The 52,862-nt window shown below is 37.9% G+C and overlaps 5 protein-coding genes across 6 annotated transcripts; all 5 read left to right on the top strand.

Annotated features, from left to right (window-relative positions):
* The first annotated feature begins 339 nt into the window (after nt 1-339).
* On the top strand, nt 340-2,516 carry LOC144632197 (fibrinogen-like protein A). The gene is made up of 3 exons (XM_078490794.1): nt 340-380; nt 1,192-1,341; nt 1,972-2,516. Exons 2-3 carry the CDS (start codon nt 1,242-1,244, stop codon nt 2,514-2,516), a joined length of 645 nt encoding a protein of 214 aa, XP_078346920.1. The 5' UTR covers nt 340-380; nt 1,192-1,241.
* A 3,494-nt stretch (nt 2,517-6,010) lies between these two features.
* On the top strand, nt 6,011-6,922 carry LOC144633923 (uncharacterized). The gene is made up of 2 exons (XM_078492854.1): nt 6,011-6,138; nt 6,369-6,922. The coding sequence occupies exons 1-2, from the start codon at nt 6,039-6,041 to the stop codon at nt 6,914-6,916; spliced, it is 648 nt and encodes a 215-aa protein (XP_078348980.1). The 5' UTR covers nt 6,011-6,038; the 3' UTR covers nt 6,917-6,922.
* A 3,290-nt stretch (nt 6,923-10,212) lies between these two features.
* On the top strand, nt 10,213-14,993 carry LOC144631269 (uncharacterized). The gene is made up of 5 exons (XM_078489660.1): nt 10,213-10,304; nt 10,957-11,106; nt 11,624-11,833; nt 12,651-12,800; nt 14,409-14,993. The coding sequence occupies exons 1-5, from the start codon at nt 10,268-10,270 to the stop codon at nt 14,951-14,953; spliced, it is 1,092 nt and encodes a 363-aa protein (XP_078345786.1). The 5' UTR covers nt 10,213-10,267; the 3' UTR covers nt 14,954-14,993.
* Nucleotides 14,994-25,321: 10,328 nt separating this feature from the next.
* On the top strand, nt 25,322-30,920 carry LOC144633921 (fibrinogen-like protein A). 2 transcript variants are annotated; one of them, XM_078492851.1, is made up of 3 exons: nt 25,322-25,387; nt 26,469-26,618; nt 30,379-30,920. In XM_078492851.1, exons 1-3 carry the CDS (start codon nt 25,345-25,347, stop codon nt 30,918-30,920), a joined length of 735 nt encoding a protein of 244 aa, XP_078348977.1. In that variant the 5' UTR covers nt 25,322-25,344. The 2 variants fall into 2 exon arrangements, with proteins under 2 accessions (XP_078348977.1, XP_078348978.1); XM_078492852.1 differs by lacking the exons at nt 25,322-25,387; nt 26,469-26,618 and adding an exon at nt 27,315-27,455.
* A 4,851-nt stretch (nt 30,921-35,771) lies between these two features.
* LOC144633908 (uncharacterized) lies at nt 35,772-49,470 on the top strand. The gene is made up of 5 exons (XM_078492836.1): nt 35,772-35,885; nt 40,919-41,053; nt 41,625-41,834; nt 47,356-47,496; nt 48,785-49,470. The coding sequence occupies exons 1-5, from the start codon at nt 35,849-35,851 to the stop codon at nt 49,333-49,335; spliced, it is 1,074 nt and encodes a 357-aa protein (XP_078348962.1). The 5' UTR covers nt 35,772-35,848; the 3' UTR covers nt 49,336-49,470.
* Nucleotides 49,471-52,862: the final 3,392 nt, after the last annotated feature.

Consider the following 52,862-nt stretch of genomic DNA (forward strand, 5'->3'; position numbering starts at 1 on the left):
AACTAGAACTAACAATCTTTGAAGGCAAGTTATTCCATTCGCATATGGATCTTGGAAAAAACGAAAACTTAGAAACGTCCTTACTTATTTTAGGTATTCAATATTTACTTCACTTCAGGTGTTTCTTTTATTTTGCTTTTAAAAGTTTTTGTTTCACGATGGAATACATTCTATCTTCAGGCCTTAGGCTTGTTGGTCACGTCTCATTACTGGTGAAGTGAACGGTGGTTTACGATGTGCAAGAAATAGGGAATGTCAATCATACAACTGTCATTCTGACGGACACTATGGAAACGAAACATGTGAATTGAGCGACCACACACGACACACGAAGCCAAAGAAATTAATACCAGCCAAGGGATTTACTTACCACGAGAAAAGTAAGTAAATAACCACGGTTAATTAATGGGGACGAAACGTGTTAAATTTGTTAGCTTTCCTTTTCGGTAATTAATTATAACCCCAACATTGTGATGACCCTGTTTTTTAATCCCTAGCATGGCCGACATTTGTTTTCTCCCTAATATTAATGGGGTAGAACATTAACTACAAGGTCTTTGCTATAGAAGATTTCTCAAAATATTTTTTTTATGGTTCTCAACTTCAATGAATTATTTTTTTTTTCCAATGTATGTTCTACCGAAGCTCTTTTTTTCTATTTCAAATTAACCGCATTTTTAAATTTCGTAAACAGTACAAAAAAACCCTGAACCTCAAACAGATAAAATTCGGGTCAGGCAACCACTTCATAGAGACCTTTTTTCAAATATTTTCTTCATTACATAGTTTTTTTTTTCTTTTGTGTAAAAGGTAATTCAATGCTAGAGATGGTAAGAGAGACAAAAGATTAACCACTGTGATCCGCTTAACAGAAAAAAAGAAGCCCGTAATATATCTGAAGATGAATTAAACTTTTTCTTGCAAAGGTTTTGTAAAAACTGGTTAAGAAATGGATGCAGAATATATGAGCCAGGCACATTTTAAAACACCTTTTCAACGAAGCCTCCAGCGTTCGTTGAAACTTTGCCTGATTCTTTCTTTTTGCAAAGTTATTTAACTCGACTTTTTCTTGATCAATAAACACGCAAAATAGTACTTCACCAATATCTCGCCATCGTGACCTCACGCTTGGCCAATCATGCATTCGTATATTGAACATCATAAAACAATAGAAACGGTTTTCTATTGCAGTAAACCATGGCTGGAATGCCCACTGGCCTGGTCATTCATGTAAGAGCATCATGGATTCTGGACACTCCAGAGGAGACGGGGAGTACTGGATCGACCCAGAGGGTAATGGAAACCCATTATTAGTTTACTGTGACATGACAACTGACGGAGGTAAGTGATGGAGAGTATGGAGGATTGTGTGTAAAATTTTAACAGCAGTTTTTATAGTTTGATCGTCTGCATGGGAGAGAGTCGTTCTGAACTAAACCTGAGCGGAAGGGCTTGCCATCCCCCCCCCCCCTGTGGTTAGTAATAAGTCGATGGTGTTAATAAATTAAATGTGATCACCATTTTCCTTCGTGTGTGTTTAGTCAGTGTCGTGTTAAGGTTTCTACCAGTCTTTACGATGTAGGACGCCTGGTCGTCGAAGCATTTGTTTTTATTAGTCGCTCTCTGTCGTTTGGTGCATCCCCGGCCTGTCTTTTACGTTGTTAATTAAGTGTCGTAATATACTTATTCTACACCAGAGAGATTTTCTGACGAAAATACCTCGATTGTGTTTTCCACAAGAACAACTACAACTACTGCTTCATTAGACTAAACACTCACCGATTGAAACTACTGAAATCGTCCCTATAACTTTCGTTAGGACGTCGTAAACTCGGTATAGCATTTTGAAAATCATCTCAAAGACAAATTCTTTTTTCAAGGAGTCGAGCCGATTATTCTAGTGACTCCGACTTCTTTTCTTTATTTCCGACGTTATAACGAAATAACGGCGAAAAATACTGTGTCTTGTAGGAGGCTGGCTTTTGATCTACAACATTGTGATTGACGGTCCCTTTCCTCCCTACCCACTGGGTGTTGAGACATCATACCGAGGAATCAGCAATTATAACAACAGCAACATGGTTCTTGCGACTATTGCCATGAATGAGCTGCGAAAACACTTGTCCTACACTCAGCTGAGATTCCACTGCAATAAACAAAACACTCCACGTACGTTCCACGTGACCACGGTTGCTGACAGCGCTGGCGAAGCTGTAGTCCAGTACTTCAGCCGTCAGACGGATGCCATACCCTACGCCTGTGGATCATATGCAACACTGGAGGGCGACAACTCAGTTCTCGCAGGGGATTGTAGCGCATGGGGAACAGATGGGAATGGTGTCTGGTATGTTGGAAAATGGAGCCACGAAGGAATGCGGGAGTTGTTTAAATATCCGGCATTTATTTACGCTTCAAATCATTGGACCACTAATCCAGGTTGGGGCAGATGGGAATGTGATGACCTTTCTTCTGTTTCTGCATTACCTGGGGACTTCTGGAAGATTTATGTCCGTTAATCATAACTAACTGCACGTATCGCTGGGTTGCAGCTGACGTCACGGCGACATTGATGATAGACAAGAACAAAGCGTTTCCCTCCTCTGGGAGCTAAACTTTTAATTTTATCATGCAAAGTCTGCGAAAAAAAAAAATATTCTTTTGTGCACCAAGATGGCCGCCTTGTTACGTGGTTGCAAGCTTTAGTGAGTTTTTCGCATATTATTAGGGGGAAGATACCTAACTATAAAATATTTGTTGTGGAAGATTTTTTGACTTCATATCCTGGGCTTCTTAACTTCAATGCGTGACATTACCTTTTTATTAAATAATCGAACTCTTCATGTTCTTTCTTGAATCCCAACCGCATTATTTTGGTAAGTTACATTAACATAACAGGAAATTATTCCATTAAAACTCAAGCAGGTCATACTTTTTAATTCAACTTGATCCGTTATCGAATTATATTATATTAACCCATTAAACAATGCAATCCAGCGGCTGTATTTTTTAAAACCGCCCACTCAAATTTACGTCAAAAAATGATTTTGCTTGAAACTCTGGCAACTGAGAGACTTAACTTAAACAGATTTAGTTTGTTTCAAAATGAATTTCTGGCCGCGTTAGGAGCCATGAAATATTTTGCCCATTCGGGCCCGCCGCAACGTCATAAGATCAAAGGGCTGTTGAGCCAGCTCATTCATGTTTTCTTGTGTTAAATAAACTGAATGTTAACCGTTGTAAAGGGAGACAAGTAACAGTTTGAAATAGCAGGGGGCAAGTTGAGACCAACACTAGTGCTAATATGTCATTTTGGGGTTTCAAGGTGTCTTATTTTACTTAAGATACAGTCATTGCAAATGAATGTCTGCAACTCAGTCATGATGAAGATCGGCGAGAAGAACCTCTGCTGCACGTTTCGCAGCAGGTGGGGTGCCTGTGGAGATGAAGGGATTATTGGAGGAGCACTGCTACCTCCTCCACTACCCTGACCTAGCGCCATAATTCTTTTTTCCCTTTCCTGGTAAATGGTCTGGTCGTTTTGCGTTATCATAAAATCAGTGTTCATTTCTCTTCACAAGAATCACCCCCAGAGTGTAACATCCTTCACAGAATCTGGGTGACTGTAAAATAAGACATTCACCATTTTAGCTGTCATTACCGATTCCCATAAAGCATGACGAAGAAATAACAAAATCTGTACTTTTACAACATAAGATAAACCATTTGTTGGCGCACAAGCTATAGGAGGATTGTGTAAAAAATGTAGTGAAGACACTCCTGTCATGTATCTGAACAAATGTCATGATCACGCCGAAATTGTAAAATTGCACGAAATACACTAAAATTGCTAATAGTTGATTTAATTAGTACTGAAGCAGCTAAAACATTGGCAAGAAATGGTTTAAAAACCCAAATGAAGAGTAAAAGAAATGGTGTGTAGGTGATTTTCTTGGGAAATTCAAACAAAGTTAGAGCACGAGGCCAAGTAGAACGTGACTACCTGAGGTACGCGGTGTTGTCTAGTACACTAGCAGGTGGTTTAGACATCATAATTGCATGGAGATGAAAATAACGCTTAACAAAATAAAATTTTACCTATGTTCAATAAAATAAAGAAAATCTACTCACATTGCTTGTTTTTTGTTGTCCTTTTGGGTCATTTCGTCGTTTTAGGGGGTTCATCATTTTACGTTTTTTTTTGTCGAACCCACGTTCTACAACTTCCGTCCAGATTTTCAGTAGGGACTTTAAGATACCTGGACAGCTGACCTCGAGGACGGCTGACCGGAAGTAATTTTTCGCGTGTAGCCCATATTGCGCATGCCCGTTCCACGCACATTGCCGTCCAGCTCCGTCCAGCTGTTGTCGAGGACGTGAGAAGTAGAGTTTTGCCGTCCACCAGTGAACGGGAGTGCTTTTTGTATGATTTCGTTTAAAAATCTCATTATTTTTTAATTCTGTTACTTTGTTAGGTGGTCCTTTATGGTATTCTTGGTTTGGTACTGATAAAAAGTTTAGAAGTAAAGTTTTATTTGCGGTTGTGAATATATTTGCTGTGCTTTGCATAAACGCTGATGGCGAAGCCACGTGCGCGAAATCATGAACTTTCTTGCTTGTGTTTCTACAAAAACGTCACTTGGAATTTGTACCCTGTGAATGAAAATAGTGCTTTCTGGTCCCACACTTTGAGCTAAAAGCGCAAATGTTTTTCTTCGCATGTTTTGGGCTAAGGAATTATTGATTCACTAACGAAGCCGTCCTCCGTTCACACACGCCGGCTCTTAACGTTGGAAGTTCTCGCCAAGAACGTCGACATCAGCCCAGTCCTCCTTCCTCGCGAATTTCTACAGTCGTCGAGGTTAGCCGTCCAGGTATCTTAAAGTCCCTATTATCTCGTTCACTGCGTGCTCCGCAGCATGAACGAGCTAAAGGAATGTTTTACCATTTTATGGGCTTAAACAGACCGTATTTTGGCTGGTGACGTTTTCAGTTGGCGAACACACTGACGTGTATGTTTACACGTACGTACCATGAACGACATGAATCAAAAATAAAGGTACGCCAACACTCTTAATAGTAAAGTATAAATTTATCTTTTTTCAACCTGACTTGGTATCGTAAATATTCGATCATGAATTAGGGGAAATTTCACTAACAAGGAAATAAAGAATAAATTACTATACTTTTGAAAACGAAACCCTAGTCGTTCTTTGAAATAGCTGCTTTTTAAATTACTTCGTCTGCCACGACGGACTTGATCGCGTGTGTAAGCGCATGTTTAAATAAACCCGATTAGGGTCCTCTTAGGTGACAACATTACAGTTTCTTGATTCACATTTCCCGTTTTAGAAGTTCCGAAATTGTGATTTGATGTAAATTTATTTATTACACTGTACAAGGATTTCATTTCTTTTCACATTTTTATCTGAGCTTCATTGAAGTTATTTTTGACGTTACTTAGGGGGGAGGGGTAGCATGTAAAATGACTTCCGTTCTACAACTTCCGTCTACACATTTTTTGTCCACGCGCTGGACAACTTCCGCTTCAGAAGTTCCGAAATTGTGATTTGATGTGAATTTATTTATTACACTGTACAAGGATTTCATTTCTTTTCACATTTTTATCTGAGCCTCATTGAAGTTGTTTTTGACGTTACTTAAGGGGGAGGGGTAGCATGTAAAATGACTTCCGTTCTACAACTTCCGTCTACACATTTTTTGTCCACACATGTTTTGTCCACGCGCTGGACAACTTCCGCTTCCGTCTACATCTGCTACACTACAATACTCATTCTCTGAGAATGAGCTAAAAATGGGCATTTTTCGAGCAACTGTAAAATATTTCATTCGCATTAAACACTGACAATTTTTATATCAAATTGTTCATAAACATTTCTTGTTTTCTAAGAAAGAAGCAAATCATAAAACTGAAATTATCTAAATTAATGTGACCTAACAACTTACAGAAGAAACCGTTTACTATTGCAGTCGTACAAGGATGGAATTCCCTTTGGCCTGGCCATTCATGTAAAAGCATCATGGATTCTGGTCACTCCAGAGGAGACGGGGAGTACTGGATTGCCCCTGAGGGTAACGGAAACCCTATATCAGTGTACTGTGACATGACAACTGCCGGTGGTAAGTGATGGTGATAATGACAGTGATAATGATAATAATGATAATAATGTTGATAGTATTCTCACAAGCAAATTCAATATTATATTTAAGTCTTGGTGCTCGCGTAAACGTGTTCTCAAGTAAACCTAATATTGGTCTATATAATCCAAAATACTGATTCCTTTTGCCAACTTTTCTTTTTTATTCAAATTTATAACAAAAGTAACGGCGCACGACATACTGTTTTTCAGGAGGCTGGCTTCTGATCTACAACATTGTGATTAACGGCTCATCAGCTCCTACCACCTTGGATATTCAAACATCATACCGCGGAATCAGCCATTACAACAACAGCAACATGGTCCTAGCGACTACCGCCTTGAATGAGCTGAGAAGACACTTGTCTTTCACTCAGCTGAGGTTTCACTGCAATAAACAAATCACTCCACGTTCGTTGCACGTGATGACGGTCCCTGACAGCAGAGGGGAAGCTGTTGTTCAGTACTACAGCCGTTTGACGGATGTTCAACCCGACGCCTGTGGATCATTTGTAACACTGGATGGAGACAACTCAATTCTCGGAAGGAGTTGTGCTACTTGGGGAGAAGAAAATGGTGTCCGCAAAGTTGGTAAATGGGGGCAAACCGGATGGCGTGAGTTATACGATAAATCGTTATATATTTACCCTTACCAGAATTGGGCCACTAATCCATATCGTCCACCACCTAGATGGGAATGTGATGACTATTTCAGAACATCTGTATCACATGGAGACTTCGGGAAGGTTTATGTCCGTTAATCACTTGCAACTCTTGCGTATCCCTAAGTATTTAAATCCATTGAGGAAATTCGCGTAGCTTAGTTGCTATAATTGCACTAAGGTTTGCAATATTTTATGGTATTAAGTACTACAGGTACAGTATTTATTATTAGAAATCACCCGGTTAGAAGGCACGGGCCAAAAACTTTACTTTTCAGTTACCGGTGTTGTGGTCTGGTCTTTGCCTATTGTGCCGTTGCACTGTTGAAATGCTCGGAGATATTAGCTATGTTAAAAGCTACTCTACAATCCGAGGGTAAATAAAGTATTCACTTCACTTCACTTCACACGATATTCGCCACTTTAGAGTAGAGGAGTAACTAGGATGAGTCTCATCTCGATCTTATTATCAAGAAGGCGCTTTAAATTACTTTCAACTAACAACCTAGCTCTAAAGGTAAATAAACGCACCTCTCTTTGATCACCTGGCTAGCATCTTAGGCTAGAAGATTTCTTAGTTTTCATTTGCTTAATTGATGCATTTAAACTTTGACGTCATGGTGACGTCGACTGCGTATACGTTGCAAGATTGACAATGCAACTAGGACACGTTATAATTAATCTACTAAATTAAAAGTACTTTCGCAAAAAAATGAGTCCAATAAAAGTCTATAAGCAGTATAGGCTACACCGCTGAGTAAGTGATATAGGAGATATGAGACATCTTAAGTAAAGCATAATCTTGGATTAGAATATGAAATCGATGATTTTTTTTTATTTCCAGATTTGCTTTATTTAGTAAACTTTGTTATTATAGTGGAAAAAATGTTACCGAGCCCTAGAGACCGGAATTTTTGTCTCAGAGCCTTGATTGTCACAGTGTTTGTCAGTTAAAAAGTTATCCCTAGATGTGTAGTTTATGACAACTCATTCCCCTATTATATTAATGTCCCTCTCTTTTCGCTACGCTTTCGAGGCATTTGGTAACAACATTATATAAGGGGGAGACTAAGGCATAATATTTATCATATATAAATAACAAAATTAATTGGCATTCTTTTTTGCATGGATTAGGTGTAGAATGTTCAGCTAAGTAACGGATTAATATTTTAAGTATGCAATTTTAATATGTTGTGTAATCCTTCCTTATATTAGCTTTACTCCGACAGATGAACTGGGGTGCACAAAGGATTTGTAGCACAATGAACGCGGTCAGTTTAAATTGTATTAACTTTCAATAAATCATTTTAAAATCATTTTGTTTCTTGGTTGTGTTTCTTTTTCAAGCAGACTTAACAGTGACTTAACGTTAGTAGGTTACTCGCTAGTTCGTCATCATAGAATGTTTATTTTTCACCCAGTCTTTCTTTACCGGACAGTGTGGCACGCGCTATAGGGACTCCGTTCCAGTGGCTACTTGCATAGAAGACTTCATCCTGCAATCGCGAGAATAACAACTTCTTTTATAGCGGAGCTCCCAGCAGCCCAAAAGGGCCGCAGAGCAGAGCCCCATACCCATAGAAAATTAACAGGCCCATGCTTTTGGTTTTTCACGGTCATGATGGCTAGCGGCATGGTTCGCGGGCGCGGGCGCCTAGCGACGACGTCGCCCTAACATGGCGGCCATACTTCAGAAATACGTTCAAGATTATGGTTAACGCAAGCTTTCATCTTTGATATTGGACATCCATGACATAGTCAATTGACAGCTGTCAAAACAAGGTATCCGCTGACCAGTATCACATGACCATATCGCGGTCTCACATATAGAACTTATCAAGGTCGAATGTTTTTTTTTTAAGTTTACCGCTGGCCAACATTGGATTGCGGGTTCAAGTGCTATATATTTTCCTGTTATCGGTCAGTAAATTCGGATTTACGAAAAGGGCGAAGTAAATAATCGGGGAGCTCCGCTTTTACGCTTGGCTAAATCTAGTGAATAAGAGGATCTCAATGGTGTGGGGGCTTTAGCTTGTCTTTTATGGCTGATGCTAACGGGTAATTTATTTTTGTTACGATTAACAAAAAATTTGAAAGGAAACTTTTGAAGGCAAATGCGCAAATTTCTGCGCTTGTAAAATCGACAATTTTATCGTCGAATACTCAAACATTGGAATTGTGTATTTCAAATAGTAAATGTTTCAATTATACAGAAAGAAATATTTCGCTTCATATGCTCTTTAACAAGTTCAAAATTATTTTTAATTGTCCCCAATCACATTTTGAAAAGAGAATGAAGAAAATGCATTGGCTTGGTTTTTTCATAGCCATTGCAACTCATAAAGAAAATGGAATATATCTACAACAGTTAGAGCTGTCAAAATCTTTGTCATTTGTTGCTTTGACCGTCAGTACATCTACAAATCTGGTGATTTTTAATTTAATTTGTTCTTTCAGGAGACGATTTCCCATTGTCAATAGCTAAATGCGCTGTCTTAGCCTAAGACAACGAAATTAAGGATGAAAGCCCAAGCATTTTGACAACTAGCTACTGAACTTCGCGTCAGAAAAGTCGTCGGTTTGTGTAGCAATGGTTTTGAAAGTACTAGCTGATGGCTCGCGTTTCCCGAGTACGTTTATTGGTCAAAAACCACTTGAGTAACCATAAAAATAATAAAGAAACAAACAAATAAATAAAAAACAAAAGAAAACTGATTGACTTTATTGGTGGCATTAGCGCTGCTGTGGTAATTGTGGATACTGTTAGCAACAAACAAATATCCCAACTGGTTAGAGTCTTTTTTAAACAAAGCGCGGCCTGGAACTGTTTTTTTTTTTTAATCTTTCTGCTTTCTCCATATAATCAATCTTTGTAAATCACCAGGATGCTAGAAAGTTCCTAGAACTGTAAACACCACTTTCAAATTAAAACAAAGCGTGCCATATGTTGTTATGTGTGATAGTTCTCATAATATGCTTTCTGTCTTCCAGAATTAATTAATCTTCTTTAAGAAAACATTCCTTTTATGGTGCTTTTTCGGAATTCCGTGGCATTGCATGGAATTGACTCAAAGCTGTCAACCCATGAATTCCTCTTTCCTATCTCAGCTGTTTTAACTTATGGTATAAAATATATAAAGATGAAACATGTTTGTGTAAAGCATACTTAAATTTAAAGGAACAAAAACAGTTAACGATAAGTTAAATTTAAAATAGATACCCTTAAAATACCACGTCTTTGTTATTTAACAACTGTATGATATTTGTTTTACAAAGCACTGCCTTCATGCTGAGGTATAAGGCCGAATATCAGTGTTTATTTGATTACGTGTTTGTACTTCTTTGTTATTTGTTTACTCGGAATATGTCACGAATACAGTTTTCAGGAAGCTAATGTTCTGAAGAGACTTAAACAAATTTAAAAGGAAATCTGTGATCGCTGATCGAAAAATGGCCGGAAAGATTAAACTCTTCATCGAACGAAAAGGTAAGAATTTCTTTAGTTATTGCATCGTGAAAAACATTATAAACAGGACATATGTGAATATTTGTAACTTTTGAAAATCTGTTTTTCCACAAAACAAAGGTCCGCTTATACGTTTCAGTTTAGACACTGTTAATCGCCACCAGCTTAACGTTTGTTTTATCAGCAGAACTGTACGTAAAAGTGGTTATTGTATGACATAAATATATATGTAGGAGGACATATGAAATGTATATAATTGGGAATTTAAAAGGGGCTTCGTCACGGATTTCACCATAATTTTAAACAGCCAAACTTAACAAAGTTTAAACCTAAAAGAAGGTTTGTTTTTTTTATTTAAAATTGCTATATTATTAGAGCACTGAAAGTGTTAACAAGCGTCTTGGGCTGCGGATGAAAATGAATTGCAGTTTGAAAAATTAAGGCTAAACTTTTCAAGTTGTTTTTGCGCGGCTTAAAAAATCAATAATTAAAGCGGAAGCTTGATTTATATCTTACTTTAGATGTTCAAAGATGATGTTCTTCATGGCTAAAGCTGCCTATCAATAAAATCAGAACAGTGTAAACAATAAATCTGTGAAATTCCCGTGATGTAGCTCCTTTAAACTGTAGTTTCCCGCTAAAAGGAAGGTTACCAGCACAAGTTTTGTTCTAGGAGTGCGGTATGTGAAGACACTGATCGTATTATGTCGGCCTGTGATTATTGCGATGATACTTCTTCCTTTCGTGGATAGTTTGGTATTCGAAACAGCATCCCATTCCTACTCGGAATCACAGGCAAATCAGTTTTATGAAATTCATGAAGGTAAGTCACTTTTGTCCTCTCACTCAACATCTGATCTACATGTACATTTTATTATGTTGGTAAAGTCATGGCACATCACACTTACTTTCCTGACAAATAGATTAAAAATGTGAAACTGAATATAAGAAAAAAAAATCAAAAAAAATGTGTAAAAATTTAAGAAGAATTACATTTAGTTCTATTTTTATGCTATACGCATTAACTTATAAAAAAATGCTAAATTGGTTTTAAAACTTTGCAATGAACTCAAACTTACAATCTTTTGAAGCAAGCTTTTCCATTCGCCTTCCGCATATGGATCTTGGAAAAAAGACAACTTAAAAACGTCCTTACTTAATTTAGGTATTCTTTATTTTTAGTTACTTCACTTTAGGTGTTTTCCCATTTTCGTTTTTTTTTTCGTTTCTTGTTTAGGTATTCTATATTTACTTCACTTCAGCTGTTTTTCTTTTCTCGCTTTTAAAAGTTTTTGTTTCACGAGTTTACTTTTTGATGAAATATACATTTCTATTTTCAGGCTTCAGGTTCGTTGGCCACGTCATAGAAACTTCGATTACTGGTGAAGTCAACGGTGGTTTGCAATGTGCAAGGAATAGGAAATGTCAGTCGTACACCTGTCATTCTGATGGGCACTATGGAAACGAAACGTGTGATTTGAGCGAGCACACGCGGCAGACAAAGCCAAAGGACTTCATACCAACCACGGGATTCACTTACCATGAGAAAAGTAAGTAAATAACCACGGTTAAGTTAAAGGGAAGGAACTCTTTTAATTCCATAGCTTTCTTTGTTGGTTTAAACCCCAAAATTGTGATTATTCTGTAATTTTCTAGCGTGATTGAAATCTATTTTCCCTATAACATTAAGGAGAAGAAAATAAATATAATGTATTTGCTATGGAAGCTAATGCTCCACAATTTCTATGAGTGAGTTTTTTCCAAAGTATATGTTCTACCAAATGTTCACTTTTAAATGCCAACAGCAGTTGTCAATTTCATGAACAGTACAGAAAACGCCTAAACCGCAAACAGCTAATATTTTAACGTATAATTTGAGTCATTAAAAAGCAACCACTTCATAGAGACCTGTTTTCAAATATTTTCTTCATTACATATTATTTTTTCTTTTGTATGAAAAATAATTCAATGTTAGAGATGATAAAGAAATCAAAAGATTAACCAGTCTAATCCGCTAATCAGAACAGAGAAGCCTGTAATCGTTGTTGTGCAAGTTTTTCAAAAAATGGTTAAGAAACGGACGCAGTACTAGTACGAGCCAGTCACTTTTTGAAACGCCTGTTTAGCGAAGCCTCCAGCGTTCTTTGAAACTTTGCCTGATTCTTTCTTTTTGCAAAGCTATTTAAGTCGACTTTTTCTTGGTCAAGAATAACGCAAAATAGTACTTCAGGACCAATACCTAGCCATCGTGACCTCACGCTTGGCCAATAACGCATTCATATATATTGAACATTATAAAACAAAAGCAAAGGTAACTGATGTGATGTAGCACCTTACAGAAGCAAAGCTTTTTTTTTGTTATTTCAGTTAAACAAGGTTTGCATGACCATCAGCCTGGTCATTCATGTAAGAGCATCATGGATTCTGGACACTCCAGAGGAGACGGGGAGTACTTGATCGACCCTGAGGGTAACGGAAACCCTTTACTAGTTTACTGTGACATGACAACTGACGGTGGTAAGTGATGGAGAGTATTGAGGATTGTGGGTCACTCTGCAAAACATTTTTTTTTAGTTTTCCCAAAGATTCATTATTACAATGTTAACAGCAGTTCTTATAGTTTGATCGTCTACATGGGTGAGAGTCGTTCTGAACTGAACCTGAGCGGAAGGACTTGCCTTCTTCTGAGTCAAGTGAAAAGCTGTTGTCAGTCGATGATGTTTTAAGTGTGGTCAGGGCCATACCTAGGATTTTTTGTCTGCGATGGCAAACTCCACAAAACTCCGCCGCGGGCGGGGGGCAAACTACAATATAGCTTTAACCCTATTTAGACTGGGCTTTTTTGGACCTTCTCAGACCGGGGGTGGGGGCTTCGGAAGCCACCCCCCCCCCCCCCTATGTAACTTCCAGATTATTTAAGCAATCACCATAAAACTTATAGGATGTATTGTACGTCCGAAACTATTTCTTTTGGTATACGTCACGTGGGATGGTGACGTCGCATCACGTGACAATTACATCATAATGTCAAAACAGCCGCCATCTTGGATCCGCCATCTTGGATTTCAAAATTTTCCAAAATGCCAGAAAACCACCCAACATCACTGCAAAGTACTCAAAATGAAAAAAAAAAATGTGCTTTAAACCCGTAAAAATGTAAAAATAATTCCATTTAAGTTGATTTTTATTAACAGAAACACGCAAAATTACAAATTTGGGAAAACATGCCTGTCAAAATGCCGTTGCCATGGTGATGTCAAGTTCCTGACACATCATCCAACCCTACCAAATCGTTGCCAGATAAATTTTAGGAAAACTCAGAAAGTTTGGTAGCGTTTGCAATTGGTTAAAACTTAAAAAAGTTCAAAGTCAACGCGGGCCTCAAAAGCCCCCCCCCCCCCCCGGTCTGAATAGGGTTAAGAAATAGCCCAGAAAAATCAAACGCTATGTTAGAAATTTAGTTTTCCTGGCGGGGGGCAACTGCACCCCCCCCACCCTTCCCCCGTTAGGTACGGCCCTCTTGTTGGGAGTCTGGATGATCGGGCCCTCCACTTACCTAAAGGTCTGGATCCACCACTGGTTTGATCTAAGTTTCTGTACTAGTCTTCCAGAGACAGTCATTGTAAATAGTTAGTACTGTAAGTTAAGTATTCAGCAACGTCAAAGTCGATTTTGTGGTTAGTAATAAGTCGATGGTGCTAAGAAATGTGATCACCATTTTTCTTCGTATGTGTTTAGTCCGGTGTCGTGTTAAGGTTTCTACCAGTCTTCACGATGTAGAAAGCCTGGTTTAATCGCTGTCTGTCGTTTGGGGCGTCCCCGGCTTGTATTTGACGTTGGTCAAGTGTGTCGTAATATACTTATCCTACACCAGAGAGATTTTCTGACGAAAATACCTTGACTGTGTTTTCCACAAGAACACCTACAACAACTACTTTATTAGACTAAATACTCACCGATTGAAACTACTGAAAACATCCCTGTAACCTTCGTTAGGACGTCGTATACTCGATACTCGGTATAGCATTTTGAAAATCATCTCAAAGACAAATTCTTTTTTTTTAAGGAGTCCAGCCTATTATTTTAGTGAATCTGACTAACGGCGAATAATACTGTGTCTTGTAGGAGGCTGGCTTTTGATCTACAACATTGTGATTGACGGTCCATTTCCTCCCTTCCCACTGGGTGTTGAGTCATCATACCGAGGAATCAGCAATTATGACAACAACAACATGGTTCTTGCGACTAGTGCCTTGAATGAGCTGCGAAAACACTTGTTGTTCACTCAGCTGAGATTCCACTGCAATAAACAAAACAATCAACGCACGTTTCACGTGACCACGGTTGCTAACAGCGCTGGCGAAGCTGTAGTCCAGTACTTCAGCCGTCAGACGGATGACATGCCCTACGCCTGTGGATCATATGCAACACTGGAGGGCGACAACTCAGTTCTCGCAAGAGCTTGTAGCGCATGGGGAATAGATGGAAATAATGTCTGGCATGTTGGTAAATGGAGCCACGAAGGAATGCGGGAGTTGTTTGAATATCCGGCATTTATTTACGCTTCAAATCATTGGACCACTAATCCAGGTTGGGGCAGATGGGAATGTGATGATCATTTTTCTGTTTCTGCATTACCTGGGGACTTCTGGAAGATTTATGTCCGTTAATCATAACTAACTGCACGTATCGCTGGGTTGCAGCTGACGTCACGGCGACATTGTTGATAGACAAGAACAAAGCGTTTCTCTCCTCTGGGAGCTAAACTTTTAATTTTATCATGCAATGTCTGCGAAAAAAAAAATATTGTTTCGTGCACCAAGATGGCCGCCTTGTTACGTGGTTGCAACCCAGCAATCCCTGAGAATTTGAATCCAGAGAAAATTTTCGTAGTTACACACTCAGGTCTAACTATGGGACTACAGTTGATCACGGTAACTCCAGCCTTCAAAGGAAATCGAAAAAGGTTCGAATTATCTAAAATTCGAGTTATCGAGGGTAATAGTCCGGGAGCTAGGAGCACAGAAATGATGTTTTGCACTTCAAGAGTACTGAAAAGGTTTGACAACGGATTTCAATAGATTAAAACCTCCTCTTTCACGCTAGGTAGTTTGTGGTTTCAAATTGTGGTATACGTTTTGAGTTATAGCTGTTTTTGTCAGTCGGTACAGGTCAAATGAGAACGAGGCTGAAATTGCAACTCAATTTATTCATAAAAACTTATTCAATAAGAAAATAAATGTTATCCAGATAACTGATAGGACTCTATAAAAGTCGATTTTATGAAAACCACCACGGCTAGCAAAGAAATCACATGATATTTGTCCTCGTTTTGTGTGACGTGTCACAGCATTCTCATTTTCTGTTACATAGGAACAGAAACCTTTCGCTCACGTTCACCTGCAAACCATTTGCTCTTTTAATTTGCTCTTTCCGCACTAAAGAAAGGCAATATTTTTTAAATTCATCACTTGCTGACGTAAAAAATTTGGTGAATGCCGTTAAAGTGGCGCCTTTTAACTGAAGCCTCGCTTTGATGTTAAAAGGAAAACGATCAGTGATAATAAACTTAGTTAGGAAAAAACAATATTTTATAAAATTTGTCCCTAACGAAAATATCTAAAAACAGGTGTTGTCGATCGGTTATAGTAGAAAATAAAGCTAGAGATCGCATTTGGTGCTTAAAAACATTCAAAGATTTTATTAGAACTTGTTCTCCATTTCGTTCGTTGATCAGACATCAAGAATGTTACAAATTCCAAGTAACAAGTAGTCACATTTTGTTCTTTCAAGAGCGCTTTGACAAGAACTCAAGAGCGCGTTTGAACTGCATTAGTCGTTTGTAAAGGTTTGTTATTCATTTCGTGTTGTTTTCACAGCACGACAATATTAAACAACATGAAGCAATAACCAAATGAGGGAGGGTGATGGGGGGGGGGGCGGGGGGGGGGGGGTTAAAAAAGAACTGTTGTACACTATTAAGTCGACATTTGGCCAAGTGTCTCAACAGCGGTGTCCGAGATTGCACGGGCTTGGCAAAAAACCTGCGATGTAGCTGCTTGTAAACTTCCATGCACAAACATACATTTCCTTGAAGATAGCTTTCAAGAAACAAAAAAATGATATTCAAGACTGTTACGTTCATTACGAATCCTGTCTGCTTTATTTCCTCAGCCCTCGTACGTTTAAAACTGAAAGATGTATAAGCGACGTAGCCTCGAAATTTTTCCGAAACTTTGAGAAGAAGATCTACTTTATGATACAAAAATGTTCATTAGAGCATTTTTCCCCCGTGAATGTTTTGATGTGCCGAGCGTTTGCCTGGGACCGTGTTTAGTGATGTGCAGGTTAAGCCTCAGTTTCAGCTTTTTGACATAATTCTTCATTTAAATCACGACGTTCCTGACTACGTTTTAGGTACCAATACAGAATGAGTAGATTGTAGCCAGCCATTATTATTCTGGGATGAATGTTACATTGTTTTACATTATTTTCTGACTTCGTGTCTGAAATAGTGACATTTATGATGCAGAGTGTTTAGGATATGTAAAAAAAGATATTATGCTGTCATACTTCGTCAAAAACCAACGAAAAACATCAAGAACAAAACAAAAACAATGCAAAAGTTGACAAGATATTTCAGAATAAGTCTTAAAAAATTATTTTGCAGAAAGTGACTGTCAATTGTGGCTTTCGGCCCTTCATTGGGTTGCCCAAAACACACTCTTACCTTGTAAAACAAACTAAGGGCTACCTGACTAAATTAAGGAAAATAATTTTGATGTGTCTTACTAAATCAAGAACCTAAGTGGAAGATTAAATGATGTTTGTTGATGAAGAGACTTGCTATTCTGTTTCTTTTGACACAATATGACTCATCCATTAAGTACAAATTAGTTAGCCTTGCTTGGGAAGAGATTCAGACAGAAGCTCCCCTATACTGCAAAGTCCGTTCTCGGGTCTACCCTGCTGCTTTCTCCAACCATCCTAAGATTTCTTGATAAGCCTGTGTTAATAGGTATGAGTTTCCAAGTATTTTGCTTTCCATTATCAACATCAACATTTCGATTCCTTGCATTATCAGTATCAGTAAATCACCTCATTCAGAATCTGGCGATTAAATGAAATCACCCCTGCCTCTCACAAAAAAGTCTCCTCAAGACGAAAGGGAAGTGATAAATTGTGCGATCATTGCATTTTGGCCGCGAGAAAGCCTACACAAGGTTTCTATTACAAACCAAACATAATTCGAAAAATAGTGCGAGAGCTGCAGTCTTGCGAGACACTGCGGTACTTTAAACACTTATGTGCTGCCCAGTTAGGAGCTCGATTCGTGAGAAAACCACAATTTTTGGTCCATGAGAAAAGCTCAAAAAAAATGCCATGACTCTTCCTGTGAGGCGACTTGAATTGCCAATGAAGGCGCTGACTGGTCAGCACAAACTTGTTTCATTACTGGGAAAGTTGCCATAAGACTTGGGAAATTGTTGTGGATTGTAGTTCCCTCCTTTTTTATGCATTTCCTGGTGCTTTGAACTCTCTTGCTGTAACTGAAAACCGAAATGCTCAAACAGTTTTATGCAGAATCAAAAACTAAGATCGTTTAGGGCGGTTAAAAAAAGCGGCAGAGGTAGACGAGAGAACAGCAAACAAACCAAAGCTTTGATCTATAGAATGTATTCATCTCGAAAGAGAGCTGTTTGTACGTACTGCGAATGAGCTGTGCTATGTCGTTTACTGTGAAGAAAAAGAACATTACAGTATTTTCCTGAAGCTAAAGTCATTCAGACTTACGTTTGAATATATAACCTACAGCTACCAAAGACCTTGCCATAACCTGTTGGGCATGGATAGAAAAAGTAATACAAAACTGATGCTGCACTGTACGGGGGACCACGAGTGCCGAAACAGAAATAGAATGACTGTTTCATTAAGCGACTATTTGTGACTTGGTATTTATGATATTCTAGGCGTCATCACGATCGTTAATTTTTAAATACGAGACAAGTTTTAACAAAATCTAAGGTGGAAACTTTCTAAATGTTCTTCTTTAAATTGGGTCTGATAGGTCTTGTCAGAACTGACATACGGTAGTTTAACGTCATATTTGTTTTCTAAGCTACAATTGACAGCACTTGCATGTACTTTAAATATATTCTTATGGGCAAATTTCATTAAACATTGCTTCTTTCTTTACCAAGTTTAATATTTTTCTTTTCTTTTTCCATTGACATGAAAGCGAGGCTTCAATAGAAACGCGCTACTTTAACGCCTTTGGTACGGCCGGTCAAGGTTTTTATTTCAGCAAGTGATGAATTTTAGAAATATTGCCATTCTTTAGTACGAAAAGAGCAAATTGAAAGAGCAAACGGTTTGCAGATGACCATGAGCCGGAAACGTTTCTGTTACTATGTAACAGCGAATGAGGATGCTGTGACACGCCACACAAAACAAGAACAAATATCATGTGATTTCTTTGCTAGCCGTGGTGGTTTTCATAAAATCGACTTTTATAGAGTCCTATCAGTTATCTGGATAACAATTTATTTTCTTATTGAATAAGTTTTTATGAATAAATTGAGTTGCAATTTCAGCCTCGTTCTCATGCGAGACCTTGTTTGACCTGAATCGACTGACAAAAACATAGCTATAACTCGAAACGTATACCACAATTTGAAACCACAAACTACCTAGCGTGAAAGAGGAGGTTTTAATCTATTGAAATCCGTTGTCAAACCTTTTCAGTACTCTTGAAGTGAAAATCATCATTTCTGTGCTCCTTGCTCCCGGACTATAAACCTAGTAATAAAATAACACTTTGGGGAGTTAAAAAAAGTTTGAGTTAGCGGGAGGTTCGAGTTATCGAGGGCTCAAGCTATCGGGATTCAACTGTATTTGTTGCAATAATTTGGGGTATTTGGTATTCCAATCCAATCCAATCTTTATTTAATCACACGGTAAAAAAGAATCATCAGTAAACTATAAAAAAAATTAAAAAAAGCATTACACTGTTTTACATGATTGCCGTAAAGGAATCCGATATGTCAGAGATTCGATTTATGATTTCTCGTTTAAAGTGCCCAATGGAGCCAATATCCCTCATTTGCTGGGGCAAATTGTTCCATAAAAGGGCCCCACTATAACTAAAATTTCGCTTTAAATAATTTGTGTGTGGCTTGGGCAGGTCAAGTTTACCTTCGAGATTTCTTAAATTGTATTCTGCGCGGCGGGTAGTGAATAATTGAGACAAGTACTCTGGGGCAAGGCTGTGTATTGATTTAAACATCATCAATGCTTTTTGCGTCTGACGACATTTAGATAACTTCTCCCAATTGAGTTTTTCCAAAAGGAGGTTCGAGCTCGTATCATAAGGCGATTTGGTAATCACTCTGGCTGCGCGATTTTGGAGTTTTTGCACTTTATCGCTAAACTGGCTGCTCACCTTACTAAAGGTAAAGAATTTACTATTACAAAACACCGTGTTAGAAAACATTTGAAAAAATCGTACCTCTATAACTCGATATAAGCAAAGAACTTGCAGGATCTGTTGACTTATTTAATAAGCTATAGGAACACTGGGAACACTTGCCTGCGGTTTGCGCTTCCACGGCATTTCGCGTGCTATCTGACTCTCGCCAAATATTTTCTCTTTATTAAAATAATTGGTTGACAAATCTTAACAATGGGAAGGTTTTTGCTATTTACACAATTGTAACTTTGATATTTGATGGAATGAAGCAAGCTGTTTAAAAAAGACCGTTTGCACATTTTCACGAAAAAAAAAAAACTCCATGATCTCGCGTTAACCCTATTCAGACCGGGGGGGGGGGGGCCTTTTGAGGCCCGCGCTGACTTTGAACTTTTATAACTTTTTTAAGATTTAACCAAACGCTGCCAAACTTTCTGAGTTTTCCTAAAATTTATCTGGCAACAATTTGGTAGGGTTGGATGATGTGTCAGGAACTTGACATCACCATGGCAACGGCATTTTGACAGGCATGTTTTCCCAAATTTGTAATTTTGCGTGTTTCTGTTAATAAATATCAACTTAAATGGGATTATTTTTACATTTTTGCGGGTTTAAAGCACATTTTTATTCATTTTGAGTAATTTGCAGTGATTTTCGGTGGTTTTTTGGCATTTTGGAAAAATTTTGAAATCCAAGATGGCGGATCCAAGATGGCGGCTGTTTTGACATCTTGATGTAATTGTCACGTGATGTGACGGCACCATCCCACGTGACGTATACCAAAAGAAAGAGTTTCGGACGTACAATACATCCTATAAGTTTCATGGTGATTGCTAAAATATTCTGGAAGTTACATAGGGGGGGCTTCCGAAGCCCCCCCCCCCCGGTCTGAGAAGGTCCAAAAAAAGCCCGGTCTGAATAGGGTTAACGCTGCCGGCCCCCAGGATCGGAGGTCTGCGGTATGCTTGGTTTCTCGTTTTACCTCCTCGTTTTTTAAGTGTAGTTCGACTTTACTTATGTTTTATATTTCATGATAGAGAATTGGCCAATTTTTGCTCTTTGGTAAATAAACGCCGGAATCTCTCTTTAACGGCACATATACTATTTCAGTTTAGCCAAAAGACGAACGCACGAAGCTTAAGGTTTATTTGCGTGATGCATATAAGCCTTATGAGCCTTCAACGCGACAGCGTTATTTCATGATTCATAATGCCAACATACCTATCAATTTCATCTACATTCTTGGAAGTTATTTAAAAAAGCAAGTGTGCTGATTTTTTCTTTCGGTTCATGAGCCTACGGGACTTAAAGCCCTGGCCAAACGGCAACGCAAGTGGACGCAAGTAGTCGGCAACTTGAACTTGCGTACAAACTTGCGTTGGGGGGGGGGGGGGGTGGGGCAAACGGACTCGCAAGTTTACTCGCAAGTGCACGCAAGTTGTCAAAAAAGCCATTTAAATGCTACTGCGCGCGCTACAATTCAGTATTTGAAGTAAGCAGCAAAACTTGCGTTGACTTGCGTTGGGTGGCCAAACGGTGAAAAACTTGCGTTCACTTTCGTGCAAATTTGATCTCGACCAAAGTGAACGCAAGTCATCGCAAGTCAACGCAAGTGTACGCAAGTCCAGGCCAAACGGAGACGCAAGTAAACGCAAGTTTTCAATTTGCGCCCACTTGCGTCTCCTTTTGGCCAAGCCTTAGGCTGTATAGGTTTCACTGCATCAGGCTTCACTAAGAGATACGAGACGTCTAAGAAAACCATAATTTGGTTTAGAAAAGGGAAATCTAAATTTTTCTTTATTTCATCCTGGCTTTTGTTTAGCAATAAAAAAAGACATCCGTGTTTTTAGGATTTTTTGCCACAGTGAAGCAAATGTTATGGAGCACTGGACCTTGACATTTTTTGTCTCGGAGCCAGTTGTTTAGCACAGTTTTGGGGTGATGAAGTTTTCATTAGATGTGTAGATTATGACAACTCCTCCCACTCTCTCTGCTACGCTTTTGAGCCATTTGGTGACGACATTAAATGAGGGGGGAGGGATGAGACATAATAATTATTTATCATATACATATCTATAAATAACAATAATAATACACCGTTGTATTAATTTTAAGACATTGCCATTTCTTTGTTTCAAGGTTTTAGATGTAGTATTTTTATCTACGTAAGTAACGGATTAATCTTGTTAGTATGGGAATTTAATAAGTTAACGCACACCTGATTGTACTATTGATCCTTTTAATTAATACTTTGACAGATGGAGAGCAGTGCACAAAGGATTAGTAGCCCAATTGAAGCACTTAGTTTAAATTGTATTAACTTTCAATAAATCATTTTAAAATGTGTTTCTTGAATGTGTACTCAAGTGGACTAATTGTAAATAGGTTGCATTGAAGGCTACATCCGACCATTCCGCGGATTTCAACTTGTTTTATAAGATGATCTCAATTTGGTGGTGGCTTCTAATTTTAAGTCTAACGGTTAATATTGAGGGTAGTTTTTACACCTAAAGGATTAATTTTTTTTTAAGCTAACAGAAATCTTAAAAAAATGTCCACAGTTTTTAAAAAAGATTAAAAATCAATTTAGATTGAACCTTAGAAGCTCGATGTCCTCAATCACATTTCAAAGAAAAGGAAGAAAATGAGTTGGGTTCTTCGTCGAATTTAATCTTTGACTTACATTTCTTTGGACTCACCTTTCTAGCGCAATATTTACTTACTATATAGATATATTTCAATACAGCCTGCGCCACTAGAAGAAGGTCTAAAAATATTCAGTGCTGTCAAAATCTCTGTCGACTGTTGCTTTGACAGACCCTTGACTAATTCAGCAGACACTTTGCCAAATAGGACACCTCTGCTTTTCTCGGCACGAAGACACAACACAATACACATAAACATCTTGAAAAGAGATCACATTGGTGCGGTCTGATTTTGAGCCCTGGCTGGGGTCAACCTGTATATGGGTTTTAAGTTTGTGTTTTTTGTAGTATATCAACTACAGGAGACAGTGTTTCATTACATTTCTAAATATGGCAACTTGCTGCTCTTCCCTCTAGCTGGAAATGTGATTTAATAGTGTTTGATGCATCTTAGAAATAAAGAATAATACATGGGCGTCCATGGAATTTCTCTTTAAATGTTCAAATCGATATCTCAAGAGTGAAATATCGATTTGAACATGAGAAGAGAAATTTCATATCTCCAAGCAGCTATGCTTAATTCTGTTTATTTATTATTTACTAATTACGAGGTTTTTGACGATTTTCCGCAGATTTTCAAAATGTTAATGTTGTCCGAAGGTCATACGAATGTTTCATTTTCTGACCTTTTTCGAAGATTGCCGAAAATTACCGAATATTGCCGAGGATGATCCGAAGAAGTTTCGTCTTAAAATTGATAAACTTTCGCTCATTCAGGATTGAAACATCGAGTAACGCGTCAGAACGTGATTGGTGATATCAAACACACGCAAAAAATTATCGTAATTTTACACACGTTGAGATACTGTTTTTCTCGATGTTCAAACTCGCAATAAACAATCGCAGTTTATTTAATAAAAAATATTTAACGAACGTAAAGGGAAAAATGAAATCGTAAAACTTTAAGCTTTCTAAGATTTATATTCAAAACACTATAACAGGTATGACTTATGAATTAACAGTTTTGAGAAGTTTTTAATATAAAAAAATAAGGGACTATTTTCATTTATTAATTTCACACAGTCAGTCTACAGGGAGAAATAGAAACAATCTTAAAATTAAGGGAGAACTCGAAACGGTTTTGAAAGTACTTGCTTACGGCTTGCGTTTCTCGGGTACGTTTATTGATAGAAAACCACCCGTGTAACCATTAAAAAACAACAAATAAACAAATAAAAATGGATGGCTTTATTGGTGGTATTAGCACTGCTGTGCTAATTGTGGACACTGTAAATCAGCAAACAAATAATTAAAACCCAACATAAATCTGTAGAGAATGTCTCTATTCTCTCAATATAAGCAATCCTTTTAAATCACTAGGATGTCAGGAAGTTTCCAGATCAGAATCACCGAATTAAATAAACAAAGCGTGTCATATGTTTGTTTCTGTGTTAGTTCTCAAAATTTGCTTATTGTCTTCCATATTTAATCAATTTACTTTGAGAAAAATTCCAATTTATGGTGCTTTTCTGGATACTGTGACAAAGCAGGGAAGTCACGTCCAACAGCTGTAGCTAGCTGTCATAAAAGCTAATCATGCATTTCTCTTTTCTAGCTAAGCTGTTTAGCTGTCTCAATTTATGGAATAAAAAAAAGTAAATTGATAAACGTTAGTTTAAAGCATGTTAAAAACATTAAATTCAGTATAGTACCTAAAGGGCCGAAAAACACTTAAGATAAGCAAGCGACTGCGAGGAACTGCAAACAGTTATAAAAGATAAGTTATTTAACAACTGCATGAGATTTGTTTTACAAAGCACCTCCTTCATGCTGAGGTAAGACTGGATATCAATGTTATTTGATTACATGTTTGCACTTTATTGTTATTTGTTTACTCGGAATATGTCACGGATACGGTTTTCATGTGGCTAAAGCTCTAAAGAGACTTGATTAACTTCAGAGGAACAGAGTGAACCTGTTATCGCTGATCGGAAAATGGGCGGAAAAATTAAACTCTTCATCGAGAGAAAAGGTAAGAATTTTCTTAATATATTGCATCGTGAAAAACCAATATAAACAGGACATATGATCATGAACTTTTTATTTGTGAATTTTGAAAAACTGCTTTTCCACAAAAGGAAGGTCAGCTTATCTTTATTTTAGGCACTGTAAATAACTACCAACCCAACGTTTGTTTTATCAACAGGAGTGTACTTGATGATGCTGATAGGATTATGTCGGCCTGTGATTATTGTAATGATATTTCTTCCCTTCGTGGATAGCTTAGTATTCGAAACAGCATCTCATTCCTACTCGCAATCACACGCAGATCAGTTTTATGAAATTCATGAAGGTAAGTCAAATTTGTCCTCTAACTCATTCTGATCTCCATTTACATTTTATTTTGTCAGTAAATTCGTGAGACATAGCAATTCTAACTTTCCTTAAAAATAGATGTGAAACTAGATAAAAGAAAAATAATAAAAAAAATGTGTAAAAATTTAAGAAAAAATTACATTTAGTTCTATTTTTGTAAGCTTTACGTAAAAAATGCTAAATTGTTTTTTTAAAAAATCTTCGAAACGAACTAGAACTAACAATCTTTAGAGGGAAGTTTTTCCATTCGACTTTTGCATAAGGATCTTGGAAAAAAAAAAGAGCTTAAAAACGACCTTCCTTTTTTAGGTATTCTATACTTACTTCACTTCGGGTGTTTTTCTTTTTTAAAAGTTTTTTTTTTTCACGAATTTACTTTCTGATGGAATACATTCTATCTTCAGGCTTCAGGCTTGTTGGTCACGTCATAGAAACTTCGATTACTGGTGATGTCAACGGTGGTTTACGATGTGCAAGAAATAGGGAATGTCAATCATACAACTGTCATTCTGACGGACACCATGAAAACGAAACATGTGAATTGAGCGACCACACACGGCACACAAAGCCAATGGACTTAATACCAACCAAGGGATTCATTTACTATGAGAAAAGTAAGCGAATAGCCAAACTTATTTTAAGGGAACGAGACTCTTTAAATTCCGTAGCGTTTCTTGTCCGTTTTTTCACAATCCCATGCGACGTTGTGCTTAGTCTGTAATTTCCCGGAGTTGATAGACACCTATTTGTTTTCTATAATACTAGTAATAGTTCTCACTATAAAGCTGCCCCCGCCTTTTTATAATTTGTATATAATAATCTAGGATTAATCTAGGATTTTTGTCTCCTTTATTGATGCCGATGGACTACACAGTTAGGCTTCTTTTTTTACTGTGCCATGTACGTCATGACATTGTCTGCTGCGGAACTTCTTGTTGTGTGACACCGTTGCGTCCAAAAAATATTAATTCACAAGTTCAAGTCGAATATATTACCTAGCGCGCGGAAATATTAACCTAGCGGAAATAACACATGTATACGATACAAACCCCCGAAAGCAAACGTTGACGCTCGAACCAGCTCTTGGAACACACATAGCCAAGAACACGAAACCAATTGCTCGAAATCTTTCGACGTATTACTAACAACTGCTTCAAATATCACTTAAAGCAGAGAAACCACTCGAACAAATCTGTCAACACGCGTAAACCAAAACCGGAAAACGAAATGCTGCTAGAAGATGGCGAAGCTCGAAGGTGACGAAACGCGACCTCATGGTTGCATGTACCCGACACCACCGTGCGCGCTTGCTAAAATATTACCCGAGACGACCGTGCGCGCCTAGTTTTGTCAAATCGAGAACGCTTCGCCCATTACAAACACATTTCTTACTTTTTCAACAAACATTCTTTGTCCTTAGATTTTAAGCTCGGTGATAAATAGTGAATAAATTATTCTACATGACACGAGCGTGGGACAAAGAAAAAAATCTGAGTCCCCGACGGGAATCGAACCCATGGCCTCCCAGATACCGGTTGGGCGCTCTAACCAACTGAGCTACGTGAGACTCGCTGTGAGCTAGGCCATTACGACCGCTTGGCCAATAAGCAAAACATATTGCACATCATAGAAAAAAATATCTTAAGGTAATGCGAAGTAGTTCATTACTGGAAGCAAAGCTTTTTTTTATTTCAGTTAAACAAGGTTGGCATGACCATCAGCCTGGTCATTCATGTAAGAGCATCATGGATTCTGGCCACTCCAGAGGAGACGGGGAGTACTGGATCGACCCCGAGGGTAACGGAAACCCTTTATTAGTTTACTGTGACATGACAACTGACGGTGGTAAGTGGTGGATAATTCTTTAAATGTTAAGGATCAATATCTGGAATGAAATTTGTGTGTTACTCTGAATAAATGGAACGTGAATAGCTTTGCAAAGCAAATTTTAGCTTTCCTAAGTTTTTTTTTGTTAAAATATTGCAGCAGTTTGTGTAGTGTGATCGTCTGGGTGAGAGTAGTTTCAAAAGGACTGTTATCGGTGACTGACGTTTTCACAACCTGAAAGGAGCGGCTTGCATTCTTCAGGGGAAGCCGTAGTCGAGTCAAGTGGCCCATACTTGCCGAAGTTTATCCTGGATTCTGTAGCATTAAGCGGATAGGAATAGTTCTATCCCCCCCCCCCCCCCCTGAATGGAATGCCAGTCCATCGGAGGGTACCCCTCAGCATTATGACGCCGGCACCCATATAAACACCTGGGCGGAGAAACGCACGATAATGAAAGTAAAGTGTCTTGCCCAAGAACACAACACAATGACCGCGGCCAGGACTCGAACCCGGACCGCTTGATTTGGAGTCCAGCGCAAAAAAACCATAAGGCCATCGCACCTCCCCCTGATAATTGACCAACATCCCGCCATCGTGACCTCACGCTTGGCAAATAACGCATTCGTATTGAACATCATATTAAAATATTAAAGGTAACTGATGTGATGTAGCACCTTACGGAAACAAAGCTTTTTTTATTTCAGTTAAACAAGGTTTGCATGACCATCAGCCTGGTCATTCATGTAAGAGCATCATGGATTCTGGACACTCCAGAGGAGACGGGGAGTACTGGATCGACCCCGACGGTAATGGAAACCCTTTATTAGTTTACTGTGACATGACAACTGACGGTGGTAAGTGATGGAAGATTGTGTGTTAATTTGCAAAGCATATCTTTTTAGCTTTCCCAAAGATTCATTATTACAATGTTGACAGCAGTTCTTATAGCTTGATCGTTTGCATGGGTGAGAGTCGTTCTGAATTAACTTACCTGAGCGGAAAGGCTTGTTATCTTCAGAGTCAAGTGAAAAGTTGTTGTCAGTCCATGATGATGTAAGTCTGGTCCGTTTAAGCTGATTGGTCAGTTTTGCCGTGATGTTTTGGCTATAAGACTTTAATTTGTTTAGTTTGTCACCAGTTATTGGTCAGTTTCGATCCGTCTATTGTTAGTCGTTCCGTTTGCGGTCCGTTGGTCGGTTTTGTTTACGTCGTAAAATAAGTTGTTGTTGTTGTTGTGTACCAGCCTTCTAGTGACAGCCGCTGAAAATAATTAGTACCGTAAGTTAAGTATTCAGCAGAGTCACAGTCGACGATTTTGTAGATGGTAAAGCTGTGTTCACACTAGGCCGAAACATGTTTAGTCTGATCACGATCGCAAATGAAACATGTTTCGTTGTAAAAAGTGTTCACATCAGGCAATGCATTACGCGAATCATGATTGAAACATGATTCGTGTGATCAGGAGCTCTGTTTGAGCAAAATGGAGCTGCACAAACAGGCATTTTGACAAACAGAAGCCACTACGAAGCAACGATCGATGAGTTTCGAGTATTTAAATGTTCCCGCCAAACTTCAGACTGAGCACTTTGACGTCACGCATACATTAGCAGCTCCAAGATGGCGGCGTTCAGTTGCCGAGTTTTGAGAAAGATTTCGTAGGGTTATAGGGCACGTTGGAGGCTGAAATTTTGGAAAATGACATTTCTTTGTATAAACTTTTTATTTGCGTAGAGAAAATAAAACCAAACATCAAGTCAAAGGCTTGATGTTATTTATGTCGATACATTTGGCCTGTTGTGGCTTCCACACATATTTGTTAATCCGATGGTGGTCAGACATGTGACATAATAGCCAATCAGATGTAAAGGCGTAATCAGTCCGTCAGTATAAATGACGGGTCGCATTGTCAAGTACTCCCTCTTGCTTTCACCATCACAGCGAGTACATCTCCTGGGAAGACAATTTTCAGGGTCGAGAGCTCAAGAAAATATTTTGCGGCTTCATCTGAAGCAAGATGTTCAAGCGTTACCCATCAGTTCAACAGATAAGTACAAGACTATTGTTCGTTGTTTACTAGCAATACGGTGTCTTTTTAGGAAGACTTATAATCAATCTGCATGATCGTGTATGTTTTGATAACACACGCAGTCAGCTATTGAAGTCAGCTAAGCCAGATCCGGTATTTGGGCTTGTACTGCTCGAGCCTTCGACATGGCGATCCTCTGGTTATTTTTGTATCCACTTCCTAGCTAAACCCTTCTCTTTTCCTTCTTTCGTGTTGTAAATTATAAGCTGACGTTAAACTTTATACATGTGCACCATCGGATGGATGGCTAACATCAAAGTGCTCGTGTTATAGATCGGTTCCAGGCACAATGAACAGTAGCTCATTGAAAGGCTTTTAGTAATTCACTATCACATGTGAACTACGGTCCACATATTTTCGTGCTTACGCTTTCGATTGTATTTGAGGAGCAGAGTTTCTTGCCGGTTCATATTTATCTAAGCCGAATTGTTATTGCCTTGCCTCTTTTTATTGTTATTGTGGGTTGCTCCACTTGGCAGGCTTTTTATATTATTGGCTCAGTGGTCCTTGTTCTTGTACGATCTCGGTATCGTATTTTTATCGGCTTTGACAAGTTGCTTGTTTCGCCTTGAACCTGGCATTTTTATTTCCTGCTCTCTCATGTTTTTCATTTTCGTTTAATTTATAATCTTCCTTTTCAATTATACTTTTCGGTATGTGCAAACGATTACAATTTGCAGCTTGAAATCAGTAACCTTAGATGATCTGTTCGTCGTTTTTCTATTCGCAAACCGAGCTTCTCTGTGGCTAGGCTGTCGGGGTTTTTCAGACAACAATTGGCAATAGGCCTTTGAGGTGCGCCACCCCTTTTTTTTTTTTTTTTTTTTTTTTTTTTTTTTTTTTTTTTTTTTTTGTCGTGCTTTGCCGTGACGGAACCTTTTATTTGTACGTTATACATACCAAAAAGTGTTCTCGTTTTATAAGGACCGCTTATCTTGCTTTGGCTTTGCATGCATGCGCTTGGCGCCATCTCAATCCTTGGGTTTTCCGGGCACGTCCGCCGATAATCTGAAACCGTGCGTTTCCTGTAATTTTGTAATAATAATAATTTTGTAATAATAATAATTTTAATAATAATAAATGGCCATTCTGGAGTGAACTTTTCCTTTAACTTCACAAAAAATTCTTCTTTTATCGAAGATAGCGCAAATACTGGCAATATTGTCTCCTTGCTAAACGCTTGAAAGCCCTGCTTCATCGAAGGGCTTGATAATAGACATAAAGACAAATATTTAATAGAAACTTTATTGTAATTTCGAGCTATATTTTTCGGTTACTTCAAGATTTATGCAAGAATCGTAAAATCGCATAAATTACACACCATGCAGGCATGAAACGTGTTTGAAACTGACACCTAATGCGAACAATGCAATAACAAGCAATATGTTTAGGTGAAACATGTTTCGTTGAAACATGTTTATTCTAAACATGTTTCGGGTTAAATGTGAACACAGCTTAAGTCGATGATCATCATTTCTCGTCCCTCGTGTGTGTTCAGTTTCTACGATGTGATTATATTATATATGGTCTAGTAGCTTAGTGGAATGATCGTGACACACTGGACAAAAGTGCCAAACTTTGTATACTGTTTCCTTGGGATATGAGTATTCTTATTCTAATTACTCCGTCTACTTTTTTTTATTTCACGTTATAACGATATAATTGCGCATAATATTCACGGTGTTTTGTAGGAGGCTGGCTTTTGATCTACAACGTTGTAATTGACGGCATATCTCCTCCCGTCACACTGAGTGTTGAGACATCATACCGCGGAATCAGCAATTATAACAACAGCAACATGGTTCTCGCGACTAGCGCCTTGATTGAGCTGAGAACACACTTGTCTTTCACTCAACTGAGATTCCACTGCAATAAACAAATCACTGCACGTACGTTCCACGTGACCACGGTCGCTGACAGCGCTGGCGAAGCTGTAGTCCAGTACTTTAGCCGTCAGACGGATGCCTTTCCCTACGCCTGTGGATCATATGCAACAATCGAGGGTGACAACTCAATTCTCGCAGGGGATTGTGCCAACTGGGGAAAAGAATTTCTTCTCTATAAAGTTGGTAAATGGGGCCACCAAGGAATGCGGGAGTTGTATGAATTTCCGATATTTATTTACCCTTCATACCATTGGGCCACTAATCCAGATTGGGACAGATGGGAATGTGATGACCTTTTATCTGTACCTGTATCACATGGAGACTTCTGGAAGATTTATGTCCGTTAATCAATTATAACTACACCTTTTTTGAGAAAATCATTTTGAATCCAGAGGACATTCTCGTAGCTAAACACTCAGGTCTAACAATGGGACTATTTGTTGCAGTAATTTGGGATAAAGAGTACTAGATAAAGTATTTACTATGAGAAAACACGCACAAAAACCCGTACTTCAATAACTCGATATAAGCACAGAACTCAGTCACGAGCTGTTGATGTAACAGAGAAGGTGTGGGAACACTTACCTGCGGTTTGTGCCCCCCGCGGCATTTCGCGTTCTATATGACTATCACCAAATGTTTTCTCTTTATTTCTCTTTATAATATAGATAGGAGTCTACGCGCGCTCTGATTGGCTAAAAACCTATGTTTTATCAGAGTATAATACATAGAAAAATCATGTTTTATTGTTTTTCGTCAGCTTTCCTCGAGTGCTTCGCGCGTCGTTGACTGTTCGTTGGCTATAACCACTCGTATCAAACAAGGGCGAATGGAATTATTGTTTCATTAAATTCCTTTAAATTCACTGGACATTTCATTTTGATGTAAACGAAGTGAGGCGGGAAAAGTTGTGGCGCGGTGTTCACTCTTGAGTTGAATGAAACTCGCAAAGAAAGCGAGCGAGTCGAGAGCGAGAGAGTTTTCTTGCGAAGATTTTCTTCGACAATCTCCTCTTAAATCGTCTATTCATGCTGGAAAATTGTGACAACAATTAAGGTTTAAGGGAAGATCCGAAGCAATAGCTTTTCTGGAAATTATATGCCTTGTTCAAGTCGAACGAGACAAGAGACGGCTGTCATCGAGACTACTATACTGAGACGAAATTGCACTCAGAGTCAGTGAAGTTTATTGAAGTTCAAAAAGACAAGATCAAGATTGAAAGGTAAAAAACTTACCTGAAATGCTTAGCCTTATTTTATGTCGAACACTGAATGAAATTGTGTCAGTTTTCTGGTTTTCCCGTAAACTAATTGCTGATTTTCATCTTTGTTCCGTTGCTCTCGTTGTACATTTACAAGACCTTATTTTTAATTAAACTTTTCACTCGCGGTGTCTAAAATCTATATCATAAAGCAAATAAAGAAGCCTAAGCCATGTTTTATACTGTCATAAAACACTCCAGGCATTTGAGAACACTCGAGAAATGTAGAAAACATTCGCCTGCGGCTCATGTTTTCTACATTTCCCTCGTGTTCTCAAATACCCGTCGTGTTTTATGACAGTATAAAACATGGCTTAGGCTTCTTTATTTGTTAAATATTTTCTCTCAATTTTTATTAAGATGAAGGTTTTCGTTATTTACACAATTGTAACTTTGATATTTGATGGAATGAGACAAGCTGTTCAGAATAGACCTTTTGCACATTTTCACAAAAAAATATTAAAAAACTCAATTATCTCGTGTTAACGCTGCTGGCCCCCATCATTCACTGTATATATGGCTTTTGTTTAATTCTTCTTAAGCCCACGAAGAAGCTGTCTTGATATCCGACCCTCGCAGAGCCTAGAAAAAACGCAGCTTGAGTATATGGATTTGTTTACGCCGCAATTATAATTATGCGCAATGTTTTCTCCGACAGTAGTCGGAAATATCCGTATTTTTTTCGTGCTTTTTCGTGGAGCAATCGTAACGATACGGCCTTGAACACATTGAACAGCGGTCTACCTATAACAATTCAAATATGGCGTCGCAAAACAAAGCGTCGAACGCATATTTTGCTGTTTCATTTTCTAATTTCGCTGCCGTAATCGACTGCCTCGAAAGGTCCTTGCAATTTTATTTAAGTATAGAATTGTCAGATCTCGGTGAAATTTGCACTGTTTATTTGTGTAATGTTGAGGAATATGTGTATAAATACCCGGCACGGACGAGCCATTTTTGACAAAATTATATGGCTGCATTTCCTCCGCGAAGATAGGAAATTGTTAAACTAAACTACAAAGCAACTGTAATGATAAGTTTGAAGAATAATGCACAGGATAAACCTTCGACTCATACTTCATGCAAAAAAGTCGGTATCTCGAAGAGACTTTGATTTAAGTGTAGTTTGATGTTACTAAAGTTTTTTTATTTCTTGATAGATAAATTAGCCAATTTTCGCTAATTGGTAAATAAACACCGGTATCTCTCTTAAGCGGCACATATACTATCTCAGGTTAGCCAAAAAGACGCACGAAGTTTCATTTGCGTGATACATATAAGCCTTATAAGTCTTCATTAGGTTTATTTCATGATTCATAATGACAACATATACCTAAAGAAAACAGTAGCTTTCAATTTCATCTACATTCTTGGAAGTTATTTATCGAAGTAAGACTGTATAAGCTACACCGCTTAGTAAGTAATTAGAGATATGAGACGTCTCAAGAAAACCAGAGTTTAGATTAGAAAAGGGAAAACTCTATTTTTTTTATTTTATTCGGGGATTGATTTTAGCAATAATAAAAAAATAGTGTTTTTAGGATTTTATACCACAGTGAAGCAAATGTTATGAGGCACTAGACCCCGACCTTTTTGTCTTGGAGCCAGTTGTTTTATTAGCACAGTTTTGGGGTGTTTGAAGTTCTCATTAGATGTGTAGATTATGACAACCCATCTCCCTCTCGTTCCGCTGCGCTTTTGAGCCATTCGGTGACGGCATTCAATGAGGGAAGAGAATGAGGCATCATATGTATTATATATAAAGGACCGTTGTATTGATTAAAAAACACTGCCTTTACTTTGTTTGATGGGTTTAGATGTAGGTTTTTTATTAAAGTAACGGATTAATCTTGTAAGTATGGAGGTTTAATATTTAAATATATGCCCTCTCTGAGTTTTAAACTCACATCATTGTATTATTGATCATTTACTTCGGCAGATGAAGTGGAGTGCACAAAGCATTGATTAGTACAGCACAGTTGAAGCACTTAAATTGTATTACTTTCAATAAATCATTTTAAAATGTGTGTTTCTTGAATGTGTACTCAAGGCAACATCCGACTATCCCAAGGATTTCACCTGGTTCTATAAAATGATCTCAATGGGGTGGTGGCTTTTACGTCTAACGGTTAATATTTAGGCCAGTTTTTACACCTAAAGGATAATTTAGTTTTTGTAACGGTTCACAGAAATCTGAAAGAAAATTTCCACTGAAAAAAAAAAAAAATCAATTTTGACTGAACGCATGAAGCTCGATGTCCTCAGTCACGTTTCAAAGAAAAGGAAGGAATTGAGTCGTGTTCTTCGTCGAATTTTATCCTTAGCTTACATATCTATGGGTTTACCTCTCTAGCGCAATATATACTTACTGTAGCTCTCAATGCTGCTTTCGCCATCCAGTAGGCTCATTAAGAAGGTGAAGAAGGTCTAAAAGTAATTATTCAATGCTGTCAAAATCTCTGTCAACTGTTGCTTTGATAGATCCTTGACACCTTCAGCAGACACTTTGCCAAATAAGACATCTCTGCTTTTCACGGTACGAAGACACGAGACAAGACACATAAACGTCTTGAAAAGAGATATTGGTGTGGTCTGATTTTGAGCCCTGGCTGGGGTCAACCCGTATATGGGTTTTAAGTTTGTGTTTTTATGTATTATATCAACTACGGGGGGCAGTGATTCATTACATTTCTAAATATGCACAGAACTGCTTTTTTTTCCCTCTAGCTGGACCGTGTGGTGATATACGAACTTGGGTGCTTGATGCGTCTTAGAAAAATATTTAACAAACGTAAAGGGAGAAATAAAATCATAACCCTTTAAGCTTTCTAAGATTCAAAACACTGTTACAGTTATGACTTCTTTTGTTTGAGCTAAATGAACTAACAGTTTTGTTAAGTTTTTAATGAAAGGAAATAATGGACTTTATTTTCATATTTCATACAGTCGGTCCACAGGGGAAAATAGAAACAATCGTAAAATTAAGGGAGAACTCGATCGAAACGGTTTTGAAAGTTTTTGCTTACGGCTCGCGTTTCTCGGGTACGTTTATTGATCAAAAACCACTCGTGTTACCATAAAAAAAAATAAATAAATAAAAAACGAATAAAAATTTTAAAATAAAAATAAATGAATTCGTTGGTGATATAAGCACTGCTATGCTAATTGTGGACACTGTAAACACTTATGTAAAATTAAACATAAACGTGTTAAAAATTCGAACTGGGACGATACACTGGAATTTGCCGAGAGTACTGAAATCCATTCGCTTTTAGAGTGAAAGACTAATTTGAACCAAGAATTCCCAGATTCAAATCCGTTGCCTTCTGACCGCTTGGCCATGCCCCTCTTACTCGTAAGTCATCAATCAAATAGAAAATTGCCTTTATTCCCTTAATATAAGCAATTCAATCCTCTCGTTCACTATAGGATACCAGAAGTTTCCAGCTCTGTAAACACAGCACTTCATTTAAAACAAAGCGTTGCATATGTTGTTTTGTGTAGCTGTTCTCAAAACATGCTAACTGTCTTCCATAAATAACTAATACTCTACGAAAACATTCCATTTATGGTACTTTCTGGAATAATCTGTAAAAGCGCAAAGTGAATAACAGCTGTCATTAAAGCTGTAGCTCAGCTATATTTATTTATGAAATAAAAATATCGAAAGGTGATAAACATTAGTTTAAAGCACTTTTAAAATATTACTAATAGGATTAGCAAGCGAGAAACTGCAGAAACTAAATGATAATTTATTTATCTTAAAAAATCAGAGATACGTTTGAAATTCCCCTTTCTCTGTTACAGAACTATTGCATGAGGTTTGTTTTTACAAAGATCCCCTACATGCTGAGGACAGGCCGGATACAAGTGATTGTTATCTGATTACGTGTATGTTTCCACTTTATTGTTATTTGTTTACTCGGAATATGTCACATATACGGTTTTCATGAAGCTAAATATCTGAGAGACTTGATTAAATTCAAAATTAAATCTGTTTTTACCGATCAGAAAATGGCCGGAAAGATTAAATTCTTCATCGAGAAAAAAGGTAAGATTTTTATTACTATACTGGCGAGATTTTTGAGGTACAAAGATTGTGAGGACATTCTCTCGCTTGGACGCCATCTCCAGGGCAGCAATTACCAGATGTTCAGAGATCTGCCCTATGAAATTGTTAAGAGAAGGAAGGATCAGATGGCTACTCTTAAGAGGGCGAAACAACTTAACATCCCGGCGTCTTTCAGCAAAGCTCAACCGGACAAGCTTTTTGTCCGTGGAAAACTATGGCCCGTCGGAAAATCCTTAGACGCAACGGACGATATTGATGAGTAACTGTTTAGCAGCATTTCTGGTAAAACACGTTTATCCCGTGCTTATACTTCTACTCTAAATAATTTATGTATTTTAGTTTTTTCTAAGCAGGCGGGAAGGGCAAAGCTAGCGAATATCACCTCCCTTTATCAAGCTATAGCTTTAGCTACATCATTCCTCCTAGTGGAGAATCAGTTTTATTAGAACAGCGTGTGTATGTTTTTTGTTAGTTATCTGCTTGGAGTTTTCCCTGCTTTCTATGTCTTTTGTATATGTTTGTACTTAACGTCAGTGAAACTCGATGATCTCGTTTGTAGTAGACATCTAGCAACACTTCTTTTGGCCTCTTCGATTTATTTTTCCAAACTGTATTACTCTGTTTCTTTTTATTTATTTAGACGATTCAGCTCTAATTACCATAATACGGGCAGAACTCGCGGGATCCTGAGGGTGACACCAAGGCATGTGGGAATATTTATAACCCAATGGCTTTAACAATAGCCTCTTTAAATGTCAGGGGACTCAGGGATAACACGAAACGTAGAGAGGTGTTTAATTGGTTACGAAGAAAACAATTCTCAATTTATATGCTACAGGAGGTACATTGCACCGAGCAATCAAATGATCTCTGGGCTGCAGAATGGGGCTACAAAACAATTTTTAGCACCTACAGTAGTAACAGAGCAGGAGTATGCATACTTTTCAACAATAATTTCAACTTGCAAATTCAAAGGCTTTTTGTTGATCCGTTAGGACGTTTCATTATATGTGACATCAAAGCAAATGAAAGGTGTTTTACCCTTGGCAACATTTACGCTCCAAATGAAGACAAACCAGAGTTCTTTCAGGATTTCTTTAATCACCTATCAGATTTTGACTGTGAAGATGTAATCTTAGGAGGAGACTTCAATCTTGTACTCGACATAGAAACAGACAAAAAAGGCGGCGTCGCTAAAACGCACCAGCATAGCAACCCTCGGGTCCCTGGGGGGGGGGGGAATTAAAAGTCGTTGAAGAGTTCTGCCAAAAACTAGATCTGACAGACGTGTGGAGGATCTTAAACCCAAATAGCTATAGATACACATGGAGAGGACGGCGTCCAAATGTTCATTGCAGATTGGATTTTTTTTTAGTAAGTCAAAGTTTAGTGGGAAACACTACCCTTGCAAATATCATGACAGGTTACAAGACAGACCATTCGATGATTACATTAAGCTTATCACTACATTCAAATCCAAGAGGGCCGGGATTTTGGAAATTAAATACATCCTTTCTAACTGAAATCGATTATATTAACCAAATTAAATCAACCATTTCGGCTACTCTTGAAGAATACAGAAATGATGACTCAGTAAACCCCGCATTACTTTGGGAAATGGTAAAACTCAAAGTGCGCGAGAAAACGCTCTATTACGCAAAGACTAAGAAAAACATGACTAAACAGCGGGAGCTAGAAATAGAAGAAACAATAGCCAAACTTGAAGAGAAAATTGATAATTTGCATATAAATAATCAAGACACGCAATACTTTCACCTCGAACAGCAATTAGATGAACAAAAGAGTGAGCTTGAGAGAATAATAGAATTTCGCACCAAAGGTGCAATCCTAAGATCAAAAACTAAATGGTACAACGAAGGAGAGAAAAACACGAAATATTTCTTAAATCTTGAAAAGCGTCAATACAAGCAAGGAACAATAAGCCAACTTAAAACAAATGATAGCGATTTTGCTACCACCGATGCCGAGATATTAACTGAATGTGTGACCTTCTACAAAAATTTGTATACATCTAAAGTAAATGTTCTCAATCCAGAAGACATCTCTTTTTTCTTCTCGCAAGTCAACGATACAGTTCTCACAGAAGATGAACAGAAAACCTGCGAAGGATATCTAACAGAAAAAGAATGCCTAGAGGCCCTTCGAAGTATGGAACCGAACAAGACTCCGGGTAGCGACGGATTGCCAGCTGAATTTTATAAAGTTCTTTGGAAAGAAATATCTACTACCCTCATCAGAGCACTTAACTATTCATACGAATCTGGACAGCTATCAACAACCCAAAGAAGGGGTATTATCAAACTGATTCCTAAGAAAGATGCAGAGCCTTTTTTTATAAAAAATTGGAGACCCTTAACACTTCTCAACTGTGATTACAAAATAGCAGCAAAATCAATTGCGAACCGCATTAAAATTGTGCTCCCAGATCTTATCAACAATGACCAGACGGGCTTTATTAAAGGTAGATTTATAGGAGAAAACATTCGGCTTATCGACAGCGTTATTGGTTTTGCAAAAGAGAGAAATATACCGGGATTACTTCTATTTTTAGATTTTGAAAAAGCCTTTGATACTATAGAATGGCCTTTCATTAGGAAAACTTTCCGATATTTCGGATTTGGCGATGGCGTCATTAACTGGATGAATATCTTTTATGGTAACGTGGAAAGCTGCGTTTTAAACAACGGATGGGCGAGCAACTTATTTGAAATTCAAAGAGGAGTTAGACAGGGATGCCCTCTCTCACCCTATCTTTTCGTTCTGTCCGTTGAAGTACTAGCTAAAGCAATCCGAGAAAACAAAAATATCAAAGGTATCCTTGTCAACCAAAATGAAATCAAAATAAGCCAGTACGCAGATGACACGACACTAATATTGGACGGATCAAGGAGCTCTTTGGAAGCCTCTCTTAAAGTACTCGATAAATTTGGAGCTGTCTCTGGTCTCAGACTTAATGATAAGAAAACGGAAGCCCTTTGGATCGGGTCTAACACTGGCAAGGACCATATAATACTTCCAGAAAGGAATTTCAAATGGCCAAAATATAAAGTTAAATCCTTAGGTGTATGGATTTCAGTTGATCCTGAAGCAACCATAACGCTGAATTATAAAGAACGATTAGCTAAAGTTCGGAATGTCCTTGACTGCTGGAAATACCGCAGACTTACACTTATTGGCAAAATAACAGTATTGAAAAGTCTAGCGACCTCCCAACTTGTTTATGTACTATCTCCGCTATGTACAGATGTGAGTGCAATCAAAGAAGCGAACAAACTTTTCTATACATTTTTATGGAATGGAAAAGGTGACAAAATCAAACGAGATGTAATGATTAATGACTATCCTCACGGTGGTCTTAAAATGATAGATATTCAGTCTTTCAGTAAGTCTCTAAAAGTAACTTGGATTAAGAAATATCTTGACACCGAAAACCAAGGAAAATGGAAACTTTTCTTTGACTTAGAACTAGGAACATTTGGAGGAAAAATAGCCCTTACAGGAAACCTCGACAAGAAAGATACAACCAGCACTGCAAAAGCTTCAAATAGTTTTATAAAAGAAGTCTTGACAATCTGGTCAGAAGCAAATTTTGAAGACAATATAATTTCTGAGAAACAATTTCTTGATCAATCCTTATGGTATAACTCGCTAATTAGAATTGATAACCGCCCTATTTTCTACAAAGAATGGTTTAACAAGGACATTAAAAAAGTGAAACATTTGAAAGATGACTTAAACAACTTCCTGTCTTTAAATGAACTAAGAACTAAATACAATATCAATGCGTGCCCTTTAAGATATTACGGCCTGGTATCTACAATCAAGTCTACTTGGAACACGCACAAATGTAATTTTGTAAACAATAGCCCCGAATACGAAAACTTCTCTACTAAGTTAATGACAACACAAAGTGCAACCCGACTTGCATATTCTAAACTCGTTGCCAAAAAATCAACTGCTCCAACCCAAAGCCAGCAGAAATGGATGAATGATTGTAACATCACAAATGCTGAAGATATTAAATGGCAAAAGACGTACCAGCTAGCTTCGAAGTGCACAAAAAGCACCAGGCTGAAAGAGTTTCAATTTAAATTTTTGCACCGAAGAATTTCAACAAACGATTTCTTGTATAAAATAGGAATTAAAGATGACTCTAAGTGCTCCTTCTGCCGTGAGGTGCCAGAAACATTAATTCATCTTTTCTGGAAATGCCCTAAAACGGAATCCTTCTGGGCCGATGTGACATCAAGGATGACGCAGTGCAAAATTAATCCAAACAACAACTCATTGGAGTGTACTGTTGCTATGGGTTTAACACCAGATTCATCTCAATACTACAATCAAATCAATTTCTGTTGCCTGCTTGCCAGACACTTTATTTGGCTTTGCCATACAAAAGAAACTACCCCCCACATAGATGGTTTTCGGCGATATCTTAAACTTGCATATGAAACAGAACAGATAACAAAAACCACTACTCCGAAGAAATGGGAACTTTTGAAAAATTTCATTTAAAAAGGTCAAATAACCAAAGAAAACCCTTGTATCCCCTGACATTCCATTTTCTACCCCCACTTGCCTTGGCAATGCCACCAACAGCCCTGCATTTTTAATTTCTGCCACCATATTGATTTCGTCCTCTTTTTCCTGCCCCTTTATCGTTCTTGTGCTTATTATTTTCCTATGGTTAATTAGTGTAGAGATTTGTAATACATCGTTTCGTTTTGTTTCTTTACTTTATTACATTGTAATTTTTTTCTCTTCCTTGTGTGTATTGTATTGTTGTAAGCATTGTTGTAAGCATTAATAAAAAAAAAATAAAAAAAAATAAAAAAAGATTTTTATTCATTTGACGCATCACTTAAAGCAGGACATATGAAGAACATATTTGTCAATTTTAAAAATCTGCTTTTTCTACAAAAGGAAGGTCAGCTTATCTGTATCTTAGGCACTATAAATTACTACCAGCCTAACGTTTTTTTTATCACCAGGAGTGTACATGATGATGCTGATAGGATTCTGCCAGTCTGTGATTATTGCGATGATATTTCTTCCCTTCGTGGATAGCTTGGTATCCAGAACATTATCCCATTCCTACTCGGATCAGTTTTATGAAATGCATGAAGGTGAGTCGCTTTTGTCGTCTAAAATAACATTCCATCCGATCTTAAAAGTCACTTCAGGTGTTTTCCTTTTTTCGTTTTTAACTCGGAAAAGAATTGTAGTGAGTGGACGGAATTTCACTCCTTCACTCCTCCCCTCGACTCCTATTAAACTTAGGCACGCAATGCGTGCAAGTGTTATAAGCCACCAGCCGAAATATTGTTTTAATGTCAGTTTGCTTGAAATAGGCCTAAACTTAATTTTAATATTATTATTATTTTGCCTTACCTTCAAAAAACAAAAATGAAAAATAAAAATAAAGTTAAAGAAAACAATTTGCAACGGATGGGAACTCTTTCTCTTGGCCTTTCAGCCTGCTTTCTATTAGCAGCTAGATGACAATTAAACTTAGTGAAGTGAACTGAAGCGTGGAAAGTTTAACATCATTTGTTTTGGCAAATCTTTATTTGCCAGTCTGTTGTTTTCGATTATTGTTTCATAATAAGTTTTTCGAGTCTAGTGGCTTATAGCCACTTGGATTGAAGGTTGATGTTTCAAGAGTTTACTATCTGATGAAATACATTCTATTTTCAGGCTTCAGGCTTGTTGATCACGTCATAGAAACTTCGATTACTGGTGAAGTCAACGCTGGTTTACGATGTGCAAGGCATAGGAAATGCCAATCATACAACTGTCATTCTGACGGACACCATGGTAACGAAACATGTGAATTGAGCGACCACTCAAGAGACACGAATCCAAAGGACTTAATACCAACCAAGGGATTCACTTACTATGGAAAAAGTAAGAAGCTAATCGCGGCTAGTTAATAAGGACAAAAAACATTTGAATTGACCATTTCGGAGATGCTCAGGGAAATGGGGCGCGCTTCAAATTTTAACCAATCGATAACTGAAACACCACATAAACGATCACGGTGGGTTTGGTCATTTGACGGAGTTTGGTGCTTTTAGGATGAGAAGGGACCAAGTTATGGACCTTAAAACATGTCTCTAATTTTGGGACAGCTCCCCCTAAACTATATAAACCTTGAATTGTTTTTGTGTTTCCTTAATACTGAGCAAACAAAAAAGTGACTTTCATCTCAGCTTCTTCCACATAGTAGGTTTATGAGCCCGATTTGTAAGCAAGTCTATGGTTTCAAGTCCCTAACTTGGTCTCTGTCATCAAACTTGGATAAATGACCAATCTCGATCTAATCTTCTATGTGGTAGTGTCTGATTATTGATTGGTTGAAATTCGAAACTCGCCCGCGTTCCCTGCGCAACTCCGTAATGCACCATTCTGTAGCTCGTCTTGTGCATTTGTAATGTTAACCCTACTGCAATTTCCTAGGGTGGACGACATCGAATTTTTCGCTTTATCATTGAGGGATTGATAATAGCTACAAGCTCTTTTTTTGGAAGATTTCTTGACACCAATTGGGTTTCTTAACTTCTATGGATTTTTTTTTTTTTGACTAAGTGTAAATTTTTTTTTCGATCCCACCTGCAAGAACAACCCCCTCTCAAACAGCTAACATTTTTGCTGTTTATCGAGATGCTAGCGGTTCCATTTACCATCGAAGCATTGAAAATCGGGTAAATAACGAGCAATGACGTCAAAGGGACACATTTGTGGACATTTTCTTCATTCATAAAAATTAATAGCTTTCTGTTGATATGGAAATGGGATTCAATCTTAGAGAAGAAAGTAAAAGTTTAACCGCCCCCCGATCCGCTAACGGAAAGTAGGAGATTATGAAAAGAAACCACACGCATCCGCAGCCGCCAATACCATTTACGGCTATTCGTTTTAATGTGAAGAGTTTTTTGCATGAACAGATATTGACTGTCTCTTTGAGCGGCCAACATGGAGCCATCTCTAGGCAGCTTTGGACGGACCATTTTTTTTCCTGCAAATTCAAAAGACTTTGCGTTGAAAACTAGCTTAAACTTGCATTAAGCAAACTGTTTTCCCAGACAACACGAGGATTTTCTAACTGTTTCAAACAATATGCATTCCGATAGCAAAGAAATAGGTTATGAAAAGAACAAGTGCGAGTGCAATTTGGGATATATCAGCACAAGTAAATTTTTCAAAGGAAAAACAAAATTCCGTGCAAAGAATTCAAAGACCACGTTGTCTTTTATTTTTTCTGAAAATTGCTGCTGCTGCTTAAGACGACTAGTAACGATGAACAATCTTAGAGTGAATTCTATACAAGCTTGGATTTTAGGAAAACAGTGAAGGTACAGCGAGTTGGTGCCGGATAGCGCGAAGGAAACAGCCTGAAGAAGAAACTGAAACTTTCATCAAAGAGCAAACAAGCAGCTATTTCAAAAAGAAATAGTGTTTCGTTTCCAGATTGCGGAAGCGTGAGAATAGTGTCACGGAACACTTAAGGAGAGATGGGTTTGTGGTTAACTTTAATTTGGAGAAGGTCCTAGTGTATGTTGAATTTGCCGAATTTATGCACGAGTGAAGAATGAAAAGAAGAACTCCATATTCAGTAGTAACTTAAATTCCCATTTAACACCTACTGTCCATTTTATGTAAAGGAGACATAAACTACGTCCTGCTGCAGTTTGGCTTTCAAGAGTTCAAGTAACACGTAAATATTTCTCTTTATAGAAATAGCATGTGTCTTTCTCTCCAAATTAAGTTAAGTGAAGGGAGCTTGCCTTTATCGTTTTTACTTATCCAGCGAAAATTAAATTGATTTTTTTATTTCTGCAGAACACTTTTTTGCTTAAAAATGGCACCAGATAGCATAGCTTTGAATGTTACATGAATGGAAAAATAACTTACAGAAAATATTTAAATACATTCCTATCAATGTGGGGAAACATCAAACCACAATAGTAAAATGCAAGATCGGAGTAATGCAATTAATTTAAATGGTTTATTTTTTGAAACAAACAATCCTAAAATAAATCAGTTCCATAAATAAAGTGTTTTGTGACTACTGATTTCTGATAAAATGCAAAACAACACTTTAATCGTAGATGAAATTATAACCTTTTGACAAAAAGCTTGAGGTATATACTTCTCTGAGTTGATCACATGCTCAAATCAAATAAATGCCAAATTCAAGACAAACCAAAACCCTGGTCGACAAGAACAGAGATAACCTCGCTGTTTCGAAGCCATTTCTTCAAAATCGTTACTTTTCTTTACAAAAAAAACGGCCAGGGCAAATTAATGTAAAAAGCTATAATACACAGATTTTTAACCGGGATTTTTAATTATAAGCAAAATTCAAGTTTAAAGAAAGTTTTATGTTATATGTTATATATAGTCATACCAGGATTGTATTTTGCTCGATCCGCGCTGCACGCTCTCTCGGCAAACATAAAATTATCTCCACAGAATAAGACACAGCCAAGTTTTTTCTGTTGTCAGTGTAACAGCCTTGCATTGGTAACACTGATAATAACGATTTGCTTTTTTGTCGATACTGTGGAGTTTCGATCAGACCGCGATGGCTTTGAATAATCCAAATAATGTTTATATCATTAATTTAATCTCAGAAATCTGCTCCAGCAGTTGCAACGGTAGTTAATGTTGAGCGTTACATCAACTAAGGAGACGAGACGAATTTAGTTCGACACGGCAGTTGCACACCTTGCTGTACGATACTGTCCATACAAAATTTAAACATTGAAAGAACTTACTGTCTTCTTTTTCGTTCTCAACTTTACGTGCAGACTCGAATGTTTTTGCGACGCACGTGACACTAATCACGCAATTCCGCGTACATCCACGCGAGAACCCACGCAATTTTGCGTGTATTCGCACTGTTTGTGACGTCGAAGATGCCGTGAATTTTCCTGTACAAATAGAATAGGGCAATCTCCCACATTTATACATTCCCCTGTAACATGTAGAGAAATTACCTTTGTAACTCACCTGCAAATATGCACTTCTCTTTGTAGCGCACCTAAGCTCTACCGTGTGAGCAAACACGAGATACGCCAAGTCATCCCGTTTTTCTTTGCGCTTGCAAACACTGGTTGGTGGAAATCTACTTCCGTTTCAGAATAATATTAAACGCTACGAGAGCTTTCTCTAGTTTTCTTACAATACATCGCTTTAATCAAACTTAAAACCATTGCAGTCGTTAGATATTTCTGTTTGCAACGAATCTCAATATTTTTGGTCATGCTGAGGAATATATTTCCGATATTTGAAGAACATGTTTTTACGAAATTAATTGCCATCGGTCATATGTATTTACTTTGTGGTTACGACCGTTCTTGTGATTCGATAGCAGCCCCCCATACATACATACATACATACATACATACATACATACATACATACATTAACTTTATTTAATCTCAGATTTACAGAGTAGCTGGTTAGCTAATATCTCCGAGAAAGAAAAAAAAATGTAAAAAATAACAACCTAGAAAATTATAAAAACAAAAAACACTAAGCGGAAAAATAAAGCATTACAATTAAATTAAAGTTGTGATATCCTAACGACTTACCACAGACAACATCTTTTTCCTGTCGAGATTGCTTTTCAGTGACGAGTAAAAAATGCAAATATAGTCCAGGCCAATATGTTAAGGACAATTAGAAATTTCTAAAATCCTTTTATAGGGCAAGGGTAAAACGTGCCCCGTGCGAGCAAACACGACAAGTCATCCTGTTTTTGTTTGCAAGCACTGATTGGTGGAAATTTACTTCCGTTTCAGAAAATCGCTAGAATGTTTACTTAACAATTAAACGCTACGAGAGCTTTCTTTAGTTTTCTTACAATACATCGCTTTAATCAAACTTAAAACCATTGTAGTCGTCAGATATTTCTGTTTGCAACGAATTTCAATACTTTTTGATCATGCTGAGAAATATCTTTCCGATATTTGAAGAACATGTTTTTACGAAATTAATTGCCTTCGGTCAAATGTATAAATTTTACTTTGTGGTTACGACCGTTCTTCTGATTGGATAGTAGCCCCCACTGTGTAAATAGTTCACATCGAAGCCAAAATAATACCGTATCGTTTCTGAGGAAACGAAACAATAATAACGTATCGTTTCTGAGGAAACGAAACAAAAAGTAAACTGAAACACAACCAAGAAAACCACCAGTGACATGAAAACATGCATTTCAACGTTATTTGTTGTCAATGAATAGGGGGTGTCTTAGCGGTTTTCGACTTACAAGCTAGTGACCTTGATGACTTTTAAACAAATATATGTAAATGTAAATGTTGTTTTTTTATAGTGGTCATGCACTTAGCTTCGAGATAGCTAGTTTACAGGCATGCCACTGAAACAGGGGAAACAAATATTTTAAATGAACATATCAAGGTTAAAAATTCCCACTGGCAGGAGGCAGACAAGTTGGCTATATACAAAGCGTGATCGAGGATTTGAACTCGCGACTACCGAGAAACAAATCCAGCTAGTGGCAGGGGCAGGTCTTGAACCGGGGACCTCCGGATTACAACACCAGCGCCCTAAACCACTCGGCCACGCTTGCCTCCTTTAAAGCAAAGTATTTCATTAACTGAGTTTTCCGCAAAATTAATGGCGACGAGCGGTACGAATCTAACACGCTGTCGGGTTAACGATAAAAGCGAGGCATTCAGTTGTTCCTTTCCGATAAAGGAATCTTGAAGGGGTTGCTGGAGCAAACATTAGCAGCATTTCTGGTTACCAGATTTAGAACTTCAACGGCCAAGTAAAGACAATACAAGAATCGCACAAATGTCGTAGATTTGCTATCGAAAGTGACGACGAAGACTTAAATATTCCTAACAGTGCATTCCGCTGCATGCATTTTTGCTTGTTTGATCTTGAGAACGTCGACGAAATTTACCTTGCCAAACTGTAACACAACTATAAATAACTTGCTTAATTTTTACGACTGTATAGTAATCATTTGTCTCGAAACTAAATATATTTTTGACGGAGTACGCGACTACCCTTTAGTCACCTGATTTGTGCGGTTTTAAATGAATGAACAGACAAGCGCGCGCGTCACCGGATTGTGAAGTGATCATTTCTGATTGAAAACAACTTTAAGCTCTATTTTTAAACCCATATAATATACACCTTTTTAACCTCGAACGTTCGGTCTTTACGGGAAAATATATCTAAACCTCGCACACCTTGCTGTATTGACCTTGCTATCGCTCGGTCAATACGGCAAGGCCTCAGTTTGAGTAGATTTTCCCGTAAAGATCTCACTATCACTTAAAAAGTAGTAAATATTGCACATCATATATATAAAAAATATACACCAAAGGTAATGTGAGGTAGAAGCTAAGCTCATAGAAGCAACTGTTTTCTATTGCATTCAAACAAGGTCGGTATTATCATCCTATCGGTCATTCATGTAAGAACATCATGGATTCTGGACACTCCAGAGGAGACGGGGAGTACTGGATCGACCCTGAGAAGAGTGGGAACCCTTTATTAGTTTACTGTGACATGACAACTGACGGTGGTAAGTGATGGATAGATCTTTAAATGTCAAGGTGGATCGATATCTGGAACAGAAAGTGTGTGTGTGTGTGTGTGTCTTATTCAGAGGAACGCAAGTAGTTAATAAATGCAGTTGTTTTGCGTTTTCCCAAACACTTATTTAGTTACAATGTTAACAGCAGTTCCTTAAACTTTCAAAAAAGAATGGTCTTGATAGCAAAAAAGTACTTCCATTTAGCAAAAAAGTACTTCCATATTGCAAAAAAGTACTTCCATAGCAAAAAAGTACTTCCATTTTAGCAAAAAAGTACTTCCATTCTATTTTAGTGACTTCTGTTGAGAAAATGCGCAAGGTCATGAATATAATACTAGGAACTCAAAGCAACTTCATAAAACTTATGAAGAACATATTCAAATATTCAACAAGAAACAAAATAATTGACTTTTGGAATAGAATACCTTTGTTCATCAAACACTCAGCGTCTTTAAAAATATTTAAAAAGAAACTAAAACAGTATATTTAATCTTTAGCAGTGACAGCTCAGTAAAATAAGAAAATAGAAATTACTTAATTAGAGTGATATTATTATTGTACATGTATTATTGTACTACCTGACTGATATAAATTGAATGTATTTTTTTTTCTAATAGTTGTTACTAAAGGGAGACTACTTTGTAAAAGCCCTTGAGGGTTTCTTTAGTCTTCCTCCCAAGTTATAATATTGATATACATTCTAATGTAATTAATTGACTTCATGGGAAATAAACATTCATTCATTCAAGTGATTTCAATAAGCATAATTATATGCTCGATTCGATTTTTTTTTTAAGCGTAGTAGAAGCATTTCAGTTTTGGGGCTCTCAGACGGGTTCACAGGCTATTTTCCGACACATATTTGGGTTAACAACTTGTCGCGAAAAGAAAACTTGACAAAGCCAAATGCTCCGTCATTATTCGGGAGTAATAAGTGCTTCTGTTAATTTCTAAGATTGTTTTTGGATTTTGACAAAAATCGATTTTTTTACAGAATTTCAACTTCTTACCATTTAAAGCTACATTTGAAGCTACGAAAAATGGCCCTATTTGAAAGACAATGATAGATGATATCAAGTGACTTCATAAAATTACACTGCAGAGAAAGAGCAACGTCACCGCTTTAAACATGTCCAATAAAATTTTGGGGCAGTTAAAGCTACAAAATGTGAGGAGACGAAATTTGCTTTACCACCTAAAAATAACGATACACAAAGAAGATAATAATAATAAAATCCACTTATCTCACGGGATTTCTGAATTTTCTCATCTTCAGGTGGTTGGCTTCTTGTTGCAAACTTTATGATAGATGACTCAGGGCCCCCCTCGGATTGGACTGCAGAGCAAACATACCGGGGAATAAGCAAATACACCAATGGGAAAATGGGAATCTCAAGACATGCCATGAATGAGCTGAGAACACGCCTACCTTTCACTCAATTGAGATTCCACTGCAGCAAACAACAGGGACGTACGTTCCACGTGACCACGGTCACCAACAGCACTGGTGAAGCTGTAGTCCAGTACTTCAGCGATCAAACGGATATTAAGCCCAGTTCGTGTGGTTCGTTTGTGCGAATGGAAGACGATAATTCTCAATTAGCCGCACAGTGCGCCAGATGGGGACACAACGAATTGACTGGGCAATTTTGGGTTGGTAAATGGGGTGGCGCAAATAACCAGGGTGGAATGTATAACCATGCAATTTTTAATGCAGGCAGCAGTCACTGGGTAATCGGGTCAGGGGGGAGATGGGAATGTGATGATTATTATATGCATGACTCAACGATATCTGCAAATGACTTCTGGAGAATTTTTGTCCGTTAACTTTGCACTCAATCACAAACTGTGTAATAAACTATGTCAACATTTGGGGGGAAAAAAACTTTAAACATTGTGCGGCAAGACCGAAAGATAGAATGGGTAGAAGAAGAGAACTGCGGCACGTGGTGAATACTAATAAGGCATAACGACTTGATGGAAATCACGATTTTGTACGCTTTCATGTTCTTCAGACATGTAGAAAAAATGGTACTTTTAGCAGCACTGAATTCAAACCAATTTTCAGAAGTAAAAGTCATGCGAAAATAAAGCTACGAAAAAAAAAGCCTCTTGAGAGGAAAAAGAAATAATTCACGAGCAAAAATACCAACCTGTTCATTTTCTCTAGGCCAATATGCAAAATTAAAGTAAATACCCAGACTACCATTCGGTCTTCGACCCTTTCATCCGACAACGTCATTAGCGAAGCGCACGAGGTTTAAAAATAGAATGCAAATGATTATATCCCCTACGAGTGCGAGACTCATACAGCATCAGCGTGTTCTGAGAGAAATAGAGGAAATCTAGGGAAGGCTTCGTTACAAAAAAATGTTTTAGGGACATCGACTTTTTTTAGAAAGAGTTGAAGAAAATCGTCCGCCATTCCGGTTTGCTTGTCTGGTCCTTGTCTGAGTCATTACGTTACTCGTGCGCTTCGCTATTGGAATATGTGTATGTACTGTACTGTTTCCTTGTTTAGTTTCCTGTGTACCAATACACACATACACGTGGAATGAATCAGTAAGCAAGTTATCAATTTGAAATCGCAGGACTAAAGTTCAAAACGCCAGCTTTCTAAACTCGCCATGGTGGTTTACTTACTTACCCTTCTTAATATCGATTTTAAGTTTATGATTGCCAATAAGGAAATCACTTTTAGCATTATATATTCAGTCTGTTACTTGACCAGCGCCCCACTGGCAGCTGAGAGTTCATGTCCGTTTCGAAAACGCGCTGAATCGCCAAAATATAGAAGCCGTCGATCCCGCTTCTTTGAAGCAGGAATCCCTCTTCACTTTGATATCTACCTTATTACATGAAATTTTCGCGACACTTTAAATTAAGTGACTCACATTATACCAATAATAAAAAAAATAAGTTTAGTACCACTGAAGAAAGGATTTTCAGTGTAAATGGATCTTGTCGTCAATTGACTCAAGAACGATAACTCATGCACGTACAACATGACCTACTTGTAGACATTGTAAGAAGTCTAAGAAGTGCTCTGTTGTTGCTTTTGCCGAGAATTAGTCCCTCCCTTGCGTTTTTGTTAATTTTAACGTTATTGTTCCTGTCATGAAGTCGTTTTATTTAATTTAAGGGCATGTTAAATAATATTGGCAAGGAAATGTCAATTGTGTCTTACTCAAAAACGTGAATTTAAAGTGATTCAAAATACAAAATTTTCGCAAAATCGCGAAATTTAAGTGTCGCGAAATATGCGCACCTCAAAATCGCGAAATTAACGTGTCGCGAAAATTTCATGTAATAAGGTACAAGATATAAGGTCAGAATTTTTGTCTGCACGACAACCCTGGTGCCTTTTTTAAAGTTTACTTGTTATGACACGGAGTGACATAAGTACTCGTGTAATGCTTTAGGCGAGATTTAACTAAGCACCTAAGCGTGTCATATATCAACCTAGTAAATGGCCTAGCTCACAGCGAGTCTCACGTAGCTCAGTTGGTTAGAGCGCCCAACCGGTATCTGGGAGGCCATGGGTTCGATTCCCGTCGGGGACTCAGATTTTTTCTTTGTCCCACGCTCGTGTCATGTAGAATAATTTCTTTACTATTTATCACCGAGCTTAAAATCTACCATCCTTATTATTTACTACAAATTTGATGATTTCGACATTGCTGATCCTAGCAGTATGCAGGACGCGTGTCATATATCAACCTAGTAAATGGCCTAGCTCACAGCGAGCCTCACGTAGCTCAGTTGGTTAGAGCGCCCAACCGGTATCTGGGAGGCCATGGGTTCGATTCCCGTCGGGGACTCAGATTTTTTCTTTGTCCCACGCTCGTGTCATGTAGAATAATTTCTTTACTATTTATCACCGAGCTTAAAATCTACCATCCTTATTATTTACTACAAATTTGATGATTTCGACATTGCTGATCCTAGCAGTATGCAGGACGCGTGTAATATATCAACCTAGTAAATGGCCTAGCTCACAGCGAGTCTCACGTAGCTCAGTTGGTTAGAGCGCCCAACCGGTATCTGGGAGGCCATGGGTTCGATTCCCGTCGGGGACTCAGATTTTTTCTTTGTCCCACGCTCGTGTCATGTAGAATAATTTCTTTACTATTTATCACCGAGCTTAAAATCTACCATCCTTATTATTTACTACAAATTTGATGATTTCGACATTGCTGATCCTAGCAGTATGCAGGACGCGTGTAATATATCAACCTAGTAAATGGCCTAGCTCACAGCGAGTCTCACGTAGCTCAGTTGGTTAGAGCGCCCAACCGGTATCTGGGAGGCCATGGGTTCGATTCCCGTCGGGGACTCAGATTTTTTCTTTGTCTCACGCTCGTGTCATGTAGAATAATTTCTTTACTACACCTTAGTCTTGTCTGTTAAATTTAATAGCACTGTATAAAACGACTAATTGCAATTGACGTGACGTCAGTATTGATATATTTCAGTATGTATATATTATGCTAGAACAATTGACACATTAATTTCTTAGTAAGGCTTGCAACCACGGGAACAAAACTGACACAGTATTCTCAGTATTGGACTGGAACTAGCTTGCAATTGAGGCTAATGCGGGTAATCTTTTCAAATGCAAATGACATGACACCCTTTTTAATGATATTCCGCTGCATCAGCCTCCATTGCCAGCTAGTTCCAGTCCAATATCGAGAATACGAATATATATATCTTATTAACCACGCGCGAGGGCCGTACTGGGCGAATATTGGCCCGAGGTCTTGACAGTACGGATCGAGCACAGCGAGCTCCGTACAAAAAAGACCGAGGGCCAATAATCGCCCAGTACGGTCCCGAGCAAGCTTGGTTAATAAGAGATTTATTACAATAAAAACTTCGAAAAACTCTTGCAAAAAAAATCTAGCAAAAATCTTGCGCTAAATCGCGCGGGAATTAGCGCGGGATCATCCGAGACAAAACCCGGTCCGATACTTGGAAAATATCGGCCCTCGCGGGACCGGAAATGAAGTAATCTGATTGGCTGATTTAGTTATTGGCCCTCGGACCGCCTTAGTCGTGTAATAAGGTCTATTATCTAGCGAATGCTGTATAAATCCGTTCGGATTTAAATTAATTCTTTTGTCAATTCCTAAGTATCATTAGGTGTATACAGTAGTTTTTAAATCCTCGAAGCCAATTGGCCAACTCCGATATATTGAAATTCTTACTTGGCTCCGAGGGTTGTTGAAATAAAACAAAATAAATTATTTTTTCAGCCATCAACCTCGATGTCAAATATTTTGTTTTCTTCACCTAAGCCTCAGGGCCATGTTAGAATTTTAATATATCGGAATTGGCCTATTAACAATCTT

Source organism: Oculina patagonica, chromosome 12, assembly GCF_052425735.1.
Source record: "Oculina patagonica isolate OP01 chromosome 12, crgOcupat, whole genome shotgun sequence".
Taxonomy (NCBI): domain Eukaryota; kingdom Metazoa; phylum Cnidaria; class Anthozoa; order Scleractinia; family Oculinidae; genus Oculina; species Oculina patagonica.

Coding starts and splice junctions, on each gene's coding strand:
- LOC144632197 (XM_078490794.1), top strand. CDS start 1,242: ATGGATTCTGGACACTCCAGAGGAGACGGGGAGTACTGGATCGACCCA. Junction 1,342..1,971: donor TGACATGACAACTGACGGAG/GTAAGTGATGGA, acceptor TGTGTCTTGTAG/GAGGCTGGCTTTTGATCTAC.
- LOC144633923 (XM_078492854.1), top strand. CDS start 6,039: ATGGATTCTGGTCACTCCAGAGGAGACGGGGAGTACTGGATTGCCCCT. Junction 6,139..6,368: donor TGACATGACAACTGCCGGTG/GTAAGTGATGGT, acceptor ACTGTTTTTCAG/GAGGCTGGCTTCTGATCTAC.
- LOC144631269 (XM_078489660.1), top strand. CDS start 10,268: ATGGCCGGAAAGATTAAACTCTTCATCGAACGAAAAG. Junction 11,107..11,623: donor GTTTTATGAAATTCATGAAG/GTAAGTCACTTT, acceptor TTCTATTTTCAG/GCTTCAGGTTCGTTGGCCAC. Junction 12,801..14,408: donor TGACATGACAACTGACGGTG/GTAAGTGATGGA, acceptor TGTGTCTTGTAG/GAGGCTGGCTTTTGATCTAC.
- LOC144633921 (XM_078492851.1), top strand. CDS start 25,345: ATGGACTTAATACCAACCAAGGGATTCATTTACTATGAGAAAA. Junction 25,388..26,468: donor ATTCATTTACTATGAGAAAA/GTAAGCGAATAG, acceptor TTTTTATTTCAG/TTAAACAAGGTTGGCATGAC. Junction 26,619..30,378: donor TGACATGACAACTGACGGTG/GTAAGTGGTGGA, acceptor GGTGTTTTGTAG/GAGGCTGGCTTTTGATCTAC.
- LOC144633908 (XM_078492836.1), top strand. CDS start 35,849: ATGGCCGGAAAGATTAAATTCTTCATCGAGAAAAAAG. Junction 41,835..47,355: donor ATTCACTTACTATGGAAAAA/GTAAGAAGCTAA, acceptor CATTCAAACAAG/GTCGGTATTATCATCCTATC. Junction 47,497..48,784: donor TGACATGACAACTGACGGTG/GTAAGTGATGGA, acceptor TCTCATCTTCAG/GTGGTTGGCTTCTTGTTGCA.